Source organism: Urocitellus parryii, chromosome X, assembly GCF_045843805.1.
Source record: "Urocitellus parryii isolate mUroPar1 chromosome X, mUroPar1.hap1, whole genome shotgun sequence".
Taxonomy (NCBI): Eukaryota; Metazoa; Chordata; class Mammalia; order Rodentia; family Sciuridae; genus Urocitellus; species Urocitellus parryii.
This window is the reverse complement of record NC_135547.1, coordinates 129609814-129660396: the sequence shown is the minus strand read 5'-3', so window position 1 is coordinate 129660396 and position 50583 is coordinate 129609814. Positions and strand designations below refer to the sequence as shown.

Genomic DNA, 50583 nt, shown 5'->3' with positions numbered 1-50583 from the left:
TCTTTATTTTATTTTCATGTGGTGCTGAGGATTGAACCAGGTACCTCATACATGGTAGGCGAGAGCTCTACCTGTGAGCCACAACCCCAGCCCCTAATATCTTTATTTATTATTTTTTATTTGGTTCTGATAATCGCCTCATGCATGATAGGTGAGCATGCTACCACTTGAGCCACATCCTCAGCCCACTCTTTTTGCATATTTTGAACAGTGAAATATATTCACCACCTTGCCATGGTCTCAGAACCCCTTTAATATTGTAATACCTGACTTTCAGATGGTAAACTCTTTCAACTGATACCATGAATAATTTCTTTCTTCTATTTTCTACTACTAATATTGTTCAGTGTCTAATCTCCTATATCATTTTTTTTCTTTTATTTTCATTCCTTTCTGATTCTAGGTTGCCTGTTTGAATATTTCCTCACTGTGATCATCTAGTCTCTCTATTGTTTTTTTTTTTAATTCTGAACATGTTTTTAATCAGCAAGAATGTATTCGAGTTTGGTGAGTGAGTATCTGCACACAGTATATTGGATTTCAGCACCAGCCTCTTGAATACACCTTACAATGGTCTCCCTTAGGGTCAGTTTTCCTGGCCCCTCTGTGTGCTTCTTTCTTTTGCTTTGTTTGGCTTGGCTGTTTGCAGTTGCTATCTTGGGCTGGTTTTAGGAGCAAAAAATGACTCCCACATCTGCTGGTCCTTGCTTTTCCACTGTCACATGCCAGGGAGCCCTCCTTGGAAGTTGTGGGGAGCGACAAGACCTTTCACAGTCAGCTGTCCCACATGTGTTAAATGTGGATACCATTGAATTATGAAAATTTCAAAGTACTGTGTCTGGACTGTCTTACCCGACCCGAGGGCCTTGGGTCAGCCATCTCCAGTTGGCTCTGTGAGGCTCTCAGGGGCTGTCACTGTCACACTGAGGAGGTGAACAGGTCTCCAACCCTTGACCATCAGGACAACAATCTTCTGCGGGTGGCCATGCATGATAGCCATGCCTGGGTCACTCCTGCTCAGACTTCCAAGAAGTGGGGGGACTTGCACAGCACACTGTAGCTCCTCAGTCCAAATGTCTTCCTGCGATCTCTATATAAGAGGAATAAAAGGAAAGCCATCAAAACCACCTGAATAATATGTTGGCACAGAAGAAATTTTACAAAAACCACAATGTCCACTTTGAAGATGACCCTGGAACTGAATGTGAGTCAGAAGGCAAAGAGCACTGTGGGTGGGTGGCCTTGCAGAGGGAGCACCTTATAGCTGCCCTTTCAAAAGAAGGCCCCGCAGTGGGGAGGACCGGGGTGAGGTCTGCGACCTGTGCTGGACACCTCGGCTGCAGGGAAGCGCGAACACAAAGGCTTATATGTCATGAATATGTGTTGGATGGTGTAAATGTATGCTGTAAAGCATGAATAAATAATACTATGAAAAAACTGACCCAAAGACCCTCCCCCCCCAAAGAAACCCTAGACACAGAGAAAACCTAGCGTAGCCCACAGCAAAAGTGACGGCATGTGACACCCTCTTCTGCAGGTGGGAAGTGAGTGCTGTGGCAGAAGCTGACCTCACGCCCTGAGCATCTCCCCTCCTCCACGCCCTTCCCCCAAGGTGATGCTCTGCCCCCAAAGACCCACCCAGGGCAGTGGCCTTGGCTGGCCATGGACTAAGTCTCTGAAACCATGAGAACAAAGTTACATTTCCCCTCTCAGCGGTTGTCGCCAGGTACCATCACCACAGCATCCAAAAGGGATCGCAGTAGACTCAGGGGGCCTCCAGAGTGGGGTGACATGGATGTACCCAGAACACGGATGAGGGTGCTGCATGCTGCAGTGAGGGACGGTGGCTGTGTGAGGACCGCACAAGGGGAACAGCACTGGGCCCATGGGCTGTGCCAGAGGAGGCCTTCAGGAGCCACGGCCTTGGCCGACCCTTCCCACCTGGGTGCCTTGGAGAGAAAGAGGAATCTGTCCGAATCCGCTGACAATCTGTAGTTCCTGTTACAGCAGAGATGCTGAAAGAAAGACACATGCACACACACATACCCAGTTGAAATGAGCACTGCCTGTACTTTTTCCTCTCCTTCTTTCATACAGCATTGTTAATTAAAACAAGGGAAAAGAAAAAACATCCTTTCAGCAGCTTAATCCTTACAAGCATGGATAAACATTCTCAGGAAAACTTTGTTTATGGTAACAGTGCTCCGTATTTTTTATCAATAAACTTGGGGGTTAGTTATTCCCTGTCAAACACACACACACACACACACACACACACACACACACACACACATATATATATATATATATATATAAATTTTACACTTGGCAGAACATTCTTTCTCTTATCTTTTTAAATTTTTTTTTATTAGCTACACATGACATTAAAATGATCTTGGCAATTCACATATTTGAATCATTGGGGTATAATTTCTCATTTTTCTGATTGTACAGATTGCAGAATCACACTGGTCATAGAGTCACCTATATAGCAAGGACACAGTTCAAAGAGTTCCTACTTTCTCACAGAACCCCTTGTTTTGCTAAGCACAGCAAAACTTAACTGTGTGCATGAGCACACAGGAATCAACCCAACCTTGAGGCTCACCACAGGCCACCCTGAATTGTGACTCTAGGAGACCAAAGCAGACCCCCAATATGCCCGCTGGTTCCAAGGTTGTTCTTTTGAGCAACTGTGGGCACAGCGGTGGCTCTGAAGACCCCGTGGGTGAGGGCATCTGTGCTAGTGAAGGAGTCTCAGGAAGAGGGCTGCTCCCGCCAGCTCGGACACCCCGAGACCTGTCTGCACAGCAAGGCCCCCTGCTCCCCCATCCATCTCCCTTCCCTCCTGTCATCCTCTCCACCAACCCTGACACCCGCTGGTTCCATTCTGTACTCCAGAGGCTCCGCAGTCTTCAGCAACCTGGCCCTTTTCTGGGTCTCTACTTCAGGGAGACGCCCCTGCACATGCAAGGGACTGAGTAGCTTCTCTCCCTGGATCTCTCTTACTGCCAATTTAATCCCCAGCCAGCCTACAGGCCCTTAATGGGGACAGTTTCCGTGCCAACACCTCCTGAGACCTCTCTTTCACCCCTCTGCAGTCACTCTCTGCTCTCTGGGCTGTCCTCCTGTGCAGAGGGCTTCATCCAGATTCCTGAGTTTACAATCCTGTCCTTGATGCAGGGGGGGTGGGTGTGTGTGTGCGTGTTTTCAACACTTTGCACTGAGCAGAGTGCCCCCTGCTGGCCGACCTGCGTTATGACCGCTGTTTTACATGCCCTCCTCCGTTGTGTTCAATCTTCAATCCCCAGGTGCTTGTGTAAGGTCCTTATAGTCTGGTGCACTGTTCCAAGTGTGTGTCGGTGATTTGCTGCTGTACATTGCTTCCAGGGGAAATGGGCCTTTGTTTTTTTTCTAGTTAATGGACCTGTACAGACATCTTCCTTTACCCAATGATCATTGTAAAATGTTTTCTGTAAATTATTTCTCCACAAACTTTTAAGTTGTTAATACATAATAAAGGGCCACTTGTAAGTGACACTGCATCTTTCCCCTTCCGGCTGCTCAGATCTTATATGGCATATTTTCTCCATGATCTCTGGGAGAAGGCTTTGACATTTTTTACATTATTTTCATGTCTTTTACTGAGAAAAAATATTCAGTGATAGATATTAACGTGCTGTAGGAAAACCATAGACAAGGACCACTGTGCTGGGCCTCTGGACTCAGTCCTGAGAGGGAGCGCAGCACGTTGGGATGGAGTGGTGCAGGGTCAGTAGAGGAAGGTGGCTAAACCAAGCATCAGCCTCAGAGAGCTCTGCTAATTTGACCTAAAGCCCGCCCAGGATGGTCAGTTACTGCCCGTGGGATGGTGAAGGACAAGGACCCTGATAAGGGATTCGCCCGGGAATTTCTACCAAAAAATGACGTAGCAATGGTTCTTTGCTCTAAGTGTATTTCATAAGGATGAGTCATTAGGTCAACTACAGTTTGGCCAAGCAAACATTTATGTCACCTTCAATGGAGTTGTAACATCCGGGCTTCACATCAAAGCTGAGCCGAGGGACAGCTTCACTGGCACACCTATGATCCACCCTACTTACACAACCTTGTGGGCTTGCAGGGGAATGAAGAAAGCTAAGGAGAAGGGTACACTTCTTAAGCAGCGGTCCCCACCACTGTGTTGCTGATGACGCATCGCAACTTCTAGGTCTGATCTGCATTAGAAAAGTGAGAAGGCAAGTGGGGACACGGCAGCTACCTCCAAGTCACACCAGCTGGTGGTGGGATGAAGCGCTATCTTCCCAACTTCCTCCAGGGGGCAGTGTCGCACAGCTTCTGGCCACAATCGTCCTCTCTGTGGGCCAGCGTGTCCATACGAATGCTTCTGAGTCTGGAGGGATGCAAATGTTAAGTGTGAGGTCACAGCATTGTCTTTCTGTTCCTACGATGTGAAATCAAACTCTTTGCCACTTTAATGCCCATGAGCAGCCCATAACTAACATTTATCAGTGTGTGCATGTTTTTATTTCATCCAAGAATGTGCTCTTTTATCCAATATGCTTGTCCATGTTCACAGAAGTCCTCCTTGAGTAGAGTCAAGTCCAGCCCTGAAATCAAACTGTGGACGAACATGAGGCCTTTTCTTACTTTTGCTTTAATTCTCCTCATTTAGTAACTGACAGGGGGTTCAAAATGCAGATGAGGTTGTAATTTTTTAAAAAAATATTTATTTATTTTAGTTTTCGGCAGACACAACATCTTTGTTGGTATAGTGGTGCTGAGGATCGAACCCGGGACGCACGCATGCCAGGCGAGCGCGCTACGGCTTGAGCCACCCCCTCAGCCCGGGTTGTGATATTCTTTCAGCTGGTTCAAGTCAGACCTCTTTACCTGACACAAATTAGCCTTGATTTTATTTTCCTGGTGAGAAGAGCTTAGATGGCCCCAAACATTCATTAGTCCTAAGCTGGGATGCACTGGCTATATGCACAGGTTTCTGCACAGAAGCACAGGTTTTAGGTTTTGGCATCTAGTAGGCACAGCATATGTGCCCAGCTGGTTATGGGTGACAAGTTCTGTTTTCTCACATGTTCAACATTAGAGCAGCACACCAAGACAAGCATTTAAGAAAGGTTTATTTTAAAAGGCGGAGGTATGCTTCTCCCAGTGAAGCCAGAAATAGACAGGCAGTTGGTCTACATGGGTACATCAAGTCAGGTCAGGTCAAGGAGGCCAATTGGAGTGAGTCTGAGAAGTTGGAGAGAGCCCTTCCTCCACCCTCACCAAGATAACCTGCCCCTGCTCCCACCTGTTGCTAAGGTAACCTGTCTCAGGAATTGCCCCTCCCTGCAGGGAGCTGGGAAGTGATTAATTAACATGTCCTGGGCTGCTCCATCCCTCCCTTCCCTGTCCATCTGGTCCTCACATTTTGGCCACCTCATGGACAATCTCCTGGGCCTCATCATGTACACAGGAAGGAGAGATCAGGGGAGAGAGCCCGAGAACAAAGAAAACCTAAGATAGATAGATATATATATATATATATATATATATATATATATATATATATATATATATATAAAGGCAGAACACTCCTTTCTTGGGATCCCAAGAAACCAGCTATGGCCCCCTCTCCCTCTTGGGAGAAGTCTAAAGGTTACTTTTATTAACATAAACTCCACTTCACATGCTTGCCTTGGAGAGGTTCCCTAATGTGATGTCTCAACACGTGAGGAAGCAGAACTCCTCACAGGCAAGTTGTTCTATCACCAGGAGGGTGAAGGGGGCCAGAGCTGGAATCCTGGTGTCTCAAGAAGGAGGGTGTTGTGCTGTTTTGCAGGGCTTAGGCTTGCTCTGTGCTCCCGCTCTCTCGCCCTCATCCCTCCTTCCTGTGTTATCTTGATAGGGTGGGGGAAGGGCTCTGAAGGCATTTCCATCCCTCAGGGGACAGCCTCCAACTTTCTGGACACACTCAAATTGGCCTCCTTGATGCCACCTGACTCAATTTACCTATCTACCCTGATGCCTGTCTAATTCTGGCTTCACTGCTACGTGCCTTGGCCTTATATCTTGGCATCCCTCTGTCCCTACTAGTGAAAGGACACTCACACAATGTCCAAGGACCACACAATGCACCTAAATCCCACTGGAGAGATTTATTGCTGAGTTTGTGTTCACAACTAAAAGGCTCAGGGGTCACTCCAGGTAAACTGGGCTAACTGGGCTGCACAAAATTACCACACACAAAACACAAATACCTTTTTTCTTTGGGGTCACTGTGATGGTTCCTCTGACTTTAAGGGTCCCCAGGAAGAGAGAGATAGAGCATGTGCTGATCCCTTTTATTGGGAAGCTATTCAAATGAGGCCAGGGGTCAGGTTTCAGGGGGCTGAGTCTATCTTCCTGATGTCCACTGTCAGCAGGTTGACTGACACCTGGGTAGGCCGTACCCAAGGGCACAGTAAGAGAAGGGGACACACACACAAGGCACTTCCATGGAACATTGTATCTTAAACAGAGCAAGGGCTTATATTACAAAGGAACAGGTGAGTGTAGCTCCACCCCTGGGGCTGTAGGAAGACCTGCCCAGGCACTGGACTAGCAGGATGGGTGCCTGACACCACATTGCCCAGGAAGGGAGTTAACTCAGTCAAGTGCAAGGTTGGTCTCTCACAATTTATGGGCAGAGCCTGGAGCAAACCAAAAAGATTGTACCTTTGAGAAGAGCAGCAGCCTGTGGGCACTCACAGGGCAGCTTTATAGCCTGCAAGAGGAATGTCACCAGCATGCTTAGGGGTTCTGTCATCTGCTGGAGTGAGGACAACCCTTTAGCAGGCACATGTTCTTAAGGGAGGCTAAGCAGCATTGCCTCAGGGTCTGCAGATAAAATGGCTCCTCCTAAAATGGTGGATCTGATGCCAACATTTCTCCCTTTTTGTTTTTATACATACTAGGGGTGAGGACAATGGTCTTTCTTCTGTTGCTTGTTTCTGCTGATTAGGGGCAAAGAATCTCACTCCTCTAAAGGGATGAGGTAGGATTTTAGGTGGGGCTGAGTCTCTGGAGCCAGAGGACTTGACCATGAGTCGTAGGTCTTGGTCTTGGGCATCAGGGCTTGGAGTCTTGAAGGAGAAGTAGTTGGTTGACTGGCTGATTGGTGAGTTTCTTTTTCTGATCTTGTCTGTAGGCAATTGAACAGGCATGGTCCTATTAGGAGAAACAGAGGATAATAGGGGTTCTCTGGGGGGGAGGAGCCAAGGCCATACATGACTGAATGCTCCCCAGGGGACTGTTGTCCTAGATGCTGTCTCCCCTTATCTAGCTGCTCTTGGAGCTGTTTGATCCTGTCCTTTACTACCCCTGACTGGTTGACATAAAAACACCACTCCCTCTGTAGGTATAGGCAGAAGTCTCTTCTCTCTGCAGTTAGTAGGTCCAGTCCATGGCGGTTTTGTTTGACAAAAGTGGCTAAGGAGTCCAATTGATTCTGGAGGATTAGTATAGACTTGGCTACCTGTTGGATGTCCCCTGTTAGCTGATAGGGGAGCTGAGGGACATAGGTAATGAACATGGTTATTCCCAGTGTTCCTGAGGCTGGGCCTGCTGTATCCCCAAAGCAGATACTAAAGGAAAAAATTAAATAACCAATTGTGTCAAGGGCTCATATGACTCATCAGAGGGTTAGGGACTCCCCCATTCCCTGAGACAATGACTGTAGATGGCAATAAGAGAACTAAAGCACATAGACCCTTCCTTCTAGGGGGCAGGCAACAATATATAGCTGTCCTGCCCAGGAAGGAGGCCTTGGGGACTGGTGAGCAGTGTTTGAGACACTGTGTATGAGATGATCTGTCCACATTGACATTTCTGCAAGAGGACATATTCCCCTATGAGTTAAAACCTACTGGACAGATTGGAAGAGGGGTGCTCCTGAAAGCTCAGGTGAAATGTCAGTGGAGTCTGTGGAGGTCTCATGGAGAACCAATGAGCTGTTCAGGCCTAGAGGACCTGCTATTCAATGAGAAAAACCAGCCTTTAGGCACATCCAACACCCCTGGGCCAGGAAGACTTAGTAAGGTTTAGCAGATGGTGAGTGGTGTTAACTATCTGAATTAAGAAACTGTCCTTACATCAGGATTCCCATCTGATTGATAGATTTAGGGCTCGGTCACCTTGTGTGGAAGAACATATTAGGAAGTACTTGGGGCAGCTCAGTAAAAAGGTGTTCCTAGTGAGACGGATCCTGCACCCCACCCCCATGTGACATTCCCAAGTCAGTCTGGAAAGTCTAGCAATATGTCTTGAGAGTGACTTGATCTGGATAGGGACATTGAGATAGTCTAGCTTTAAAATTTGACTGTCCTGGTTCAATACCTAGCCTGATCTCATTTGCAGAGGGTTGGCTCACCATAGCATTCCTCTGGGACATGGCTATAGGCAGCAAATGAACCCTGGGAAGAGCAAGCCCTAGGACACTCTGGGAAATTAGCTAGATTTGGTTTAGGAGACACTGGGTCTGGCTAGAGGGTAAGTACAAAGGGGGGAAGGGGGGGAAGAGCCATCCTTTTTTTTTTTTGTCCTTTGCAGTAGCCTGGCCTACTCTGTCTGACAAGAGCCTCCATCAGGAATCCGCTAGAAACCTTGGAAGGTTGAAAAGCCAAATTTTGGAGATGCCAAAGATCGAGGGGGTTGCCATAGAGTGAGATGAGGTGAACAGTTTGAGATGGGAGTTGTGAATCCAGTGTGGAATGCCCTCGAGTTCGGGCACAGAGGGGTAGGTAAGATAACCCTGAATGGTCCCTTCCATTTTGAGGTTAGTAAAGAGGAGGAGGTGTGGGGGGAGAGAAGAGGAGTCAGGCTCCCGGAGTCAGAGAAGAGCATGAGGCCTGGGGACTGGGCAGCAGTTGGTCAACACGGGCTCATGGGAAAGAGTGTAAGAGAGGGCTCTTTAGATAAGGTGGGAGGTGGGGGTAGGTGAGCTAGAGTAGGAGGGAGCCTGGGGACACCTGACATTAGCTCGAGGGGGAAATGGCCTCCTCTGTCTGACAAGAGCAGGGGTGCAACCCTGGTGGGGCCCGAGGGAGGAGTTTAAGCCTGTCTAAATGTAATTCTATTGACAGCTTCGTCAAGGTTGATTTTAGGGGTTAGTTTGTTCCACCTTTCCAGACAACTGAAGATGGGGAATGTAAAAGTGCCCAGGAATGTTTAGGGCCTTTGAAATAATTTGGGAGATTTGAAATGTAAATTCCAGGCCATTATCAGTCTGTGGTGAGCAAGGTGACCCCAAATGGGGAATGATTTTTTTTTTTTTTTTCTATTAAGGTGTCAGCTACTGCTTGGGCCCTCTTATTCGCCTCTGTCCAGCTGCTGAAGGTTTCTAGAAAGATGTGGCGCGCTAGACACCACGTAGTCCTGTAAAAGAGGCTTGGGGAGTGGAAGGACAGAAGCCACACTTTAAGGTGAAGCAACTGCAACTTTATTCAGCCGTGCTGCACATTTATACAGCTTTCACACTAAAGAACATTTGTGCACCACATGGTATTTTAAGATATCATAAACAGAAACACAGCAAAGAATAGTTTTCTTATGAACCCCTTACAATGTACCGGCAAGTTTCCCAAGGACAGAATAACATCCCATTATCAAGAGAACATTACAAGGAAGAGCTATATTGAGAATCAGAGCTATGTTCCTCAAGGCACTGACCTGACTAAACAGGCACATGTCCTTAAAGGAGCCCTGCAGGAGCAGGCAGCTCCAGTTAACTCATTGCCAGATGGGCAGCTCCTCACAGAAAGACCAGAAGATATTTCAATCTTCTTACTGTAGGCATGTGGGTGAAGTCCATCTGCCAGTCAGATGCAGGCAAATGGCCTCAAGATTCATGGACTGGGAAGGCAAGTGGTAAAGTTTTATGTTGGGATTGGGCCTTTGGCAGATTTGGCAAGAGACAGAGAGGTTCTTTAGAAATTTTAGAAATTTCCAGAAGAGGGGGATATAGGACTTAATGTGTTCATAGGAAAAAGACTATTAATTTCTCTATTTCATTTTTTTAATTAATGGTAAAAACCAAAAAATCTACTCTAGGCTTATTTAACATATGGACTTTGTATTTAAGATAGATGTTTATATTTTCCTCATGCCCCTAAGAAGGATCGCCACTCCTAAGTTATAAAACTTGTCTTACTTCATTCCAAATTACAATAACTATTTAAGTTTATCTAGAACTAAATTCAAGGTACAAATTTTATATACAACTTACTCTATTTATTTTTGGTAATTCTATTAAAGTAAAATTAAATCTTACATCAGATACAAAATGAATTTCCTTTTTGTCATAGACCCTTTAAATAACTTTTGTCAAAATTAATGATGACAAATCTTTTCTTAGTATTTAAATACTTGTACTTTTGGTTATAACTTAGCTGATGATACTATGGCTGATGCCAGGCCTTTACTCAATTTTATTAAATAAAGAAAAGGGGGGAAAAGAACCACATAGGATGCACTAGATCTCAAAAAGTTTTTAAAAAATTTTCTTAACTGTGATGCTGAGAGTCTTACTTCTACTGAATATGTTTAGTAAAGTAATCAGATTTTGCAGGAGAGGTTACACCTGTCATCATGATAATGATTGAAAAGCCTGACACAGAAAGGAAAATTATCAGCTGCAAAATTTAGAGCCCTGAAGCTTCACAGGCTTGTCAGGTAAGTAAAAATTATGACCAAAGTCCTATGGACCCATTTCTCAGGTCCATCTTTAATATGCTTTGCAGTGTGGACTGGAAAAGTCCACCCATGTAACTAGATCAATTGTATGGCTTATAATGGTCAATTATACTTATATGTTGATCCTATGGTAAACAGATTCTCTGCAAGTATCTTTACAGAAAAGGACAGCATATAAGAAAACTAAACCAGCAAATTATTCTGGTCTTCAGGAATTAAGACTATATATCTGCACAGTTGTCAGAAAGATAATTAAAACAGATTTTTCCTATACAGGCCAGTTATTTACATAACAGATCCAAGAAGGTATTGTTGCCCTAATCATTCTACAATAGAAATTGGCACCTTTCCTAAGTGGACCAATTGTGCAGATATCTTGCCAGTGCAACATAAAATGTCTAGAAATAATGAGCATATGTTAGAGTGGTCTCCCAGACTTGACAAAGATGATTATACAAGGATGCCATAACACCTGGAGGTTGATTGGTAATACACTAACCCTCAGTGAGATGGCACTCAAAAGGATGTTTTGATATTTGTCTTCAACCTTCAGATTATTTACTTCACTGACAGACCTAATAGACTCCTTAAATGTGAGAATTAAGAGAAAGGATGACGAATATCCTGTAGCTTGTATGAACACAACTTATTATACACTAGTTATTGCCAGATGAATTTCAGAACTATAAAATGCTGAAGTTAATGTTCAGGTTTGAAACAGATGCATGCCAATTAACCAGACCTAGTCCAGCTTCTGTTCTCATGATCCTTAAAGTGACTACTTTATATTATTCCTTTTCCCTACAATTACAGGCTTTATGGCTATGTCTCAATTTACAACATGTAGATTTTCTTAATAATTTACAGATAAGTGCAGATAGAAGGATTGAAACTAAGTTAAAATGCTCTATAATCCACTGTAATGAATATTGCAAATTAGCGCTCTTCTCTATGGTTTGTGGAAAGGCTTAAATGCCATGCTAAATAAATATGTCTATGTTACTATGGCCAAACACAATGCTTCTCAATAAAATGGAAAAAAATATTAAGAATCTTCTGATGAGTGTGATAGAGTAATAATAATAACCTGGATCTTCTAAAGTTATGTTACTGAAATAATGTATTCTACTAATTCTTTTTGTGTTTCAATAGTAGGGCATGATGACCTTGGTCCAAGAATCCGGTGGCTGAAAGATACAATTCCTCAGTTGCCTTTTTAATATATATATAAATGGGGGAAGCCAATCTGAATAATCACACCTTCCAGTCCTGAAGCAACAGGCTCTAACCAATCACTACATTTTGTAGTGACTTGGGGTGTTGTCCCAGCCTGGATAGCAAAACGTTTCTTCAGGTGTAGTCACCCAATAGGTTGAGGCACACTCAACTGCTCTATTGTAATCCTACTCTTTTGCCCTTTTTGTGATTGAATGTTCCATTAAAACCTAGCCTTGTGTATTCCCTATATGCATTTAAAGAAGACCAGCAGTTCCCTCACTTTCCAAGGATCCTTAATGTCACAGAGCCATCTCTGGAATATTGAAAATGGTTCTTCTGTATGGATGAATGCTTTCTTTTTTTGTTTTGTTGAGTTATTGGAAGAGTCAGATTTTGTGAACCCAGCATTAGGTCACCAGCTAGGACAGTTGGCAAAAACAGGGGTTGAAGATTTTCTGTCTTCCTGAGGATGACTGGAATCTGAACACAGCTCTGATGATGTGGCCATAGAAGACCAAGATGAAGACCAAGGGAGAGAGCAAGATGCCCATGGCCAGGATGAAGGCGATGCCCCCCACAGCAGGGCTGATGTAGGCCAAGCGGATCCAGGTGGGCATCTCACACAGGACAGGAAGTGGTTCACCTTGTTGTGCAAAGTCATTGGGGATATGATCAAAGAGTTGGCCACCACAGAGCCAAGGTAAGACCAGGCAGAGTTGTGGCTGCATAATAGTCATATAGTGCAGAAACTTGCAGATGGCCACAAACCTGTCATAGGCCATGATGGCCACCAGCAGGCACTCCACTCCAGGAAGGCCCAGGAACAGGAGTTGCTGGACTTTGCAACCTCCATGGCTGAGTGTCATGGCTGCTCAGGTTGTGGAGCAGCTGGGGATGGAGCTGGTGGTGAAGCTGAGGTCCAGGAAGGACGGGGAGATGGGCAAGAAATACACAGGTGTGTGGAGGTGGGGATTCAGCTGCGACAACAGGATGATGGTGTGTGGCCCAGTAGAGTCAGCAGGTAGGCTACCAGGATGACCACAAAGGGGACCCTTTCAAGGTAGAGGGTAGTCAGAAAAACCCAGGAGGAGGAAGTGGCCCTGGGGTGTAACCACTGTTCTCACCCATCTCTACTGCACTTGAGGAGAGGTGTCAACACCAGTAATGACAATGGCTGATGCTGGAGTATGGATCCTAGCCAGACTTAAAGAAGCACAATATGGGTTTATTTACTCACAATAAATAAACAGTGGTGTGGAGGCTCTGCTATGGTTATTATTATTATCTCCAACTTCCAGAAAAAGGAACAGGCACCCATGTGCTAAGGAAATGTCATCTGTAGAGAGGCAGAGGTGGTCTGCACACAGGAAATGTGGCTGACATCTTCATCTTTATTCACACCTGGTACTCTGTCATTCCAGAGAGGCAAGACCCACATGTGCCAAGTTCCAACCTTTGCTTCTCTCACAAGCCACAAGTTTCTGAGCTCCTTTCAAAATCAGAGGCACAAAAGAAGACTCCAAACAACCACCTGATGAAATTTAGAAAACACCATATGCAGCTGATCTTTCAACATCATGGGTTTCAAATACAAGGGCACACTCATACAGAAATATTTTTTAGTAAATTAAAATGCTTAGAGATTTGCAACCATTTGATAAAATCAAAGACAAAACATGTGACTAAATATGTAAATTTTTAACACAAATCTAGGATGTCATGAATGCATAACATCTGTGCAGTTATTATGACATTTTATCACTTACTAATATAAAATATACAAAATACTTATTAAAACTTTAAAATGTATCAACATTTCCACCAACAGAGACCATGCATTGTGCCAGTTGTAAAGAAGAGAAATGGAAACCAAAGCAAAACTGCAGCAGGCATCATCCCTGCAGGAGAGGAAATCAGAAAGCCTGGCACTGTGCCATGACCTCAGCCACCCCTGTGGTGGGAGACATGTGTCCTCCTCAATTAAACAATGGGGACAGGATTCTAAGCCTCTGGTACGTGTGTAGAGGTTACCTGCTCAGGCTTCGGACTCCCAAAAGGAAACACAGGCTCCTGGGAGCACCAACAATCCTTGTTAGAGTCTGTAAACAAGTCTGGATGGCACCTGGCATTTTGCCAGAGGGAGTGGTTTGTGAAGTAACGCCAAGGAGCCATTAAATGTGGAGATTCCTTATTGGTTGACTGCTGTATCTAGTTTATGCTAATTAAGATAAGCTGTGTGGAATGTATATATACCCCTCCTGTCCTACAATAAACGGCTCCCACTCCTGCTGTATCAATCTACACAAGTTGCTCGTCACCCCCCGGTTATTTTGCTGCAGCCGGACTGTGGCAAGTCCTGACACCTGTGACTCTCCCCTCATAGTGGAGAGGAACTGACCTAGCAAATACCCCCCCCCAAATGCACCCTGCACATTGAACTTCACCTGGAGGAGGCAGAGAAGTGCTCAGAGGAGCACCCTTGTTCCTCAACCCTAGGGAGCCCCTCACCCTCCTCACCCAGCATCGATATCATTCTGATGTCAGATAAAATATTAAAAAATCTACCATAAAATCAAGTTAAAATAATATAAAAATGAGACATTTTCTGTGGTAACACATTCACCATTATCTTATGCAATTTCCAACCTGGGAAGTAAACAGTAGTCATATAGTTGTACTCCATTAAGTCATGGCTCAGACTCTGAGTCTGAGGGGGACAACTTCAAATAACACCCACTTAAACCTGTGATGTGCCCGCCCCAGAGCTTGGACGGGGGGAAGGAGCAATTCTTGCTTCTGTAGACCATGGGACAGTGGGACCCGTGAGCACCGCTGGACGCGGACACTGACTGCCTCCCGTTCGTCCCACAGCTTTACCAAGCGAAGCCATTGCATTGTGCTGACTGCGCAGGAGACAGCCTCCTGGGGTGCCCTGACCCCCACACGCTGGGCAGCTGGCCCCGAGTCCACCCTGAGCTGTGAATTCTGTTTTTTTTTTCTAGAAATCCCTCTCCTAGTGATCTAGGAGTTTAGGGAGCTGGTTGCAGGGAGGGTGCTGGTACAGAGGGCAGATCCAGCACTTAGGGCCATGGTGCCTGCTGCCCCTGACATCCATGGTACTAATTTCCTTCAGAGGCTAGTGCTTGGTCCAGTTACTCAGCAGATCTGCTGAGAGCCTACTATGCCACAGCCCCTGAGCCAGGGGTTAGATAGATGATTCAGTAGGTCCCAGCTTGTCCCTAAACAGCACTCAGTTGTGCTGATGTGCCCAGGCCTCAAGGGTTCCTAGTTGTTTGGGGTATTTTGCTAAAGCCATGGAAGCCCCAGCTGTTCTCATTCACCATTGTCCACTCTCCACCCTGCGCTCCTCCTCTCAGCTCTCTGCTCAACCTGAGCCCACTGTGGGAGCTCCAGAAGGGGACCTGGCCTCATGCCACACCCACTGGCCTCTCCCTTGATCCAGACAGAGTTGAGTCCTCATTCCTCCCTACACACTTGCCAGGGGGCCTGAGCTTCAGGAGCCCTCTTGTCTCTTCTGCTGCCCTGATGACCCCAGCAGGCTCCCTCAAGGGTGGAACCTGCTCCTCAGTCTGTGCAGAATGTTCCAGAGCCTGAGGGCTGCGGTAGCACCTCCTTGGAGTGACCCCCTCAGTGCTGCTGCCCAGCTGTCCCTCTGTCCTTGCTCTCTGTTCTATTTCCCTTTCTGCTACTATTGCCTACATAACCTCATAGCATACATTTGACCTTATTCTAAATCAAATAGAAAGAAGAGCTGGGCATGTGGATCAGTGGTTAAGTGCCCATAAGGTTTATACTTCATGCCAGAAAATTAAAATTAAATAAAAATTAAAATGAATGTTTCTGATTGTTCCTTCAGTACAATTTCTAAGACATCTTTTTCTCTCCCAAGATCATCAAAATTTCCTTTTTTTCATGTTGCCCTGAGAAATTTAGTAATTTCAGTATTTGCATCTATGTGTGCTTCATGAGTGTATTGGGTTTTTTTTTTCATTTTTTAAAATGTGTTCTTTTTTGATATATGTGACACTAGAGTACATTTTGACATATTATACATGCATGGGGCATAACTGATTAGGAACCAGGCTTTTGGTTGTACATGATGTAAAGTTACCCTGGTCTGTAGTCATATATTAACATAGAAACATTTTGTCCCATTCAGTCTACTCTCCTTTCTATGCCCTCTCCCTCCCTTCCCATAATTTCCCTTTGTCTAATCCAATAGACTTTTATTTTTTCCTCCCTACCCTCCCGTGTGTGTGTGTGTGTGTGTGTGTGTGTGTGTGTGTGTGGGTGTGTGTGACATTTTCTTTATTTATTCATCTCTGGAGGGCACAAGAGCTACCATGAATTGAGCTGCTATAAACATTGATATGACTGAGCTACTGTAGTTTGCTGATTTTAATTCCTTTTAGTTATAAATTGAGGAGTGAAATAATTGGGTCAAATGGTGTTTCTCTTCCAAGTTTTCTGAGGAATCTTCACACTCGTTTCCAGAATGGTTGCACCAGTCTGCAGTCCCACCAGCAATGTATGAGTGAATCTTTTCCCCACATTCTCACCAATATTAACTGTTACTTGTATTCCTGGTAATTGCTCTCCTGACTGGAGTGAGATGGAATGGCAAGGTAGTTTTAATTTGCATATCTCTAATTGTTAGATAGGTTGAACTTTTTTTTCTATATTTCTTGACCATGAGTTACTGTATATTTAATGTGTGACTGGTGCTGAAACTCCAGCTTCATCATTTAGCAGGGCAACTTTTGCATTTTATAGAAGCATTTTAGAAAATAATTCTCTCTTCATTGATGTTTTTAATCCATTTGCTATAATGAACTGTTCACAATTGTGTGCTTCATTCCATCTTCAAACATTTTCATTGGTTTATAAGAATCTTTTTTCATGAAAGAGCTTCGTAGGAGACACCTCATACCAAAGCCTCATAAATTTTGGAGATAAATCTGCCCAAATCATTAAAAATTGTTGGCAGTTTCATAAAAAGATGCTAAGAACAAAACACAGAGTCTTAAAGACACCAGGCTGATCCTATGACCTCCTGGGAAAATTGCTGATAGAGTTGTTTGTTTTTCTTCTGGCATCTGAGGTCTAACTTAAGTGGGTATTAGAAGAGTTCAGTCTGCATGTTGTTTCAGTGGTGCCATTACTGATATTATGGGCACAGTGCTGACAGTTGCTTTCAAGCAAACTAAGTTCAGAGAGATGCAAATGTTCCCCAAAGAGATGGGTTATGAAAAAACAGTGCACCAGGGTTCTGATTGCCTCCACCATTTGCAGTAGGAATGAGGTCAGGGCCTGCACTCAGCACCTCTGATTAATACAGTATCCTTCAGGGCCTTTTCATTCAATCTGCAATATCAAGATACCTTCAGGTAGAAAGTGTATATAAAATGTAAACCTATTCCTTCAGATTCAGTGTCTGGTGAGGGCTGCATTCTTGTTTAACATGGTGCCTTCTTCTGTGTCTTCACTTGGTGGAGGGTGAACAAACTCACTAGGAACCATTTTTCAAAGGTCCTGATTCAATTGAAGAGTCCCTACATTCATGACATGAGAGTCACTTTCCCCAAGTTTTACCTCTTAAAACCATCAACACAAGGTGATGATTGTGATACATGAGTTTTGGAGAGAACAGACATTCCCCCCATAGCACATTCCCATCCATTTTCACATCTGAATTCTGTATTTTACCTCCTAGCCCCTTGTACTCTCCTTCCCAGGGCTGCCTTGGTGCACAGACCTCTGCACATTCACAGAGTTCCAATCCCAGGAGGGCCCTGTGAGAGCTTCAAGGCTATGTATGCTTTGCTGTGTTGGTCTAGTCATCATTTTATATCTGAGCATGCATGAAGGCTGAGGATCTTCGCAGGGGATAGCATTATTACAGAGTTCAGTTAGCAGTTAGTACATTTGCTCTATGTACAGCTTTGTACACAGAGATATTATTTTGTCCTTCTCACATGGTGCAAACACACTTCTTGGACAAACTCATGGTTCCTTGTTGCCAAGGGACCAAAGGATGGACTGAGTTCAGATACATAAGTTATGGCAGCAGCAGCAGATGTAACAGAGAAGTCAAACATTTGCTCAGGAGAGATATGAAGCTCTGGTGGAATTGGCAGTGGAAGTAGCCAATGTGAGAAGCTAGTTTTCTCTCTTGTTTCAGAACACTTCCCTGTGGAATCTGCAACAGGTTTACCATCTCATATGAAAGAAAGAATGTTCTTGGGAACTTAGGTATTATGCTTCACTAGGTACTTATAACTAAATAGAAGTGCTCTCATGATCATTGCAAGAACACCTAACAGGAATGTATTGAGATCAGACATTTTGAATTCTAAGGATGGGAGCACTCTTCCCATGAGATGAATATTCACAGATTGAGATATGGAAATAAAATTTAAAGTTTATTGGAAGATTTTGGAGATAAAAACTAAGTAAGATTTGGCTTCAAAATGCTACTGTAAAGAGACAGATGAACCATTAAGAGTAGAAATCATTAAAACTAAAGAAAAAATTTGCTGAGGGCCATTGCCAAGTAGGAATGATGCATCGAAATTTCCTTGCCAGCGTACCCCATGTTAAATGGACTTGCCTTGGAAATCTGCTGTGACCTTGCATGTGTGTTTGAGAAAGGTGATCCTGCTCAAGGACCAGGGTGGATCCAGGTTTAAGGTGTATCCTTCAGGTTTGAGAAAGTATCCTGCTCCTTGGGTTTAGGGCGTTCCCGGTTTAAGACAAGTTTAAGGCTTTCCCGGTTTAAGACAATCTGGTTTTAGGGAAGTTCCAGGTTTAAGATTATTGCTGCTGTGAATAGGGCATTCCTGCTGCCTAAGTTCCAGTTGAGTTCTCCTGGAATTAAGAAAGTATTTTGGGATGTGAATTGTGCGGGCAGAACTAGGAGGGCAGCAGAACTTGGATTTCCCCAGAACGTGTTTGTGCAGGGCCGGTGTGAGTTTGGGAATAAAGAATTGCTGTTTGAATCTACAAGGTGTGTGGTGGCTCATGATCTTGTGCCCAGCCAAGACTGTGGCAAAAATTAAGTGTACTTTGTAATTCAAGATAAGATGTAAAACATAGCTAGGCTGAAGCATGCACACATTCAATTTTTTGTATAAATTTTACAAGTTAGAAATACTGTGAGAATCTTTTGAATGCTGTAGATACATTTTGTATTTAAATTTAAATAAGAGTATAACTTAGGGTGGGAAATTTGCCTTATAGGTGCATGTCTGTGGTTTGGGTACTCAATACTGCCCCAAAATGTGTGTGTTGTATGTATGTGTGTGTGTGTTTATTTATTCTTTTTTAAATGTTTAAACCCTGAATGATACAAAATTCATTTCCAGCAAGAGTTACATAGTATTGGAACATAAATTACTTCTTGAGAATTGTAAATTTTGCAGATTCATATAATTCTTATGAAAAAATTATACCAAATCATTTTCAGTTAGAAATATTCTGAAAAAACTTAGTAAAATAAGCTGAAATTCTTTCTCAAGTTGAAATATTATTAACGTCATCTTGTAATATGTGCTAAGTATGACTGAAACTCTTGGTGCATCACTGCTTTCCATAACCCATTTCAGTCACTCAATGAGATGTGACAAGTAAAAAAGTAAACCCTCATTTGGCAGACATTGTGGGATTCACTAGGAATAAGGGCCATGTGGGAAGTCAATGGATTCTGTGTGGTGGGTGAGGAGGATGACAAAAAGTGCTTCATATTCCTAACTCCACTCATTAGACTGAACCCTGGCTTGTACACCTCATGATGTTGCAGTAATTCACTTGCAGGTCAGCATGGGAAAACAAAGAAGAAGAAGAAGCAGAGCAAGCAAAGCAGCAGCAGAAAAAAAGTCCTTTATTGTGTACAAGCAATCTTTTTATAGTATTGTGAACAAAAAAGGCAGCCTTCCAACTTCAATAAATCAGGTCTTTCAGCTAATTAAACATGGCACACAGAAGTTTTACTTTCTAATCAGAAGTGACCCGCTTCTCATGGCTAATCTACTCTCGGCCTGGAGTATGCTGAGCTCTGCTCTTTGTTTAGAACAGAAAAAAATTTTTTCTCAGCGCCCTCCTAGCCCACTTGGCAGAACATCCCGTTTGAAGGCAAGTTCTCCCAAGGTCAGCAGACACCTCGTTTGCAAGCATGTCCGCTGTTGCCTTTCTATATCTGGACAGAATATCCTGTTTGCAGGCAAACTCCATCAAGGACAGTAATAGTAACGCAGTCACATCTGATTCTCTACACATGACTCACCAGTCCTCACCCTTGATCTCTGCTTGAACTTCCCAGTCCTCACTGATGTTTATTTCCTTAGGAATCAGCCCATATAAAGTAGCATTAATTTGACATGTGATATTTAGAACAAAGACTTCAATATTCCAAATGAGTTCTCTGCTGAATCCTATAATAATTTTCTGAAATTAACAGAAAAATAACTGATAATGATTAGATTTATGAGAGGAAGAGTATACAAAATTTACTGCTTTTGATTAGAGTTATTATTCAGAAAAATGATTATTTTGTTTTGAATTTGCACAAATAATAAATAGAAAAATATAAGAAGAAAAATTGAATAAAATTTTATTCTAAGTGCCCATCCAGGTAGACAATTTCCAATCTTGTTTCAATAAGACCAAGAAAAAAATCTTCTTATTGATAGTAAATTAGCAGAAAATAAACACATTTATATTTAGTGGAAAATGCACAATTAAAGTCTTATTTCAAATTACACATATTTATAAGACAATTTTATAAAGACCACAGCAGTGTATTTATATTCTAGATTGATTTTAGTCTCTAAACTCTTGGTACGAAATAAACTTTTTCATTTACTACATATTGCTGAATGGACTTGCAGCTAAGTCCTGGTAAAAGAGGCAGAAAGTTTATATGCACTACATAAAACAGATCCACTGAGTCTGTCTGTTCAGGTTCCTACCCCTCCTTGTTTCTCAGGCTGTAGAAGATGGAGTTGAGCATTGGAGTGAGGGTGATATGAGAGACAGTCAAAATTTTGCCCTCTGCTGAAGACCAGAGGGATCTTGGCTCTGGGTAAGAGTTAGCAAAGTGTGCTTAGCAGAAAGTTACCACAGTGAAGTGGATGCTCCGTATAGAGTAGGCCTTCTTTCCTGCCATGAATATATGAAGCAGGGATCAAGAAAGAATTGACCACAGGAAGAAGTGATTCCAGTTAGTTCAAACCTAAGGTAAAGGGTGGTGCTCACAAACACCATGTGCTTTTGGACCTAGATGTTTATTCAAGCCAAAGCCAGCATGGTGCAAATATTGCAGAGAAAATGATTGATGGCCCTGAATCAGCAGCAAGAGATATAGAGTGCATATGTGGTGTGAGCATGTGATAGTAAAGCAAGAGTGACTCCATCTTGTTTTTTAACTCCATTTTGTAAAACACCATGCCAACTGTAAGGGTCATGACAGGGCAAGATGTTCTTTTCCTTTTGCTATAGAAACCTTTAAGAACAGAGAACTTGGGCTGGAGATATGGCTCAAAAGGTAATGTGCTCACCTGGCATGCAAGAGCTTTGGGTTCAATCCTCAGCACCACATAAAAATAAAATAAAGATGTTGTGTCCACCAAAAACTAAAAAATAAATATTAAAAAATTCTCTCTCTCTCTCTCTCTGTCTCTTAAAACAAAAAACACAGAACAACCTAATGGGGTATTGTTTCTGTAACCAGGGTAACAGGGCTCTGTTTCTGTAACTGGGTGACTGGACTAATTGTGATTGGCTAAGCATCCTTCCACCTGACTGCACTCCCCTGCTTCTGTAACCTGGCTTGCTTGCATTGGCTAGACCCCAAAAGGTCCCTTTTGTGTTTTTCAGGCTTATAAGGAGTGCCATTGCACTTGTTCAGGGCTGACCAAGGGAACAGCTTTATTATCTGGTCAGTATCCACTGGTGTGTTTCAATAAAGGCTTGATTTGATTGTGAATGGTGTGGAAGTCAGTTTCTGAAACCCTGGGATGATGCTTTAACCTTAACAAGCACAGGCTGAGATGGGAGTATCACCAGTTCAAAGTCAGCCTCAGCAACATTGAAGTGCTAAGCTAGTCAGTGAGACCTTGTCTCTAAATAAAACAAAATTGGGCTGTGGATGTAGCTCAGTGGCTGAGTGCCCCTGAGTTCAATACACATTTAAAAAAAGCCACAGATATCAGGAATAGTGTGTCTCCACTTGTTAATGAAGAAAGAAGAAACACTGAACTCCACATTCAGTGAAATAGGAAAGCCAAAGCCATCTTGGGGACACTTGTGGAGATGTAACTTAGATCAATGGGGGACAGACAACTAAGCAGGGAATAGAGGAGTATGTGGAGGAGATGGATATCCAGGAGGATGAGAATGATCATGGATAGGTTGTCAATTATTGTCATTAGGAAGATGAGAATAATGCAAACAAAGAGAAAACACTAAATCTGTTTTTATATTTTTTATTATTTTGTACTGGAGATTGAGCAGGATTGCACAACAACTGAGGATCATTTCCAGACCACTTAGTTTTTTATTTTGACAATGGGTCTTGCTAAGTTGATCAGGGCATCACTAAGGTGATAAGGCTGTGTAAGGGTGCAATCCTTCTCCCTCAGCCTCTTGGACCTGTGGAAGTATATGTGAGTGACAGTGTGCCCAACAAGACTAACTCTTAATGATGGAAACAATTGCAACAAGATGAAATCAGTTGACACTGATCATAAGATGCTACAGAGCTTTAATATGGTTCCCCATAAAGTGACCCACAAGAATCAGTATGTTAAGTAATGATGATTAAGTCAATTTTGAAAATATCTTTGTGAAACCAGGCTGTGTGTTATCCATTCAATGTATACATCTGAAATGTATTAACAGTTTTATGCTTTTGTGAAAAGGAAATCTCAAGTTCTTCCTTAGACATTAATATTTTCTGAGCTAAATTATGACAAAATTGTTTTGTAAGAAACTTCAAAATGTACAGAACAATAAAGTCTTTCTAACTTCAGTAGAATGTGTTTTATATCCATAAATGAACTTACAAATTATTATTATATGCAATTGTTTTCCCAGAACAGAGACATAAGAATTTATATATATGCATTGAATAAAAGTCCATATTACAAAATACTTACAAATGTTTACAGTGGAATCTATTTCTTCCATATTTATTCATTAAGATTTTTTTTTAAAGAGAGAGAATTTTTTAATATTTATTTTTTAGTTTCCGGACACATCTTTGTTTGTATGTGGTGCTGAGGATCGAACCCGGGCCTCACGCATGCCAGGCGAGCGCACTACCGCTTGAGCCACATCCCCAGCCCCCTATTCATTAAGATTTATTGCCAGAATTTCACTTTTATTATTCACTGTAAGAAAATATGGTTTTTTTCTTCTCAAGTGGTGCTTTCTCAGCACTTCCAGGTGCAGCACATCTTAAGTCAGAAAACATTATTTTTTGTTCTAAAACTTATACTGAATTGTTACTGCAAAGACCTCACATATTTGGTCAGGAAATTCATACTCTGGCTTTCACTGTTCTTCTCCATCTAGTCTCCTTTTGGTCTTCATCCAATCTCCAGAGTGTTGTAGAATCTCAATCCCATATATGATATTTATCCCCATGTTCACTTCAGATTCCCAGCTGTGCCCAAGCTCTTCACAAACAGCATTTGTGTTATGTGTTTGTGCTTCTGTGATGCTTATGCACCAAACCCAAAGATTTATGGGCCCTTCAAAAAAACATGTGACAGTTTTGAACAACCAATAAAAGAAAAAAACACATGTGACAGAAGACCATTCATTTGCCTAAGTGGAAAAAGGAGCTGTCATCCTGACAATACTCAGATCAGAGGAGTATAGAGAATTTTGTTCTTCATGAAGTGGATCATTGGACAATTTTGACAGGTACTCCCCAAATTTCTGTGATTTTTCGGCTTATGTATTATGTTAGAGTTGAAGTTTAACAGACTTGAGTAAAGCTCACATAATGAAACCTAGAGATGAAAACAATTAATCTTGTGTGCACATACATGCACACACACCCACACTCACACACACACACACACACACACACACAAACAATAGTCTCACTATCACACAGCCAAAAACAAGTGTATTTGCTAGGTTGGAATTGACTGAAAGAATGGTCACTTTACAGCAAATTTCACAACTTTGGGGAAGAATCAGATGTCATTAAATCAAAAAACCATGTCTGTTTAATTTTTCCCTTTATTTTATTTATTCATATTTATATGCTGCTGAGGATTGAACACAGGGCCTCACACATGCTAGGTGAATGCTCTTCTGCTGAGCCACAATCCCAGGCCCATGTCCTTTTAATTTTAAGAGAGGAAGAGAAAAGTCTATTGGAAAATAAATCATAATGACTGGCAAAAATATAAAATAAAATCTTATAGGACAAACTGGATAAAATCTAACAAAAGGAAGATGAGCCAGAAGAAACAGCATGAGATAATTGACATTAAGAAAAAATAGAAAAGAGCGGCTGAGGCTGGGCTCAGTGATAGAGCACTGGCCTGGCACATGTGAGGCCCTGGTTTCGATCCTCAGCACCACATAAAAACAAATAAATAAAACAGAAAAGAGAGAAATAATAAAAGAGAACTAATGGATGCTTACAGACCTTCATAGAAATATGTATAAACATAATAATAGATTCTATACTGTAAAATAAAAAAAATTCTCAGAAATCAAACATCTGTGCTATTATATGAGAATAGCATAAAAACATCACCAATAAATGAGAAATGTTCTATTGAAAGTATTTTCATTAGAAATACTTCTTGGGTCCAAGATCCTAAAACATCTGAAAAAAAAACTAATATTAATAATTAGCAGGATGGAGTCCACATGTCATTTGCAATCAGGAGGGATAGAGCACTTGAGAGAGTAGGACGAGGGTGAGCACCAAGCAGTGTGATGTGGCCAGGAGCCAGGTTCCAAGTTCTGAGTCACGAAATGGTAGGCAGGGTGTGAGAACGGAGGACAAAGAGAAGCATTATCTATGAAAGAGTAAAAGAGAAATTTTTCTAATACTGTATTTGGCAGTGTACTAGGAAGTGACTTCTTGAATATGACACCAAAATACAAATAACATGCAAAATATCAGTTGGACTTTATCAAAATTAAAACCTTTTTTGCATCAATGGACACTACAAAGAAAGAGAAAAGCAGTACCTGTAAAGGAGGAGAAATATTTTCACAATCATACATGTGGTTAGAAATAATATGCAAATATGAAGGAGACCTACACCTGAATCAAAAAGGCAAGCAGAAAATTAGCAAAGAACTTGAAGTCTGAATTTCTCCAAGTAGAATATGTAAGTGGATAATAGAAACATTACAACATGCTGTGCATCATCAGGGAAATAAAGGTCAAAACCACAATGAGAAGTCATTTCACATCCACTACAAAAACTGTGATTCAAAAATTAATCACAAAATGCATTTGGACAAGGAGTTGTAACTTAAAGCTTTGCAAGGCTCTGCGGCAATTTCAAACAGTGATGTCACTGTGGGAAAATACACTGATTCCTCAAAAAAAATTATCGCTGAATTAATAAATGATTCAGCATTTTCCACCACTGATGTGCATACAAAGAAACAACAACAAAATGATAAAACAGGTATCTGAGTGCTACATCACTCTCTTTGTCAGGTGAATGACAAACAAAATGTGATACATATACCCAATGATAAACTATCTGGGGTTACAAAAATGTAAATATAAATAGACATAGACTACAATAATGATGAACACTGAAGAGATACTTTGTGAAAGAAACCAGTCAATAATAAGCCACAGGTGTCAACAGAGACAAGAATTGGAGAGGTGGTTGCCTGGGACTATGGGAAGGGAAGAAAGATTTTTCATGAGTTTTAGTGTGTTCAGATAATCCATGGTAGTGATTGTTGTACATGAATGTGAGTGCTCTTAATAGCACAAAATTATGCACTCAAAAATGTTTGCAATGAGTATATATATCTTTACCTAATATAAAAGCAAAAACTTTTAAATGAACTTCAGTTATTTTAAACTTGGATTGACAAATGTATTTTTTGTTTAATTAGGTAGAATCCTGAGTATTTATGGAGCAATAGATATTTAATTATGGTATGAACTTTAAAAATTTGTAAAAATAAATTGAGAACAGTAAATTATTCTTTAAGTGCCATTTCAAACCAACATGAAAAGAACAGATTAGATTGAGAACCTCAGGTATCAGGATGTTGCAATAACTAAGTTATTAGCAAGTAAAAACATTCTATGTAAAATCACATGATACTACAATAATTTGTGATCAATTCACATTAATTTCTGAGAGTTCCCAGAGAAGGAACGGTCCCTCATGGCCTTTGCAATATTATTATTATTTTTTTAAATCCAATACTTGCTTTTTGATTGAACTTGCACATTTCACAGCATTCTTGAACTGCTAAACCATGCCTGAGAATCTGAAGAAGAAAATGGTATAATGGACAGTTCCAACCACTCATCAGTTTATTAAAACCTGATCTATATGCAAATCATTGAGTTGCTTAGAAACTCTATTTATGAAAGCTGGCTTTGAAATCACAATCCTCCTTCTCAGCATACTGACAAAATAAGATTTCAGCTGTGTACCACTACACCTGGTGATTGAAAAGCATTTTGAGAATTTTACAATCATTCATAAAATTATAACAAGTATTTAAATTTAAGTCTGCTGCAGGTCTTCCAAATGTCAAGGACACTATGTCATGAAATAAATCTCTTTAGATTCATCCCAGTTCATTCCACAAAAGCGTCTCACTATGAAATTTTGTGGGAAAATTCATGTGTGAAATAAAATGTGTCTCAAGGCCCAAGGGATTACTTGTAATGGGGTTTGGCATCCAAATTTTGTCATCAGTATAGCCAAGGATCTTTTAATTCTCATTTAATCAAAGGATCTTTTAATTCTCTTCCTACTGGCTCAGCTACTCACCTAAATCTATCAGAAGGTGGCCATCCACCTGCCAGCTATATCCCAACACTATTGCCCAGAAGTGGTAGGCACATCCTGACAGAACATACTATGGCCCTCCCAGAAGTCTGATTTCTGCACTGATGTACTCACCAGAACTTAACTTACAGTGAATGTCCCCACCCCAGAAAAGTTCCATTCACTCATATGCTTCACACTGGGCAGTAGCAAGCATGCAACTCTTGCCTTCGGCAAATGGATTTATCACATAAAAATTCTGACTGCATCAAGTGGTTACATACCACTATGCAATATTTCTATTTAATCAGAAATATCAAAGTAGGCAATTGCCAAAACGTCTTATTAGGTGGAATGAAAGTTTTCAGTACTGCTGGGGAGCTTTCAAAACTATTTTTTAAAGACTAAGTGCATATTTGGTAGCTTAAGCTGCATTTATAGAAAACAGAAGTGCTACAGCACTGTCTTTTGACCATTTGTTTCTAAATGAACAGTATGAGATGCACCCCTAAAGGCTGGTAACATAGATAGCAGTGACAATCACCCCATCTTTATAGTATGTTTGATACATTTAATATTTGGACACAAGTATGTAAGAAACTCTTATCTATGTCCACACAAGATCCAAGACACTAGAATACTAGAGTGTGGGTGAGGTTTAACCCAGTCCAGTCCAGTGAAAACCTTACCCTGAGCAGAAATTGCTTTCTCCACAGCATGTACTGTACAATGGAGATCTGGTTGAACGCTTTAGGTAGAACCTGAAGTAGAGCCACAGGCATCTTCTGACACTCGCCAAAGGCCATTTGGTTCTACTCTAGAGATTGGTGAATTCAGGAGCCATTTTTTTTAATTCTCATGCATGTTCCAGCAATATGCTATCAAATTGTTCCAAGTCAAAGCAAAAATGGCCTTAATGTGGACCACCAAAAAAGCACTATTGCTGCAGTCTGGCTGGGCACAATGCAGGAGCCACTTGTCAAAAGATACAAACTTTATTTTTAGAACACACACACCAAACCACACAGCTCCTCAGGAAAACCTTCAGAGCCCAACTGCCACCACCAGCTTCCCACAAGCCTCTCTACCTCCCCCACTCCTCCTGCTCTTGAGGCTGATGGGCTGGGTCACGTGGGCAGAGCCAAAAAAGTCCCCCAACGAGCAGCTCCATGGTCTGAAAAGGCGGGGAAACAGACCAATGAGCATCACCACTGAGTAGCCAATCAGTTGGCAGCTAGAAGTTTGCTGGGGCCTCTGTGAGCCAATCATCAACTGGCAGCTGGAAGTTTGCTGGCAGCTGGAAGTTTGTTGGGGTCCCTTTGGCTGTGGCTCTCAACACACTATCCAAATAAAAATTACCAAGAGATAAAAAATCATTCAATCCTCAATCCTTTTTCCCACTTGATGGACTCATTTTTGGTAAAATATAATTTGTAGTATCTGGAGACTACAACTGAAACCTTTTTTTTTTTTTTAGAAAGAATTTTTAATATTTATTTTTTAGTTCTCGGCGGACACAACATCTTTGTTGGTATGTGGTGCTGAGGATCGAACCCGGGTCGCACGCATGCCAGGCGAGCGCGCTACCGCTTGAGCCACATCCCCAGCCCCTGAAACCTTAAATTATAAGTCACAGCCATTCATAGATGACATGAATACAGTTCATATCATGGTGGCATGTTTCAGGAAGTATAACACAACCAGCGTAACATGCAGAGTCTTCCCTGAGGTGAGATACAAGGCAGGTCAATATGGATCACTGAAATCTCACTCTTACAGCAGATGAGAAGCCAGGTTCTCTGCTGGAAGCCACGCTCTTTTTTCTTTGCAGGGTACCCAGGATAGGGGAAGAGTGTGTAAGGGCTCCACACTTCAGGCAGAGTTGCCCACCCTGTGGCACACACCTGGGAAACCTCAGGGCAGTGTACCATGGTTCCACAGTAAGGTAAGATGGCCTCACCATGGCAAAGACCTGGGATCAGGTTTTCAGGAAACATACAGGATCTGGACATAGTAGCATGTGTCTGTAATCTCAATGCCTATAGCATAAGAATTGAAATTTTAAACTAAGCCTCAGAAACACAGTGAGGCCCTCTACCAAAATAAAAAATAAAAAGGGCTAGGGATTGGTTTCAGACTTGATGATGTTGATGATGTAATTTTTCTCACCTCCTCCATTCTCTGACCCTAAGAATTATATCCAAAACCTCTCACAATTTTTCCTTTGTCACAACATATATAAAAGTCATGAAATATTTAAGGAGAAAATATCTGAACTAAACATGGGCCTGGAAAAAAGTTTTTTTAATTATGAGACCAGAGTTTTAAAGATCTTTTATTTGCTGAGTCCTTTATTGGAAAAAGTAGACTAAATGAGAGAACACATACTTAAAGAAAATAGAAAAATGAAAACTCTATTTTTTTCATATATTTCTATGTATAAACTATATTGCATACAAGATTTTACACACAAGTGTATGCACAGTATATATACGATTATGCCATAATGTTCGAGAGTTGACTACAGATGCAAATTTTTAAAAAAACCTTAAAAACAGGATAATTAAATCTAATAATAAGAGATTTAACCCAGAAAGATGAGGCTTTCTTGTCTTCATGCTGATGTCATCCTTATGCCTACTCCAGGATGCACTGCATTAACTATGAATAGACAGGGGAGAAATGAAGGAACACACACTTTTCCACACCTACAATCATTTTCTCAAAAATAAAAGTTGATTGCTGAAGGCACTGCACGACTATATCAGGGGGAAGCAGGAGAACACAAGTTCAAATCCAGCCTCAGCAACTTAGGACCTAAGCAATCCAATTAGACCATGTCTCAAAATTGAAAAAAAAAAAATTTTATATATATATATATATATATATATATATATATATATATATATAACTGTGATTTGGCTCAGTGGTTAAGTATCTCTGGGTTGAATCTCTCATAACAAAACAAATAAATAAATAAAAGAAAAATTTCTTCAAGTCTGAAAAAGTCCAACTGGATCTGAATCAACTGAAGGTCCCACTACATTTCTACATACAAGGCTTGTCTACACTGAGTTTTTCCATGATGCTCAAAGGGACATGAAAAGTTGAAAGTGTTACAACCTATTTTAAAGAGCAGAAGTTTTGTCCCTGATATGAATCATTTTGTATTACAGAAACTGGGAAAGTTGAATAAAGCCCCACATTGCTTATCCACAGGATTTTTTCCAGTATGAATGCATTCATAAAACTAAACAAATTAGAACACCTGAGCCTTTTTATTCCTTACATGCATAGAATGTATTCATTTTGGCCTGAGTCTTTCCAAAAGAATCTTCCCAGTCCATAGAGGAAACTGAAAATATAAGAACACTTCCCACATTTCTTATATTCACAGAGCTTCTCTACATGAGTAATTTCATATGTGAGAAAAAAAATAGTCAGAAACATATTTTGATCAGTTGTAGCAAATCTCCCAGATTCAGAGGGCTTGTTTTCCAGTGTGAGGGAAATGGCTTTGAAGGAAACAGAAAAAGTGGATTGATTTGTCATATATTTTTTTTATATTTAAAGAGTTATTCAGTCAGATGTGGTGATATCTGCCTTTAATCTCAGAGATCGGGAGGCTAAGGCTGAAGGATCACAAGTTTGAGGCCAGTTTCAGCACCTTCACAAGACTCTAAGGAACACAACAAATAACTATGTCAAAATTTAAAAAAAGAAATACCAATGTTGCTCAGTGTTAGAGTTCCACCAGGCTAAAGCTCCATTACTATATATATATATGGCAGTGTGAGCCTTTTCTTGTCTTTGAAGGTGGCAAGAAATACTGATTTAACCACATTTCACATTTAAAGGATTTTTCTCCAGTAAATTTTCTACATATTTATGAGGGAAACAGTAGTAACAGTAGACTTTGCCAATTGTTTTCATGAGTAAAATCTCTCTTCAGTATGTGTTCTTCAATGTGTGTAAAGATGCGGTGATGTAGCAAAGGCCTTTTCACATTTTTGATATTCATAGGGCTTCTCTACAGTATGTAATTTTTTATGTTGGTGAAGGTTAGAGGATGTAGCAAAGGCTTTACCACATTGTTGACATTCATAGGGCTTCTCTCCAGTATGAGTTCTTTTATGTGTTTGAAGGTGAGAGGACTGAGTGAAGGCTTTTCCACACTGCTTACATTCATATGGCCTCTCTCCATTATGTGTTCTTAAATGATTTTGAAGGTAAGAGGACCGAGTTAAGGCTTTACCACATTGTTTACATTCATATGGCCTCTCTCCAGTATGAGTTCTTTTATGTGTTTGAAGGTGAGAGGACTGAGTGAAGGCTTTTCCACACTGCTCACATTCATATGGCCTCTCTCCAGTATGTGTTCTTAAATGAGTTTGAAGGTAAGAGGACTGAGTGAAGGCTTTGCCACACTGCTTACATTCATGGAGCTTCTCCCTTGTATGAGTTTTTACGTGTACGTGAAATTGACAGGATCTAGCAAAGGCTTTTCCACATTGTTTGCATTCATAGGGCTTCTCTCCAGTATGTGTTCTTTTATGGTTTAGTAGATGAGAGGACTGAATGAAGGCTTTTCCACACTGCTTACATTCATAGGGCCTCTCTCCAGTATGTGTTCTTTTATGGTTTACAAGATGAGAGGAGTGAGTGAAGGCTTTACCACACTGCTTACATTCATGGAGCTTCTCTCTTGTATGAGTTTTTACATGTATGTGAAATTTACAGGATTTAGCAAAGGCTTTTCCACATTGTTTGCATTCATAGGACTTCTCTCCAGTATGTGTTCTTTTATGGTTTAGAAGACTATAGGACTTAGTGAAGGCTTTGCCACACTGATTACATGCATAGGGCTTCTCTCCAGTGTGAGTTCTTCCGTGTCTGTAAAGATCACTGGATGTAGCAAAGGCTTTCCCACACTGCTTACATTCATAAGGCTTCTCTCCTGTATGCGTTCTTCTATGTTTCTGAAGGTCAGAGAACTGAGTGAAGGCTTTGCCACACTGCTTACATTCATGGAGATTCTCTCTTGTATGTGTTCTTACATGTACTTGAAATTGACAGGATCTAGCAAAGGCTTTTCCACATTGTTTGCATTCATAGGGCTTCTCTCCAGTATGAGTTCTTTTATGGTTTAGAAGATGAGAGGACTGAGTGAAGGCTTTCCCACACTGATTACATTCATAGGGCTTCTCTCCAGTGTGAATTCTTCCGTGTCTGTAAAGATCACTGGATCTAGCAAAGGCTTTTCCACACTGCTTACATTCATAGGGCTTATCTCCATTATGTGTTCTTTTATGGTCTAGAAGATAAGAGGACTGAGTGAAGGATTTGCCACACTGCTTACATGCATAGGACCTCTTTCCAGTGTGAGTTTTTCCATGTTTATGAAGCTGATGGGATCTAACAAAGGCTTTTCCACATTGCTTACCTTCATAGGGTTTCTCTCCAGAATGTGTTCTCTGGTGTATTCTGAATAAACAGGGATGAGCAAATTGTTTCCCACACACCTTGCATTTAAAACATGTATTCCCACTCTGCCTTATCGTGTGAGTTGGAAGACTTCTGAGTGTAATGAAGGTTTGATCACCTTGTTTATATTCATAGAATTTCTTTCCAGAATGAGTTTCTTCATGTCTCCTCAAAAAAGATGGGAAAGGAAAGGCTTTCCCACATACCTCACATTTAAAAGATTTGCCTCCACTGTGTGTTCTCATGTGTCTTTGAACACCTGGGAGAGAAGAAAAGGCTTCACAACATTTTTGACCTTCATGGGGTTGCCATCCATGAGTTTTTTCATGTCTTTGAATGTCACTGGGACAACTGATGACTTTCCCACATACTGTACTTTCATAAAGTTCATCTGCAGATTGTATTAATATTTGTCTCTGAACACTTTCAAGAGAAACCAGAGATTGCCTGTACTGTTTAAATTCACATGGCTTCTCTTCACATTCCTCATGCTTGTAGAATTTGATTCCAGAGTGAGAACTGGTCTGCCTATAAAGGAATGAAGGGCATATGAAGTCTTTTGCACACATGATGCAGTCATTTGGACTTACTCTATTACACTATTTCTATGTCCAGTTGAAAATTGGAATGTCATTGAAAGTTTCCCCAAACTATCTTCTTTGCCTTTGAATTTAAAGATATAACTTCTTTGAAGAACAATACTCACATTATCAGTGCTTAATTCATGCATGATTTTCTATTTATTTATAGGTTTTAGGCTGAAATTACTATTAACATCAGGTGAAGGCTAGAACAAGCTATCATTACTAGTAACATCAGGGAAAGGCTAGGTTTTCTGACTTGTACAAAGTGCCTAAATCTAAAGAAATTGAAAGAAAGTAATCTTTTTCAACATAGCTTCCTTATGGCTAATATCCAAATAGTGTATTCACATACACAATTTCATACCACTTTTTGCATGTCAACAACTTTGAAAAGACTGAATATCTTTTACAGTTATGTAAATATTTTTGGTAAAAAATGTAAGAAAATAAGTACATTTCAACCTGTGCATATTTCTTTGGTTGGTTTGTTTTAAAATTTATATGATATTCTCAGATTCCCTCCAGGATTTGTCTTGTGACTATAATTACCTTAGATTGTTTCCAGAATTTTCGACCTGATCTTCAATTTTCTTGTCATTCCAGTTGTTTCCTAAAATGACAAACCAGAAAAAACTTTTATAAATTTTGAGGAACTAGTAATGCCTTTATGTGCTCTTTATGGTAAATAATTCACCAACTGATTGCCTTTTCAAATTCTACATAAATGATCAAAATATTCATGAGTTCTCTAGTTGATTAATTAAAGAATCATCAATATTACCTATAAATGCCAGGTTTCTGAAGACTTCCAGCATCACGTCTATGTAAAGGTTCTTCTGAGATAGATCCAGCAAATGCCACTCTTCCAGGGTGAAGTTCACAGCCACATCCTCAAAGGTCACTGAGATCTTAAAAATGCCACAAATGTGTAGTGTAGTCCAGGATACACTGACAGCTTGATAAATCTATACTTAACATGCATGCTATTCAGATGATTCTCTGACCTTCTGATTAATTCTACAACTTGGTTCATCAAATCTTTGTGGCACTCAATTCTTCTCAGACATTCCAACACTTGAACTGGGCCACTTGGGAGGCAAAAAGCAAAGTGTTTTATACCGTTCTTTTGGTAAGTTCACAGTAAGTAAGGTGGGCTCCTGGTTCACTCCTCACTTCTGGGTTGGTTGCACCTCTATTACACATTCTAAAAATGTTCTGTGCAGTACAGAACTCATATTAGTACTCCTTATAGTACTTGCTCTTAGAAAAGAAAGACAACTTACTAGGAAATTGCTAGAATCATGGATAACAGCATTTGAGAGCAAATTTTCCAACCACAGTGTTTCACTGTGCCTACACAGTTAACATAGACAACATGGTATTTACTCATCTCTTGAAACTTTCTGGAAGTCCATTGTTCTATCTAAAAAGAAATTCCTAGAATCAGCCCCACTCACAACTTCTAGGCATGGGTCACAAAGAAACTTGTCTCAGGGACAAAATAAAGACAAAGTGTCAAACAGGTTGTCAAAATTTGTGAACTGGGGATTGAGTTCATCTATATGATTACAGCAAGAGAGCAACAAGAAGTTTGAAGGTGCTTTACTCCAGATAAAGACTTTAGTCAACTAGTAAACAAGTACAATAATTAATGAACACAAAAATTTGATAATTGGTTGTGGTCACTTTCAAAGCAGAATGGTGTAATGGAAAGATCACAGATGTCTTATAAATACCTCAATGGAACAAAGATGTCACCTTGTCCCAACAACAACCTTAAAAAGTTTTATGAGACTCAAAACGGTCTTCTTAATAAACAACAGGAACTACTATTCTAAATCCCATAGCAACAATGAATGTCCAACAGTTGAAAAACTCTTATGAACAGAAGTCAGTTCACTACCATAGGAACATTCATGTACCTCATGGCCACGTTCTGAACAAAACTCTTTGAGCAAGGATGGACCACATGTACAATGGATGTCTGTTGTGAAAGAGTTTTCTAGTGCCTGTAATGATGCTGGTGCGAACAAACCTAAGGTAAAAAGCATTTCCAGATTGTGGTAAAACAGCAGGGTTGCAACCCAGAATCATCACCTATCTAACACAGTTTGGGTGTGAAACAGGTCACTCCATGTACATCTGTGAAAATGCTGTGAATTCTGTCTGCACAATGACAGAAAAGCCAAAAAGATTATCTAGCAGAATGTGCCCCTGCCACTGATATACAACCATACTCAAGAACTTAAAACAGGTGACCTCCTGAGCAGCAAGCATAGTATCAGCAGAGGTGAGCAAGAGACCCAGAGGAAGCTTTCAATGTGCTGGTCTTCTCAGCATGAAAAGATCACAGACACCAGGTGTCTTGGACACAGATCACAATGATGGTCCAGGCAAACTGGAATCTAGTTGGCAAAGGGCATGACATACCACTATTCTGTAGAAAAAAAGTCCATTTATTATACATTCAAATGTGAAAGACTAAAACACTTTTAAGATGATTACAAAAGGTTCAAACTATTTATTTATTTATTTATTTATTTCAGTGGAGCAAAAAAAAGAAAAAAATAAGCAGAGATTGAACCCATGGCACTTAACCACTGAGATACATGCTCAGCACACTTTTCATTTTAAGGCAGTACTCACTAACTTATTCAGGCCCTACTAGGTGGCTGCGGTTAGCATCTAAAACAATGATTCTCCTCCTTGAGCCTCCCTAGCTGCTGGGATTACCGGCAGGCACCCCTGCACCAGTAAAAATTTAGTTTTTAAAAAACAATAAGATAAACAATTTTATAAAAATGATATGCAGTAAATACAAAGATAAGCATGCATACTAAAACGATACAACAGGGGGCTGGCACTATCACAGTACTGCAATGAAATAGAAAAGAACAGAAAGTCGAAAAACATTTTGATTCTGTCATAAGATAGAAGGTAATAGAAACGCAAAAATAACCTAACACACATATAGCCAATTGATCTTCAAAGAAAGAAAGTTATTTACACCCAAGATTGAAGTGGTTCTAGGGAGAGAGAGCTGCTCTACACATACCTCCAGAGAAAAGTGGAAACACAAGCAGAACCATCAGAACAAAAACATCACCATGGCCAAAAGCCATGAAAGGATCCCAACAGCTCCATGAAGCAGTCACAGGGAAGAATGGAGAGCAGCAAGCAAAGTGTGACCTTCTCTAGCCCTTCAGACTGACCCTCTCTGGTACAGGACAGAGGCCTGACATCCCAATGTGAGAGCATGGTCACTGTCTCCAGAGTGCACACAGCAGCTCTGATGTAAGTTTGGCCAATTGAAACTAAAATCATTATGGAACTATATTAATGTCTAAAACAAACTCTCCCTCTTCTATTTCAGAAGTGGTCATTTTGAAAAACGAGCAGAAATTCCTTAAAAGAAATTAAGTAAACAAACAGCCTGCATTAGAAAAGTATAGCAAATCATTGTTTACTCTTTCAACCATCAACTAAAATCTGATTAAAAAGAAGCTTCAGAGAGAGACCAGACTCCAGTATTCCTGGGTTGAATTTTATATTTATGTATTTGTTTGTTTATATTTTATACCAATGATTTAAAGGGGTACTTAACAAATGAGCAATTTTTAAATATTATTTCAAATTTGAGAAAAAAATAATTCTAAGAAGCTCAGGACGTAAGTTGTTGAGGATGGCTTTGAACTTGGGATCCTCTTGTCTAACACTCCTCAGTGGCTGGGATTACATGTATTTATTACTGTGTCAGCCATAGGCTAAACTTTACAAATAACTGTCTGGAAATATTAATGTGCATGGACCTGAAACAAAGAAGAAATACATCAGGCAGAAACATACAAAACTGTCCAGAACAAGGAACACTCTGCAGTTACACTTTGAGACATCACCACAAGTCTGTAGGGTCTGACACCACACAGCAAAGCCTCAGAGAGCAGAGCTTCACTGGCCATTCACCAACAGCAAAACACACAGCCTTCTCAGGATCACAGCAACACTCGCCAGAATAGGCCATATTCTGAGCCATAAGCCTCACCTCAACAAGTGTGCAGCACAGTGAAATACTAAGTATGCTCAAAGAACATGGGAGCTAAGCAGAAATGAGATCAGAAGCAGCTGGAAAGCCTCTAGGAAATGGGAGATGCAACACAGGACTCTAAAAGACTCAGGAGAAAGAGGTGATGCAAGGGAAAACTTGACCTTGTTTAGAAAAATAATGAAATGTAAAAGTCCAACATGGGAAACAGCACAGATGTTGTCAGTGGTATCTACAGCATCCAAAACATTATCTAAGGGATCCAAAACATATTTTAGAAAACGAGAGAAAAAAAGCAATCATTAAACCTTCCACTTAAGAAAACCAGAGAATGAAAACCAACGTAAGTATAAATTAAGCACAGGCAAATAACAGAAAGGGTATTGATGAAACCACAACCAGGAAGTCAGCAGTCTGCAAAACCAAGTACTTCATAAGATCAGCATCACTGATAAACTGATAGGAGGATAAGGAAACAGAGCACACGGGTGAGGTTATGGCTCAGTAAAGAGCTTGCCTAGCACCAGTGAAGCACTGGGTTCAATCCTTACCACCACATCAAAGGAAGTAAATAAGACTAAGGTATAAGAAATACTATGACATTAAAGTAAAAAGACAACAGAGGACAGAGAAACTACACATTAGAATTAAAAGAGCCATTGTTACCATTCATGGGCCCTTCAAAAATATCATGAACATGTGCTCGATAAAAATTAGATAACTTAGAGGAACTGGCCCAATACTTTGAGAGAAACAATCTCTTATAACTTACACAGAAGTACAAATACACAAAACAGATGAGCCCATGCCTACTGAAGAAACTGACTCAATAACTGATTACTATCCAAAAGAAAACATAGGGACTCCCAGCGTCACCAGTTGCTGTGTGCGCATGGAGGACCGAGCTAGCTCGCAATAAACACCTCTTTGCTGTTTAAAAACAAAAACAAAAACATAGGGCTCTGATACATCATACAGGCTTCCAAAAGGCAAATAGGAATAACCACCAATTTTCTACATTTCTTTTCTACCATGAAGAAGCAGAGAAAACAACTTCCAGTTTCTTCTGAGGCACATGTTATAATATTAACAAAATGAACATGATTAAATAAGGGAGCTATGAATTACTCTCATGGTCATAAAAGCTAAATACCTCCACAAACATTACTTAACTAAATACAAAAATGAATAAAAAGAACCATACAACAATTCCAAGAGAGAATTATTACACCTATTCAAGGTTGATTAAAAATTTTAAAATTAATTACCATCATCCATCACAATAGAAAGCTAAATAATAAATATCATGGTTATAACAATAGTAAAGAAAAAAGTCGAGAATAATGAAGAAATATACTGAAGGTCAGAAAATCACAAATTTCTCTAGAGAGAGACATGAACCTTTACTCTATGTGAAATAAATCAAAGAATTATGAACATCAACAAGATGATATCAGGGTTGTAAAGCACAAGGTTAACAAATAGGAAAACTGTTATACTGACGGCAGCAGCAAGATGGGCACAGAGGCAATGCCAGGGATCCCTGAACTAGTTGAACTATCTGCAGTGACAAGAGCCAGGAGGATCCCAGCTTTGTGGCCAGCATGGGCTGTTTTACAAGACTGTCTCTAAATAAATAAACAAACAAATAAATAAATAGTACTAAAAATGTAGGTTAATGATAGAACACCCTTGAGTCCAACACCCAGCAACAGAAAACAAAATATTAGCACAAACATATATCAGTTATATAGCACACATTCACACAAAGAAAGAAAGCAACACTCATATGTAAAACTGAAAAATCTGTATGTCAAAAAGGGCAAGTTTTAAGGAGAAAAGAAAAGACCAGGCAAATATGTGGAGATATTTCATGTTCATATTGGAGAAGCTTCAGTGTAATCATCAATTATTATCAATTTTGTTATGGATTCAATAAAATCAAAATAAAATACCTTTTATGTTTCATTTACAGTCACAAAAGACCCATAACCAAAAACACAATAATGAAAAATAATTTCAGAAAATGGACATTATCTGAGGTTGAAACTACAAAAAGGCTACAATCATCAAGACAGTGTGGTATTTGGCACAGTAGAAATATACTCCACTGGTATTTGACAAATAAGCAAAGGAGAAATCACTGCAAAATATACTCTCTAGAAAAGTGTTGGCAAAGCACCTGTACATTAGTATGAAAAGAAATGGAGAATAGTTCCTTCACAAATGTCACAAATTCAGCTCCCAGTGGAGACTCAGTTTACAAAAATGACACAGGGCTGGAGCTGCAGCTTTAGCAAAGCACCTGGCTGGCAATTAGGAGGTGTGGATTCTCTACCTAGCACCAAAATATTGCCTGTACATTCTCCAACTAAATTCAAAATTTAGAACTTCATAAAAATAACACAGAAGTACTTACAAACAAATATAGACTTGGCATGAAAGCTTCATATGCAATATGAAAAACATGATCTGTGAGTGAAACACTAGTAAACAGAACTTTATCAAATTGAAGTTTCCATTTCTCAAAAGATAAACTTAAGAGAATAAGAAGACAAGCAGAAAAACTGGAAAAATGTTTTCAGAACACATAATAACAATGGACTGGTGTTCAACATACATGAACAACAACTTAGTAAGAAAGCAAGCAACCAACTTAAAACTGGGCAGAAGATCTGAAGAGAAACTCACACAGGCAGCACAGAAAGACAGTGAAAACATAAATCATCAAGAACTCTTTCCCTGCTCATGTGAATGAAAGGGAACAGATACTGTGGAAGACACTCGTGTGCTTACAAAATCAATACTGTGCACTCTACAATTAACTCAGGGGCACCTTTCAAGAAGTGAATTGAAAAAATACAATGTTACTACACAAAGAATATCACACATAAAATGAGCTCTCCAGCCTGGAAAGATACAGCACCCTTCAATGCACACTGGTAAGTGAAAGAAGCCAGTCTCAAATGGCCAAATGCAGTAAGACTCCAAGTCGACATTGTTCTGAAAAAGACAACCTTATGGAGGAACTAGGATGACAATAGGTGCCAGAGACTTAGGGAATGTGTAGAGAGGAAAGTTTGAAAAGTAAGAAGTGATAAAAAGAAGAATCACAAATTCTCATGGCAGTGAATCTCTTCTGTATGACCTTGTCATGTAGAATACATGACACACACAAGGATATCACAAAGAGGAGGAAACCTAAGGTAATGTATGATTTGGACTGATGATCATGTGTTGCTTCATTCGCACTCTTCATCAAATACACTCAACTGGATCATTAACTAACAAACATCCTACACCAATGCCAGATGTTGAAAACAGTGGAGACTATAAGCTGGATAAAAGGGGTGTATGATACTATGTGTAATGGCTCACTTGAATAGTCGCCTTGATTGGATTCAGAGATGCTGATGATAATGAAACTTTTGAGTGGTTCTATGAGGGTGTAACTAGGAGTGATTGCTATGTGGGATACCAAAGTGGATAATGTCCCTAGATGTGGGCACCATCAACTAAATAGGATGATGGCTTGGATGGAATGAAAGTTGGAAGAACAAGGCAGCAGCATCAGAGCAAGCTGGATTCTTTTCAGATGGCTTTTCCTCTGCTGCTGTGATCACCTGAAGATATCAGACTTTCCCTTCTTCACTCTTCCAAAGCAGATTCTGCCAGGATATTTCCAGGGAGTGTCCAAAAGCACTGGATCACAGACTAGGGTACCACCATCAAACCCTCTTGTTCTGAAGCTTAAGTATCTTGGACTGCACATCTTCTACTTCTATAGCTCTCAAGCCTGAAGATGGCCATTGTGGACTATCCAGCTTCTGGTCATGTAACACAATCTAATAAATATCCTTTTAAAATTATTCTTCCTCTCCATTCTGTTCATCTAGAGAACTCACTACACAATAAAAGCCTACAACTACTCTAAGAAATGAACTTAATTTAATAAAGAAGTGGATAAACCACCATACCATGGAATATTCACAAATTATACATAAGAAATAATATTACATAACAGATACATTTTCCATAATAATGCAAGAACAAAGGAAAGTGGATCACACACACACACACACACACACACTATTGAGAAAAGAAAGAAAATGGATTTTCAATACTGTTTTCATCTGGAGAAATGGATAATTTATTTTTAAAAGTCATTATAATGGGATTCATCCCAGGGATGTAAGGTTGCTTCAACACACAGAAATCAAGAAACATAATTCATCCTATTAATAGAATTAAACACAAGAATCATATGATCTCAATATATGCAGGAAAAGCATTTCACAAAATACAGCACAACTTCATGTTCAAAACACTACAGAAAATAGGGACAGTAGGAACACACCTCAACATTGTAAAACTATATCTGCTAAATCCAAGGCCAGAATCATTCTACATGGGAAAAAATGAAAGCATTCTTGAGGAAAACTGGAGCAAGATAAGGATGGACTTTTTTACCACTTCTATTCAATATCATCATTGAAACTCTAGTCAGAGAACTTAGAAGAAAAGAAATTAAAGGGATACAAATAGGTATACAAGAACTCAAACCATCAATATTTGCTAATGACATGATTATATATCTAGAAGATCCAAAAAATTCCACAAGAAAATATCAAGGTTGCATAAATGAATTCAGCAAAGTAGCAGGATATAAAATCAACAACCATAAATCAAATGAATTCCTATACATCAGCAATGAATCTTCTTCAATATAAATTAGAAAAACTATTCCACTCACAATAGCCTCAAAAATAAAACAAAATACCTGGGAATCAATCTAACAAAAGAGGTGAAAAACCTCTGATTTAAAATATAGAATACTAAAGAAAAAAATTGAAGAAAACCTCAGAAGATGGAGAGATCTCCCAAGATCCTGGATAGGCAGAATGAATATTGTTAAAATGGCCATACTTCCAAAAGTGTTATGAGATTAATACAATTCTTATTAAAATTCCAATGAAATTCTTCATAGAAATAGAAAAGTCAAACATGAAATTTATTTGGAAAAATAAGCGACTCAGAATAGCTAAAGCAATCCTTAACAAGAAAAGTGAAGCAGGAGGCATCACAATACCAGACCTTAAACTACAGTACAGAGCTATAGAAAAAAAATAATGCTGCAAAATATTGGCATCAAAATAGATTTGTAGACCAATGGTACAGAATTGAGGACACAGACACAAACCCACTTAAACATAGTTATATCATACTAATCTAAGGTGCCAAAAACTTTCAGTGGAAAAAAGAGAGCCTACTCAACAAATGGTGCTGGCAAAACTGGAAATACATATGTAGCAAAATGAAGTTAAACCTCTATCTCTCAATCTGCACAAAAATCAACTCAAAATGGATCAAAGACTTAGACACTCTATCAGAGATTTTGCACCTAACAGAAGGAAAAAATAGGCCCAAATCTTCACACATCAGCCTAGGACCTGAGTTCCTTAACAAGAATCCTAAAGCACAAGAAGTGAAATCAAGAATCAATAAATGAAATGGATTCAAATTAAAAAGCTTCTTCTCATCAAAGGAAACAACAATGTAAGAAGAAAGCCTACATGATTGGAGACAATCTTTACCATATGCACCTCTGATAAAGAATTAATCTCTAGGATATATAAAGAACTCAAAAAACTTAACACCAAAAACCTAATAACCCAATCAATAAAGGGCAAAGGAAATGAACAGATATTTCACAGAAGAAGAAATACAACTGATCAACAAATATATGAAAAAAAGTTCAACATCCCAGGCAATTAGAGAAATGCAAATCAAAACTACTATAAGATTTCATCTCAGTACTGTCAGAATGACAATCATCAAGAATGCAGGCAACAATAAATATTGGTGAGGATGTGGGGAAAAAGGTATACTCATACATTGCTGGTGGGACTGCAAATTGGTGCAACCACTATGGAAAGCAGTATGGAGATTCCTCAGACAACTGGGAATGGAACCACCATTTGACCCAGCTATCCCTCTCCTCAGTCTATACCCAAAGGACTTAAAATCACCATATAGATAGTGATGCAGTCATGTCAACGTTTCTAGCAGCTCAATTCACAATAGCTAGACTATGGAACAACCTAGGTTTCCCTCAATAGATGAATGGATAAAGAAAAAGATTATATATATATATATATATATATATATATATATATATATATATATATATATTATGGAATATTAGTGAACTTTAAAAAAGACTGAAATTATGCCTTTTGCCAGTAAATGGTTGAAGTTGGACAATATCATGTTAAGCGAAATTAGTCAATTCTATAAAACCAAAGGCCAAATGTTTTCTCTAATATGTGGATGCTAATTTACAATAAAGTCAATGAGGGGGGCACTAGGGGAAAATAGTGTTACCTTAGATTAGGTAGAGGGAAGTTATTGGATGGAAGAAGAGGGGATGTGGGGATGGGAAAGATAGTAGAATGAAATAAACATTATTATTGTATGTATATGTGTGACTAAATGAACAATATGATTCTGCAAGATGTACACTCAAAAAAATGAGAAGTTATTTCCCATCCATTTATCATACACCAAATTATATAAATACATCCTAATATCATGTATAATTAAAACAAATTTTTAAAAAATTAAAAAATATAAACTATTTTCTTCAGATATGGTGGTCAGTGCTTTTAATGCTAACAGCTTGAGAAGCTGAGGCTGGAGGATCACAAATTTCAGGATAGGCTGGGTAACACAGCCAGATGCTGTCTTATAATAGAATTTAAAAGGACTGGAGATGAAGAACAGTAGAATAAATCAGACATTATTACCCTATGTGCATATATGACTACATGACCGGTATGAATGTACATTATGTACAACCAGAAAATGAGAAATTACACTCTATTTATGTATGATGTGTCAAAATGCATTTTACTGTCATGTATAAGTAATGAAAACCAAGTAAAATAAATAAATAATTGTCTGCAAAAACCAACAAAACAAACAAAAAGGGCTGGGGATGCAGCCCAAGATTCAGTATCCCTAGTACAAGTAACCAACTGCTTTATTTTCTTTAAAGCAGTTATTTTACCCAGACACAGGAGGTGCCAAGTGATTATTCTTTACCCTCAAATATGATATTCAGAAACAGAAAACAAATGCTTTCAAAAGTGTTATTCTTGCCAGGGATACTGGAACAGGCCTATAATCCCAGAGTCTCAGGAGGCTGAAGCAGGAGGATCACAAGATGGAGGGCAGTGTACAAAACACTTGGAATAAGATCTCAAAATTTAAAAAGAGGAAAACAAATGCGTGGCTAGGATTCCACTGATAACGCGTCTCTAGTTTTGATACCCAATACAAAAACAAAATATTCTTTCCAATATTTCTCTAGAGGAAAAGGGAAAATTAGTAGGCTGTGTTCATTTGAAACACAGGAGGAAGACCAGATATTTATGACGGGAAGTGGAAAAGATGGGACATTTTAGAACGCAGGAGGCAACTGCAATTTGAAAGACCTACAGCAGCTTTTGAAGGAACTAAACTGGGGGAAGGAAACTGGATTTGGGATCCTGCTTCCTACACATTTGGAAGAGTGGGGGCAGGCCACCAGCAGCAGGGAGGGGAGGGGAAGCTGGAGTCCTGAGCTGCCCATTCAACAATGGAAGCCAAGGAACAGGGCCCAGGGCCACCTGCCAGTGGAAACTTGGCCTCATGCTCCGCAGCTGACCTCAGGGACCAGCCCACCCCTAGGAGCCAGAGAGCAGAAGCCCAGGGCCATCCGCCATGGAGTACGAGGCTGCACCCTCTGCACCAACCTCACGCACCCAACACCCAGCTCACCCCGCAGGACCAGTGGACAGAGGCTTAGGGTCAGCCGCCAGGAGGTGTCTTCAAGGTTCTACTGAAGCCAGATTTAAAGTTAGGTAGTCAGTGTAGTTAGGTAAATCGGGTCTCATATCGAGTGAAATCTAAAATGGAGGCCATGCTGGGAATGACTCAGGGAAAACACAGGACAACTCATGGAATGTTAATGAAGTCCCTAAAAGGCCCTAGGCCAAAGTCCACCTGGAAGAAGTATTAATGAATAGCCCCCAACAGATTTGGAGATGGCCCATCCCAGAGAAGTGATAATCCCATCCCAAAAGGTGATAATTAGGCCCACCTGTGTCCCACCCCTCGGGCCTTCCCACCTACATTCCATCACCAAAACTATAAAAAGGGGAAACAACCGCACTTCCACGGATTCCACCTCTTGGGTCCCCTTCTTCCTCCAGGAGAAGTCTTTCCTGCTCTCCTTTAATAAACTTCTAATCTCTACTCTGACCTTGCCTCGGCGTGCTTCTTTGGTGTTATTCTTCAACATCGGGGAAACAAGAACTCATCACCGGTCAACAGCGGTAACACTACCATCCAGCCCAACCCCCAGGACCAGGGGACAGAGACCCAGGGCAACCTCCAGAGGAGACTCCTTCAGGCTCTGCAGCTCACCTGTTTGTGGGGCCCCAAGGCAGGTGCTGACCCCATAGCTCCAGCCCTGGACACAAACTCACCATTTTTGTCTTCCTTGGGGACCCCGGGTTCTCTCGAGGAACCTCCGGGAACCAGAGATGGAGGGGGCTCAGGCTGCTCAGAATCACCTAGGCCTTTTGGGCAGAGCACGTGGTGCCCAGAAAGGGAGGAGTGCAGTTGGTCAGAGAGAAAAGCCCGCGAGATTTCCAAAGCCCGCCCTTTCTCGGATCTGATTGGACACTTCCACCCTACTGTCTCTGATGGGCCGCCTCTAGGCACGCCTCTGCATTGTGACTGACAGCTGAGTTTATCCAATCACTACCTAAAACTGGCTAGAGTGGCAGATCCTTGGCCCCAGCCCTTTTCAGGTGCGACTTTTTAGCTAGGCTGAGAACTAATCCAGGTGGGAAACCTTTGCTTGGAACCTGGTACAGTTGATAACATCTGGGATTGAGCTCTGGCTGAGGGAGACTGCTTTCCCAGCATGGGTGATGCCCTGGGTTTTAACCTCACCATAGAAACAAACAACAATTAAAACAAACCAACAAACAAAAAAAAAGTTACTTGGGGAGGCGGAGGCAGGAGGAGCCCAAGGTTCAGGTCGAATCTACAAACAGGGAGTTCCTAGCTTAACTTAAAATAAAGAGGGTTGGGGATCTGGCTCAGAGGTCAAGCCCCACAGGGATTATCCCACAGAACCTCAACGAAAAAGATACCTATATGCATATATAGTATCAGCTGGTGCAACCCCAGACGACTTAGTAAGACAGTCTCAAAATTTTTGAAACAATATTTAAAGTTATCACATATATCACACATATATGATATCTAAAAATGAAATGAGTTTGACAATTATTTCAGTAAATCTCCTCACCTCCTGGCCACTGATCTTTTTTTTTTATTTTTTTTTATTTATTTTTTTTATTATTGGTCTTTCAAAATATTACATAGTTCTTAATACATCATATTACACGGTTTGGTTCAAGTGGGTTATGAACTCCCAATTTTACCCCGTATACAGATTGCTGAATCACATCAGTTACCCTTCCATTGATTGACATATTGCCTTTCTAGTGTCTGATGTATTCTGCTGTCTGTCCTATTTTCTATTATCCCCCCTCCCCTCCCCTCCCCTCCCCTCCCCTTTTCTCTCTCTACCCCTTCCACTGTAAATCATTTCTTCCATTTGTATTATCTTGTCTTACCCCTCCTTTCCTCTTATATGTCATTTTGTATAACCCTGGGGATCGCCTTCCATTTCCATGCGATTCCCCTTCTCACTCCCTTTCCCTCCCACCTCTCATCCCTGTTTAATGTAAATCTTCTTCTCAAGCTCTTCGTCCCTACCCTGTCCTTGTTGACTCCCCTTATATCAAAGGAGTCATTTGGTATTTGTTTTTTAAAGATTGACTAGCTTCACTTAGCATAATCTGCTCTAATGCCATCCATTTCCCTCCAAATTCTATGATTTTGTCATTTTTTAATGCAGAGTAATACTCCATAGTGTATAAATCTGGCCACTGATCTTAAGAGGAGATAGCCTGAGCAATTGGTGTTGGTGATTGGGCTCAGTGTTCTCTCCCCAGCAGAATGGGGATGGAAGGAAGGCAATGTGCCATGGAAATAAAATAAAATGTAGGTTTTCTACATTAAGACTTTGTGAAGTTTTCCACATGTGGCACACTGTCTCAAATTCATTCTACCTAACAATGTCACTCATGGATAATAGAGGCAGGGGGCTAATTATGAAGAGTCATATTCCCACAAGTTTAGAAGAGGGGCCACATGCCAGTTGAGGGCTCAGAACTCCAGGTGCTTTTTTCCCCCTCTGTGCAGGGCATTGAACCCGTAGCAGGGGCACTGTAACACTGAGCCACATCCCCAGCCCCCTTTTTTATTGTGGTGGGTGGGAGCATAAATGTAATGGGTTTGAGAATAAAACTCAGGATGGCGACTTCAATTTACTATTGACAAATGAAGAAGAAGACAAATGAGAAGTTTAGACTGGGCATGGTTGCACACTTCTGCAATCCCAGTGGCTCCAGAAGCTAAGGCAGGAGGATTGCCAGGTCAAAGCCAACATCAGCAATAGCGAGGCAGTCAGCAACTTAGTGAAACTATGTCTCTTTAACAAATACAAAAAAAAAAAAAAAAACGAGTATTTAACAATACTCATGATGTGACTCAGTAGCCAAATTGCTGTGAATTTAATTCCCAGTACCATAAATAAATAAATAAATCCTAATTAAATCGTTTGTGTCCTTTTAACTTCCTCAAAAGACATTGAATTACAGAATGCAATAAGTATTCTAGCCAGTTACTGTTTAATCTGGAATTTGACAGATATATGACATGTAAAAAATAATATGCAAAAATTAAATGAAAAAAAAAAAGGATTTACAGCAGTCTGTGTAGGAGGGTGGATATATATATAATTTGTTTTTGAAACCAGGGATTACCCTCAGGTCTGCCTAAACACTGAGCCAAATTTTTAGCTCTTTTTATTTTATTTCTTTTTCTTTTCTGTTTTTTTTTGAGACAGGGTCTTGCTAAATTCTTTAGGGCCTCACTAAGTTGTGAGGCTGGTTTTGAACTTGCAATCGTTCTAACTCAGCCTCCCAGGTCACTGGAATTACAGGATGCACCACAGTGCCCAGCAGTGTATTTCTTTAAATGACCCAATGGGAGACAGTAAAACCCAGGTGATGATCCAGAAAAAGGTATACCCCATAGTATTCAGTGAGAAATGAAGGTGGGTAAAAGGACCTTGTGCACCAGAAAATAAAATGCTGACTGTACTGTTTTCTGAGTGCCTTCTCCCATAAACATTTCATCTTGAAAGACCATCAGTAACATGTGTCCTTCTCTGTACATTTGTCTCTCAGTCTTTTGTTATAGTTAAAGCTCATTCCAGAGTTTCATAAACTGACTTCCAGACCACTCATGTATAATCAAATCAAGCCTTTATTGAAGCACACCAGTGGCAGCTGACCACAACATAAAGCTGTTCCCCTGATCAGCCTGGAACAATTGCAAGGGTGCTTCTTATAAACCTGAAAACTACAGAAGGGATGTTCGGGGGTCTAGCAATGCAAGCAAGCCAGGTTACAGAAGTGGGAGAGTGCAGTCAAGGGGCAGGAAGCCTAACCAATCACGTTAGCCCAATCCCCCCAGTTACTGAAACAGAGCCTGTTACCCTAGTTACAGAAACAATACCCCATTGGATAGTTCCGTGTTTTTAAAGGTTTCTATAGCAAAAGGAAAAGAACATCTTGCCCCAGTCATGACCCTTCTACTTGGCATAGTTGTTTCACAGGATGAATTCATAAAACAAAATGGAGTCACATTTGCTCCTACTATCACACTTTTAGGGAACAGAAAGATGACAATGGTGGGAACAGAAGGTTAAAAGAATAATCCTATAAAATGAGACAACTGTGCTGACCCCTATTTGCATTTTTTGCTAAAAAGCGATTTACCTTCAACCCTGCCTGGTCTAAGTAGGCAGGTTACATCACATTCCTCAGCAAACTACTTGTGATCTGCATAGGAAATGCAGGCAGGACTCACCCTAAGAGGAATCAGAGTTACTTTGCAGGGAGAGATTTTTTGAGACTTTTCACAGGCCAGATTTTGAAAGATAAGGTTAATTCATTGGATAAGAATCCAATGAGAGGTGGCTGGGGTTGTGGCTCAGCAGTAGAGCACTCGCCTTGCATGTGCAAGGCCCTGGGTTTGATCCTCAGCACCACATATAAATAATAAATCAAATAAAGTTATTGTATGCAGCCACAAAAGAATAAAGAATCCAATTAGAACTGCTCATCATGAGCCAAGGTGACATAGATTTAGTTACCATTACAGTGGGTGCTTGAAGGTTGGATGTCACCCTGTGGTCAGTCAAAAGTTTAGTGGTGGACCTGGGCAGGACTCTCTGAAATCTTCTCTGGAACTCCAATATAACTGGAGTGCAGAAGGGGTACACTCTCCCTCTCCTCTCTGAGAGGACCCAGTCTACACCTTTAGAGTGTCCCCTTCCCCTGTTTCTAGCCCTTCAGTAAGCTCCTGTCTATTATTGGGCAACACGTCTCAAGTTTTTCTGACTAGACTCCAAGAATTGAGGTTTGAAGGGGGTTTTCACACTGCTTCAATATCACAAAAGTTGCCAGGTCTGCAACAAGGTCATCTTTGGGTTGCCCTGGGTCTCTGTCCCCTTTTCCTGGGGGTTGGGCTGGATGGTAGAACCTTGAAGTCACCTCCCTGGCGGCAGACCCTAAGCCTCTGTCCACTGGTCCCGCGGGGTGAGCTGGGTGTTGGGTGCGCGAGGTTGGTGCAGAGGGTGCAGCCTAGTCCACCAAGGCGGATGGCCTTGGGCTTCTGCTCTCTGGCCCCTAGAATTGGGCTGGGTATCCAGTTTCTGATGTCAGCTGCGGAGCATGAGGCCCTGTTCCCACTGGCAGGTGGCCCTGGGCCCTGTTCCTTGGCTTCCATTGTTGAATGGGCGGCTCAGGTGCCCAGCTTCCCCTCCCCTCCCTGCTGCTGGTGGCCCACACCCACTCTTCCAAATGTGTAGGAAGCAGGATCCCAAATCCACTTTCCTTCCCCCAATTTAGTTCCTCCAAAAGCTGCTGTCGGTCTTTCAAATTGCAGTTTCCTCCTGCGTTCTAAAATGCCCCATCTTTTGCCGTCATAAATATCTGGTCTTCCTCCTGTGTTTCAAATGGACACAGCCTATTAATTTTCATTTTTTCTCTAGAGAAATATTGGAAAGAATATTTTGTTTTTGAATTGGGGATCAAAACTAGGGAAGCTTTCTCCTTGACATCCCAGCCACCCATTTTGTTTCCCTCTGTTTAAATTTTTGAGATTTTATTCCAGGTGTTTTGTACACTGTCCTTCAACTTGTGATCCTCCTTCCTCAGCCTCCTGAATCCCTGGGATTATAGGCCTGTTCCAGTATCCCTGGCAAGAATAACACTTTTGAAAGCATTTGTTTTCTGTTTCTGAA

General features: G+C 40.6%; 1 protein-coding gene and 1 pseudogene across 1 annotated transcript; both read right to left on the bottom strand.

Moving 5' to 3' along the window:
- Positions 1 to 12368: 12368 nt before the first annotated feature.
- On the bottom strand, positions 12369 to 27781 carry LOC113177929 (olfactory receptor 2W3-like; annotated as a pseudogene).
- A 3156-nt stretch (positions 27782 to 30937) lies between these two features.
- On the bottom strand, positions 30938 to 50066 carry LOC113177928 (uncharacterized). The gene is made up of 5 exons (XM_077793677.1): positions 49821 to 50066; positions 33825 to 33951; positions 33593 to 33653; positions 32039 to 32459; positions 30938 to 31954 (listed from the first exon to the last, which is right to left on the bottom strand). Exons 1-5 carry the CDS (start codon positions 50064 to 50066, stop codon positions 30938 to 30940), a joined length of 1872 nt encoding a protein of 623 aa, XP_077649803.1.
- Between the last annotated feature and the right edge of the window lie 517 nt (positions 50067 to 50583).

Excerpts from the sequence above, each read along its gene's own strand:
- LOC113177928 (XM_077793677.1), bottom strand. The coding sequence starts at position 50,066 with ATGGAAGCCAAGGAACAGGGCCCAGGGCCACCTGCCAGTGGGAACAGG. Across the intron at positions 32,460-33,592 it reads AATTCTGGAAACAATCTAAG|AATACACCAGAGAACACATT; the intron begins GTAATTATAGTC and ends CTGTTTATTCAG. Across the intron at positions 31,955-32,038 it reads CTAGATCCTGTCAATTTCAA|AAACATAGAAGAACGCATAC; the intron begins GTACATGTAAGA and ends TCTGACCTTCAG.